Source organism: Brachypodium distachyon, chromosome 4 (genome assembly GCF_000005505.3).
Source record: "Brachypodium distachyon strain Bd21 chromosome 4, Brachypodium_distachyon_v3.0, whole genome shotgun sequence".
Lineage (NCBI taxonomy): Eukaryota > Viridiplantae > Streptophyta > Magnoliopsida > Poales > Poaceae > Brachypodium > Brachypodium distachyon.
This window is the reverse complement of record NC_016134.3, coordinates 3,315,005-3,375,914: the sequence shown is the minus strand read 5'-3', so window position 1 is coordinate 3,375,914 and position 60,910 is coordinate 3,315,005. Positions and strand designations below refer to the sequence as shown.

Here is a 60,910-nt window from a genome sequence, read left to right as displayed (position 1 = left end):
AGGGGGAGGGGGAGGGTAAAAACCCTTCACACTCCTCGTCCTCCTCGCATTCCTCTGCCTCTTTGCTCCCCGCGCACTCCGCCATTGCTGCCAGCCCGAAGCTCCTCCGCCGCCGCGGTCTTTAGCTCTCCGCCACCAAACTCGCAGCCGCAAGCTCTCTCGCGCTCGCTTGAGTCTCCGCCGCACTTTCTTGCTGGCCCAAGCCTCGCGCGAGCATCCTCTCACCGAAAACAGCAAACCCTAGATCTGCTCCCAACCATGGCTTCTTCTTCCCGAAACTGGCTGCTCAGCAGATGGAAGAGAGGACGGGCTCGGAGCGAGCCGGCTGGGAGGGCTCCGACGTCTCCCTGGCGGACGTTGCGTGGCTCCGCCATTCCCGGCGGATTCCGGAGGACGTGGAGTGCCGGATTCCAGCGACGAGACTGTGCCGACCCCGGAGCCTGGTGAGCATGTAGTGTTTCTCGCTCACTTTGAACGCGGCTTTGCCCTCCCGGCCAGCGATTTCCTTAGGAATTTCTTAGACTTCTTCGGCCTCCAGCCACACCATCTTCCGGCGAATGCCATTCTCACGCTCTCGGCATTCGTCACTTGCTGACATGTGGGCCGAGTACAAACGTCATCTTCCTTGGGCCCTGCCGGGCACGAGGCTTGGTTCCCTCCGGGTGGCACCGCAGGGGACAAGACAATTTTACTTTCCCTGGCATCCTGCAACAAGTACTGTTGACCTCTGCCGGCTCCCGTCAGAAATTCTCTTTCGGTGCTTCTTTTGTGCAGTCGCCTGGCACCGCTACGTAAGTGGCGACTGCTTTTCTCGTGATAATGATGACGCTGCTTTTCTTTGCGCTGCGTGGTCAGGATAAGACCGTTGAAGGATCTCGGCCCGGGCCGAGATCAAGGAGCTCGTCCTTATCCTGCAAATTCATAAGACAATATAGTCATGCCGGCATACACCCGGTATGCCGGCTTAGTGTTAACTTAGCTTTACGATGCCGGTTTTACTTTCGTCATCTCGGCTAGAGCGTGTCGTCATGAACTTACCCGGGGTCATCCCCCGACACTATGCAACGACGAAGCAAAGTTTATATGCATGTCAACAGCTTGATGAAGTCATATTCTTGATGGCCATCTCTGTACCTGGTTCACGGACTCAGTATTGAACCTGGCTTTTGCAGTTTTGCACCCATTAGATTTTTTTCTTTCAAATAGTACCATGTGAGAAAACATAATTACTACTCACTTCATTTCTAGAGAGTGTTCCAAAGTGAGTAGTAACTCACAGTTCAATTATTCAGGCCTAACTCACATGCTTAGGGCGTACACCGGGGAGTACAGACGACGAAGCCAGAGCTCAAAAGTCTAAACCCAAACATGCGAGCAGAAGGGAACAGAAGAGAGGTCTAGCTGTCGTCTCCCACGACGGCGCCATGACCCTGTCGGCGGCGGCGCCTTGGAGCATGGACGGGTCCACCGTCTTCTGGCAGAGGACGATCTTGAGCTCCCCTGGCGCGCGGCAGCTCTGGGCCCTGGGCTCCTTGTCCGGTGCCGTCGTCCTCGTCAGCGGGCACCGGTCCTTGAAATACCCCGGGGGGCCACGGCACGCGGCTCCCTTGGCGGCGCGCTGCTCCGGCGGGCAGTTGAGGTTGAGGTCGACGGCGCAGCCCAGCGGCGGGCACAGCCCGGAGCCGCCGCCCAGATGGCTGATCACCATCACCATGGGCACGTTGAAGCCCTCGATGAGGGAGACGCTGTACCCGGCCTCGTCCGCGTTCCTTCCGTTGTGGACCTGGATCTGCGCCACGGTGGCGGGCGGCGCGGCGCCCGTGCCGCAGTTGGCGGCGGCGCCGTCGCAGCCGGTGCGCGCGGTGACGCGGCCGGCCCAGGCGTTGGACGGGAAGGGGGCGGAGAGGTGCGCGTCGGCGTCGAGGCGCGCGGCGTTGTCGGAGATGGCGGGGAGGCCGGTGTTGGGGGTGATGAGCGGCCAGACTGGGTAAGGACACAGGTTTCTGGATGGTCAGCGTGGTGATGACGCGGAGGAGAAGAAGAGAGTGCTGGCCAGGAGGAACGCGCCGGCGATTGCGAGGGCCATGGCCATGGCTGATGCCTGATGGCTTGAGCTAATTGAGCTGGGTGGTGAGGATGAGATGACAAGAATGGTTGGCTTTTATAGACGAAGGCCGCGAAGCCATGGCAGAGTCGTCTTCGACAAGCTCCGTAATTCCTGGGCCCGATGGAAGAAAAAAGGGTGCGTTGAATCTTCGTGGTCGGCCCGTGGGAGAGAGCGCAATGCAGTGGGCCTCCGGGAGATCTGGTATAGGACCATAAGAAGGAGAGACATGCATGGGCTGCATGTCAAAGGGTTCTTCTGCAGTGGACGCTGTTGCCCAAATCAGCTAGCTAGAGGAATTGCGCCTCTCAAAAAAAAAAACGCTAGAGCAATTGCTTGTTCTAAAAAAAAAGCTAGAGGAATTGCGAAGATTGATACCATTAAGAAGATTTATTTGAAAGTTTTCAATGTAATTTTTAGTTATAAGAGTTAATTTATAGTCTTTTGGGTTTTTATCCAAATTATTATACCGTAATGGATGTCAAATCTGAATAAATTACAGGTGATTCTAATTAAAAGCTAGAGGAATGACTTTGCTAAAAAAAAAAGCTAGATGAATGAATTTTTCTCAACAAAAAAAAGGCTAGAGGATTGTTTTTTTCTAAAAAAAAAGGCTAGAGGAACGTCTTCGTTCTTTTTTGTCCTGACCGAAGTCTAAGATCTAAGGTAAATCCTAATCTTCTAATACAGTAATAAAATTGCATCTTTTTAATGCAGAGGAGAGGGTTTCAACCTCTTTTGTCGGAAAAAAAATCAACTAGAAAAATGGATGTCTAATCCTTCGTTTTAGGTAAATCCTTCCCATCTTGTGTACGACGTGATGTGATTGGTTTTAAAAATATATTATGTCTATAGCAAGGTAGCTTGCTAGCTTTGATCATGCCGTGTTCTTTAATCTTGCTATTTTGATGAGAAAAATGAAACTGCCAGGCATTATATCAGTGATGAGCCTTCTGCAAGTGTTTCTTGTTGCAGTGGCTTCTTATTCCAGTTAACAAATTAATGGAAAGTTAACAAATTCTCCGACAATAGCTTTCCAGTTTCAGATTGCAGTTGTACTGTTGCAATTTTTGCTGTTTATCGAAAGCAGGAACGGCCAGCAATGAAAAAACTGAATGTAATGTCAATGAGGACAGAAAGCTTGCAGGTGCGGCCGTGCGGGATCTGTCAAAGAGGAGGTCCCTAATTAACCAAGGTGCAGTTTTCAACTGATTTCTAATGAGGTGCTTCGAATTCGACTGATTTCTCCAATTCTTTTGTTTAGAACATTTATCCAATTAATACGCGAGAGGATTCAAAGCAACTAAGGCCCAGTTTTCAACCTGACGTGCCTGCTGTTTCAGATTCTGACGACTTTGGCCTATCGGATCTCATTTTGCATGGTAAAAGCCTGACAAAGTAACATTCTTGATGGTCATCTCTGTACCTGGTTCATGGACTCAATATTGTTGTTTCAAATAGTATGTAGTGAGCAAACATAATTACTGTCGTGCAAAGCTCGGTCAAATTATGTTGCTGAAATTTCAATTAGTTTGGTAAGAAATGTTGTAGATAACTGAAGAGAGAACTCTGCCAGATCTCTCTGCATTGTGGGATATACATATACTCGCAATGAATTAAGATTCAGTATTCCAAGATTTCGTTTCAAGATACTGTATGTTCCAAAGCGAGTAGCTCCCAGTTCAATTATTGAGTTTTATTTGGCTCAACTCATACGTACACCGAGACGACGAACCCAAACAGCTTCGGTGCAGAACAGCGAGTTAAGCGAGCAGAAGAGAATAGAAGAGAACAGAAGCGAGGTCTAGCTATCGGCTTCCACGGCGGCGCCGTGGGATAGCATGAAGGGCTGGCAGAGGACGATCTTGAGCTCCCCGGGCGCGTGGCAGTTCTGCGGCAGGGGCTCCTTGTCGCCCGGCGTCGTCCTCGTCTGCGGGCACAGCACCTTGAAATACCCTGGGGGCCCGCGGCAGGCGGCTCCCCCATTGGCGCTCTGCTCCGGCGGGCAGTTCCGGTTGAGGTCGAAGGCGCACCCGAGCTGCGGGCACTGGCCGACGCCGCCGCCCTGCGGGCTGATCACCATGGGCACGTTGAAGCCGTCCACGAGGGAGACGCTGTACACGGCCAGGTCCTGGTCGCCGTGGACCGTGAGCTGCGCCACGGTGGAGGGTGGCGCGGCTCCCGTGCCGCAGGTCGCGCCGGAGCCGTCGCAGCCGGTGCGCGCGGTGACGCGGCCAGACCAGACGGTGTCCGGGAAGCAGAGGGATACGAGCGCGTTGGGGTCGAGGCGCGCGGAGTTGTCGAAGAAGGGGCTGGTGGCGCCGGAGCCGGAGTTGGGGACGATGAGCGGCCACACCGGGTAAGGGCACAGGTTGTGGATGGTCAGCGTGGTCGCCTCCGACGACGAGGCGGAGAAGAGAGTGCTGGCCAGGAGGAACGCGACGGTTGCGAGGTTCATGGCCATGGCTGCCTTTGGGCTTTGGCTGCCTTGAGCTAATTGAGCTTTGGGTGGTGCGAGTGAGATGTGATGAGAGAGAAGACCACTGGCTGGTTTTATAGGCGATGCCATGGCATGGCATGAGCAGAGTCGTCTTCGAGAAGCTCCGTAAATCCTGGGCCCGGTGCTTTGAAGCCTTATAGATTTGCATTTGGACCGTGGGAGCTCAATGGAGTGGGCCGTGCGAGATTTAATATTGGGCCGTATGAGTGAGATACATGAGTTGCATGTCAAACTGGATCTTCTCCAATGGGCGCTGCTGCCTAAAACAGATAATTTCCGTCAGAAATCATCTCTACAACTATATTGCTAACTTTGGTCGTGCCGTTTTTTTTTTAGGAAAAGATAGGAGCTCTGTCGTTGCATTAAGAAGAGGGAAACCATACAACTTATAAGACAACCAGAACGAAAAAAAACACAGGTTTCGCATCGATACATTTTTTTCCTTCAAAATCCTTCTTTTCCTCTCTTTCCAAATGTTCCAGATCACATATGACGCCAATGTGATGTCTTTCTTCGCAACTTCAGTCAGCTTGTCCCACCAGATTCTTATCGATCCTTCCCTCCCGCCTGCCGCGTATTCCGGGAAGCAAAGTTGCTGAAGTGCCAAACTTCTTTCACGTACACATGCCGTGTTCTTCAATCTTGCTACTTTGATGAGAAAAGGAAACTGCCAGCCATCATACCAGTGATGAGCATCCTGGAAGTGTTTCTAGCTTGTTGCAGGTGTTTCTTATTCCAGTTAACAAGTTAATGGAAAGTTAACAAATTCTCCTACAATAGGCCTTCCAGTTTCAGATTGCAGTTGTACTGTTGCTTTTAATTTTTTGCTGTTCATCGAAAGCAGGACCGACCAGCAATTGAAAAAAATGAAGAGTGTCAAAATTTCAATGAGGATTTTTTTTTAGGGAACAATGAGGATTTGATGACAGAAAGCTTGCAGGGTCTGGATCTTTGAATTCGACTGATTTCTCCAAAAAAAAATTGAACATTTTGTCCAATACGCGAGCCCATTCAAATTAACTAAGGCCCAAATTTCACCGGACGTACTGCTTTAGATCCTTTGGACTGTTCCTCTAAAAAAAACGATCCTGACGACTTTGGTCTTTGGCCTATCATATCGGATCTCATTTAGGCTTATGAAACAAACAGTTCAGATCGTATACGACCGATAGCGCATATAATCCAAGCAGCTTTGGCATTAGCTACGCATTTTAATTTCCATGCAACGTAGAAAATTATATATGCATACTAGTTTAGTAAGAACTGTTTTTAGATAACTGAAGAGAAGACTGTCAGATCTCGCTGCAATCAATTATATTCAGTATTCCAAGATTTCGTTTCGAGAGATCGATGTTGCAAAGCGCGTCAAACCTCCCGGTACCACCCCACTTATCTACACCCACCGTGTTGTCCACATATGTGTCCACTTCCACTTCTTAATCTCTCTGCACTTTTGGCTAATCCCTGACACCCACGTTTTTCCTCTCCCGTTTCTCTCTCGTCTCTCTATGTTCTCTATTCTCTTTCCTCCCTTTCTTCTTTCTTTGTCCAGCAAGAGCCCAAGTGTCATGGCAGGGGAGACCGGCTCCGTTGCTGCGGCGCTCACGGCCCCTCCTCCTCCTCCTCCATCCCGTCCCCGTCCGGCACGGGACGGGCTCCCGCCGAGCTGCTGCTCCACGTAATGCTGCTCTATGTGCCGTGAGGTGCTGGTCCGCGAGCTTCTGCTCCCCATGCTGCGAGCTGCTGCTCCCGGTGCTCGGCCTCCATTTCGTGCTCTCCCTCGCCAGGCCCCGCGTCCTCCTCGTCCCTTTTGGATTTTCTGGTGTGAATTTGATGTATGTGCTACTATTTGGGATGAGTACATGATGTACATACCTGGTACTTGCATTTTTCTTGTTCACGTCTATTTGGTACATGAGTATTTGGTACTTGCTTTTGTCTACTAGCTAGCTGAAAAGTTCGTAGTTTGCTGCGTATTTCCTTTTTTCTATGTATTTCTGTTGTGGATCGATGTACTCGCATCACAAATTGATAAGGTATTTATCATATTTGTGATGTAATTTTTGAGTACCATCATGTACCATGGATACATGACGAGATACTAATTTTTGATGAATGTTTGAGCTGTGATATTTTTCTGGTCCATGATGTACAATTATGAGTTGATGTACACACTATTTACACATGAGGTACTAAATTTTGATGGAATCGTACATGACGAGATACTATGATTTGATGAATGTTTGTGTTTTTATTTCTCGGTACATGACGTACAATTATGAGTTGATGTACTTTGATTTGAGTACCATCACGTACAACTAAGTATTGAAGAGGTATTCATCTTCTTTTGGTAGATGTTCATTCTGTGATTTGAGTACTGCCATGTACTCTCGTTAGTACCGATGGGTACATTACGAAACGATCAATGTACCGTCATTTGTTGTACATGTACCGTGATTCACTAAAATATGTCTCATGAGTAAATTATTTCGACTTTCAAAATTTGAGCAACAAAAGAAGAGAGGACAAAGAGAAGCAAAGAAAATACAAAAAAAATGGTACTGATCAAGTCTAAAAGGAAAAGAAAAGTCTGATACAAAAGCATTAATAAGCCTGCCACAAATATTACCTTTTTGTTAATCATCTTTCTCTAATACTCTCTCCGAAATATGTGGTTCCTACGGTGGGGGTAGATGACGTGGGTGGCACAGCCACGTAGGTCGCAGTTGAATTAATTGAGTTTTATTTGGCTCAACTCATATGCTTAGGATGTGTACACCGGGACTCCGAAGCCAGAGCTCTAGAGTCTAGGCCCAAATAAAACAGCGACGGTGCAGTGCAGCAAATTAAGCGAGCAGAAGGGAACAGAAAAGGAGAACGAGTTCTAGCTGTCGGCTTCCACGACGGCCGGTGGCGGCGCCGTGGACTAGCATTTTACGGCTGCGTCGGCGTCGGCTGGCAGAGGACGATCTTGAGCTCCTCGGGCGCGCGGCAGCTCTGGGGCACGGGGTCCCTGTCGCCTGGCGTCGTCCTCGCCTCCGGGCACAGCGCCTTAAAATACCCCCGGGGCCCACGGCAGGCCGCTCCCCCGCTGGCGCGCTGGTCCGGCGGGCAGTCCCGGTTGAGGTCGACGGCGCACCCCATCGGCGTGCACAGCCAGTGGCCGGTGCCGCCGCCGCCCTGCGGGGTGATCACCATGGGCACGTTGAAGCCGTCCACGAGGGAAACGCTGTACACGGCCCGGTCCTCCACCCCGCCGTAATGGACCATGAGCTGCGCCACGGTGGAGGGCGGCGCGGAGCCGGTGGCGCAGTGCAGCCGCGGGCGGCCGGTGCCGTCGCAGCCGGTGCGCGTCGTGACGCGGCCGGACCAGGGGGTGTCCGGGAAGCGGACGGAGATGACCCCGTTGGGGACGAGGCGCACGACGCGGTCGCAGAGGGCTGGGAAGCCGCTGTCGGGGGTGAAGAGCGGCCACACCGGGTAAGGGCACAGGTTGTGGATGGTCAGGATGGTCTCCCTCGCCGCCGACGACGAGGAGGAGAAGAGAGTAGTGGCCAGGAGGAACGCGGCGATGGCGAGGTTCGTGGCCATGGCTACTACCTTAAGCTAGTTGAGCTTGTCAGCTGGGTGGTGGGAATGAGATGAGAATTGAGAAGAATGGCTGGATTTTATACGCCAAGCCATGGCACGGCGCTCGTGCTCGGTGCTCGTTTTTTTTTTAAACAGCGATCTGGCTTTATTTATTCAACTAATAAATTACATTTGATCGGAAAAACTAAAACGACAACAAAGATTTTGGATAAACCGAAAGTTACATAAAAATCTTGAAACCAACTTCTCTAGTGTCTGTTTGCATCTTGATATTTCTCCAAATTTCTGGTTGAATGGTGACAGTTTAAGGGGTGTCAAGGTGCCAAGGATAGATTTAGAGACGTTTACTTCGAAAGAACACAATTGTTCAAGGAGACATTGATTTCGAAAGACCACAATGGATATCTAGTTTTATCCATGATCTCGTCGCCTCTGTTAACCTTGATTGTATCGATCCATCAGATAGCGAACGAATAAAATAAATTAACGGAGTGCAACTGTAAGTATCATCCATATCAATCGTTGGTACAGTTAACAATCTGGCCACTCTTATCAATGATATCACGTTGCATATATATCATATCGCCTGAACCCGGGCGCTCTTACTTACAAACACATCACACACACATCCATCTCTGCGATTCTTCCTCTCTTTCTCTCTCAATTACAGACAGGCAGCAAGCACAGTGCAAATTATGTCTGAATCTGATGATCGCTCCAGACCAGAAGCCCTGAATAACCAAGATATCAGAGCAGTGCATGCCGAACCACGCGTGCCTCGCTACTGCTATGCCTATGTATATATATGCTCGATCCGGCGGCTACCAAAATGGGCTGCTCAATACGCGGAGGAGGAAGGGGAAGCCGGGGCCGGGAGGCGGGAGCCGGTGAGAAGGAAGCGTGCGAGCCGGAACCCCGACAAGAGCGCCGCCAGCGCCAGGAAGGCGAACGCCGCGAACCCGAGCCCCACCGCGATGTCCGCCTGCAGGCACGCCATCGTCCCGCTGCACGCCGCCGCCGCCGCTCCACGCCCCGCCGCCGCCGCCGCCGCCGCCGCCAACGCCATGTACCCGAATCCCTGCAATTGCATGCTCTCTCATCATCGACCAGCCCCAAAATTAAACTTGATCGTTCGTGCGAATTGTGATCATCAAACAAGGGGACGGGGGCAAATTTGGGGGCGCCGTTGAGCTGAGCAGCGAGAGGGAGTCAAATCGGTTGATTCCATTCGATGGAATTATGTACCTGGTCGTGGCCGAAGTCGAACCAGAGCTGCAAGGCCTCCGGGAGCAGCGTGGCGGCGCGGGCGAGCTCGAAGGCCGCCGCGGCCACCTCGAACGCCGAGTACGCGGCCACGATGGCGTTCGCCGCCAGCAGGAACCGGAACGCCGCGCTGCCCCGCAGCGCGGCGCCGTCCGTCGCCGCGAACGCCGCCGCCGCCAGCGCGAAGCACAGCGCCGCCACCCGCAGGAGCAGCAGCAGCGCCGCCAGCCTCCTCCCCGCGGCCGCCGCCGCCTTCCTCCTCTCCGAAGCAGCCAGCTCTCCGTTGCCCAGCGGCGACGCCATCGTCGTCGTCGACCCCCCAGGCTCAGCTCATCCGACGGCCGGTGTCCAGTCCTGGGCGACGCGTAGCCTCCTCTGCCGGCTATATAGGTGGCCTGGTTCACTCGCTCCCGGATTCACGGGAGAGGCGAAGGGCTTGCGTGGCGGCCCACAAGGCAGGCTCAGATGAGCGAAAGCGGAAAGGGGGAAAGGGGGCGATGAGCTGAAATGCGGCATGGCCAGGTGTGGCGCCGAGGGGTAGGTGTGGACATGTGAGTGAATTAATGGCGCCATCAATGTGGACTGCTCACTCCGAGCTTGTGATGCTCTATCTAAATTTCCCCACAGGAGCACCGCCACACGTACGTACCACTAGTCCGATCGATCCCATTGATCAACAAATTCCTTCGCTTGCAGTAGCCATTTTGCATCTGGACCACGGTTTGTTGTTAATTCTCTTCCCCGGTTTCCATGAGAAACCGAATTGGTTTATCTCAAATTGATGGGATTTAGGACAGTAAAACGGGAACTTAATTTCGAGCCCTCTTTGAAGGTGCACGTTAGGTCCACCGCCAAGCATGAGTGAGCCCACAAAACTTTCTCTTTGCCCGTTCTAAGGAACATCCGTCATCCGTGCGACTACACGCCACTACGTGCCGGGCCAGGGTCATGGTCGTTTGCCGTGAAAACGTGAATGCGCGAGAAGGACGTTACGTTGCTTAGTTGCACCTTAATCTGGACGGCTTGCAATACAGGCAGCAAGATCACATCATGTGCATGGGTCATGAGACTGGCGATCGGACGTGACAGGGGCTAAGCTAGCTAATTAAACCCGCTAAAGTCTAATCGCCAAGAACGCTAGCTGGCGCTGCTTCTCCTGTGCATGCCCGTATGATATGATTGTGGTTGTGGTGTGTGTGATCGCGAGAAATAATCGGCGTGATCCCCGTGAGCAGAGCGCCAAAAAGAGCCGTGCATCGTACGTGCTACGCGCGCGGTTGCCCGACACGTCGTGGGTATGTAGGTTTGATAAAGGAATTCGGTCAATCTTGACCATCATATCGGTGTGCATTGCTTCATCTTCTGGCTAAACTTCTGGTGAGATACCACCACCGGCGCAAGAAAAGGAATTCCCACGAGATCCTCGCGTTCCCGAGGAACACAATTAGCTGCAGCGTACTTTTAAATTATCTTGTTACTGTTCTTGAACAAGGGATAGATCGAATTAGGCTCCGTTTGGAACGCAGTATAGTAAAAACACAGGAATAGAAAAAATACAGGAATTAGCATGACATGCATCTGAAATCTTATGGGAATTGAAAACATAGGATTGGGATAGAAAAACCATTTGAAATGCAGGAACCAAAATAGCAGTAATTGGCAACATCCTATAAAGTAAACAAGACTAATACTCCCTCCGTCACATATTAAGTGCCGAAATATTACATGCATGTCAACGTATTTTAGTATATAGATATGTTTATATTTTGGCAAATTTGAATCACTTAATATGATAAGCAGGGAGTACACAAATATAATCAGTGACATGGATATGATCTTATTGGTTAGTATGTAACCGTGAGCACAACCATCCATGCCATCGTTTGATAAAGGAATTCTTTTCCCTTAGAAATCTTATACTCCCTCCGTCCAACAAAAAATGTTTCAAGTTTGTTAAAATTTGGATGTATCTAGACATACTTAGGCTGTGTTTGGATGAGAGAATGAAGTGGAACGAAGTAGAATGGTTCCAGTTTTCAAGATGGTTCCAACGTTTGGTTTGTAGAATATGACAAATCAGAATGGAACCATATAGTTCCAAAAATTGGAATATTCCAAAGAGATGCGGAACGAACCGATTCCTCATATTTGGAGGAATCATCTGGTTCCGTGTGGAATTGGTGGGGCCCGTCCTTGTCCTCCCGCACGCGCTCTCTCGCGCTCGCACGTCTGGCACGTCGGCGACACGAGGGAAGGCAGCGCGACGGTTGTAGAGGGAAGGCAGCGCGACGGCAGGGCGCGGCGGCACAGGTCAACGGAGGCGGTGCGGGACGACGGCGGGACGGCGACATGGGGCAAAGGGGGCACGACGGCTTTGGAGGCGGAGCAGCGGCGGCACGGGGCGATGGCAGCAGCGCGGGAGGACGCTGGCAGGACGGCGGCGGCCCGGCGCGAAGGAGGAGCAGTGGAGGGATAAATATCACCGTGGGGGACCTCCTCGTGCTGTCCTCCAAAAGTGCCCGTTCACCTCACGGTCCGGCTGAGATGCAGAAGGCTCTCGGACAATAGCCGAATTACAGTCGAAATGAAACACGAAATTGGAAAATTGAGGAGTTGTGATCTCGTTAGTGGAGCATGAAGTCTTGAACGGAGTCGATTTTCTTGATTTCTTGAGCAGCGACACATGCTCCATACTCCAGAGGAGGAAGAAGCGGACAGTGAAGAAAAACGTGAAGCGAGAACGACCGACGATTCCACTCCGTTCCATCTTCTCAACCAAACAAAATCCACAGCCATTCCATCCCTTCAACCAAACCGTTCCGTTCCATTCCATTCCACGTCACTCTGGAACCAAACACTACCTTAGTGTATAGATGCATTCAAATTTGGACAATGTTAAAACATCCTTTGTTGGACGGAGGAGCAGGAATCCTTTGTTCCAAAGGACCCCTTATCATCCATGCTCTAGTTAAAAAAACATTAACACGATGTATCGTTAGCCGGTGGGACTCCTAATCCAATGCCGAATGCTGCGCCCACAAGCTTAGATCGGGGTGTGAACTCAGATGAGCTGCGAAGACAACCAGGCCATATGGACGAGCGGAAGCAACCGACCGAGCTGGATTGCATTTGTTGGTCCTCGGACCCTGGTCCACTGCTTTTTTTTTCCACTGCTATGGCGGCTTGTTTGACCTCGAGAGCCCGAGACCAGGGCCCAGCTGCTAAACGCGTGGAAAACTAGTGGGCCCGAAGGTGCAGATAAGACGGAAGATTTTGGGCCGAGCAAAGATACGGCGGGCCGGCCGAGAATGTAGCAACATGCTCTCTCGACCGGGCAGTTTTCTCGGCCCATCTCTGAACGCTTGTTCCTCCTGCCCACGCTCAGCCGCTCAGCCGCTCGCCGGTGCTTCTCCCCGTTGCCGCCCGGGGCGTCCGCCTCCCCCTCCCGTCGCCTACCCCAACAAGACCACGGGCGCGTGGTTCAACCGGATCCATCAACTGCCGTCACCATCGCCATGGCCGGTGAGTCCTGCTCTGCTACAAATTAAAGACGTGCGCTAACCATCAGGGTTCCTCCCCCTCGCAAAAAATGCCGGTGCTTCGGCCTTGAAGCAGGTCAGATCTTGACGATTAAGCTGACTAACCGATATTTGTTTAGGTTCAATTTTGCATTGTACTACTGAGCAAAGTTTGTGTCAGAAATACTATTTCTGTTGTAGAGATTTGAGTGCGTTCTAGCTGTCCATGTAGTGAAGGGAGTATGTCGTTAAGGATGAACTGAGAAACCGCATCGATAATGATAAGGAAATGAAAATGAATTTCAGACTCTAAACTGCTCTACAGAAAGAGACATATAACAAGCTTCTGATTAATAAAAAAATGCGAGTAACTTCAGATAAGGAATCCTCTCTGTTTACCACTGTTCGCAATGCTATGCCAGATTCATTTAGAAGGATCCTTGTTATAACATGGATTTGTTCAACTTGAAGTATCACACCGTAGTATTTATTTTCGTCACTGCCTCTCGGTAACAGTAAGTGTAATAAAGAGAAACTACTCACATAGAACTTTTTTAGACATCTGGAAACCACATCAAGATAGAGCAGAGGTTGTGGATTCTTGATTTCCTTTGTTTTAACGTCTGTGCTCAACTTTTTCCCTCAGTTTAAACGATTATTGCATGAGTTGTTGATAAGTTGCAATATGCTAATATGTCTCGCTCCATTTGGAAAACGCACCCCCATTTTCTCACACGAAGCCAGTGCTTACAGCCTTCATAGATGACTTCCTTGGGCATCACTACGCAACTCAGCGCTCATTTCACTGAGACTGTTTGCGCTGCTAGCGACTGAGCTGTAGTTGCCCATTCCACGAGACACCTCCAGCTCCAAGCACTCCTTAAGCTCAACCACAACCTCTGTCATTGTGGGTCGTTCTCGTGATGGTCGCTCCTTGCACTGCAGTGCCAGCTCTGTAACCTTGCAGACTGAGTCGATGTCGTACTCTGTCCCCATCTTCATGTCAGCAATGCTCTCGATGTTCCCCTCCGACTCCGAGAGCTTCTGGCGCACCCACTCTGCTATATGGATGCTCTCGGTGTCACTGATAGCGAGCGCTGGGGGTTGACCTGTAATGAGCTCAAGTAGTACTACTCCGAAGCTGTACACGTCACTCTTCTCACTCAGCCGGGCTGTATTATAGTATTCAGGGTCAAGATATCCCAGGGTCCCTGCTGGTTTGGTGGTGATGTGGGTCATGAACTCGTCGGCAAACACCGTCGTCAGGCCGAAGTCGGATAACTTCGCCTCTAGGTCAGCAGATAGCAGGATGTTCTTCGTCTTGACATCCCTATGGATCAGTGGAGGTTGGCAGGACTTATGTAGATACTCCAATCCTGTATCCATGACCAGTAGCTAGTGAGTAGATAATGATAGGTTAAGAATTACGTAAAGTTAGCCATATTTGTCAGAGGTATGTGGTTTAAGTGGTACAAGTAAACTCAGAACTAGTCCTGTAAATGGTGATGCATTCTCTTACTACTACAATCAAAGTTTCAGAGGTGATTTTTCAACAAACCATGGGCAGAGTCGATAGCAATCTTGAGACGTCGATGCCAACTGAGGGGTGTAGCAACAGAAGCCTCTCCTGCGAGAAAATATGGGCATAAAAAGGTCCATGCATAACAGTAAGAGTCTGACAAAGAAAAGCATGTGATATATTGGTGTAGTTTGGCCACAGTTTATGTCATGTTAAAAGCGTTCTTTTCGAAGAAATTGGTTGCCTTCTCCAGCAATTTCTTAATACTGGAGCGGACACATGATTGCAGCACTCACAGTTGCGAAAAGAAAATAGATCAGATAACAATTGATAGTATTACACACCAAATTTTGGTTTGTTCAAAATTATTGCATCCTCTGGGAAGTGTGTCTTTACGTAGAATGATGTATTTTTTCCCCTTAGACAATTGTGCTTAGAGTAGTTGAAACAATGCACACAATTTTTAGTAAAGAGTCAAAAACTTTGTTGAACTAATGATGTGCCTAAAGCCCACAGCTGAGTTTTTTTTAATTGGGAGAGACGACATTACCTCTTAAGCAGTCCTCCAAGTCTCCTCCATGCATATATTCATATACAAGGCCCAGATGTTTCTTGTCCTTGCAATAACCAATCAAGGAAACCAGATTCCTATGATGAACTCGACCCAAGTGTTGAGCCTGCACTGCAATTTGGAATAAGAACATTTGTTTTAAGCAAACAAACGGTGCATTTCAGGTGAACAGCCTACCTCAGCTAGAAACTCTTTATCCCCTTCAGATGATGTTTTTGAACAGATCTTCACGGCAACTGTACGTTCGTTCTCCAAATGACCTAGAAACACGGCACCAAATCCTCCTCGCCCTATTTCTTCTCTGAAGTTAGCTGTGATGAGCTTCAGTTCCTTGTAGCTGAATTGTCCGTTCTCAAATAAGTTGTACCTCTCCCGAGGGCCGCTAAGCCTACCGTTGTTTGCCATCCATGTGTCTGGAATCAAACCTGTCTTTTATGAATGATCTTCAGTTACTTAAGATTCAGTGCTTTCCTTGATGAAATGTTACCTTGTTTATTTCTCCTTCTGCGAAGGATAAGAATTGTTGCCACAAACAGTAGAGTTGCTACAGGAATTGTTACGGATATTGCAGTGACGAGTGTTCTGTTCTTTTCCTTTTTGTCTGGATCACATGTCGAAGCACCATTGTCACAGATATTTGTGTTGTTACCGATTCTATAATTAGAGCAACAAAATATCTGAATTAAATACATTTAGAGCAATAAAATGCAGTAGCTGTACTTTTTTGAAGTCAGTTAGTTGTAATTGTTCTTATTTAATTCCTTGACTACACGGTCCTTGAGGAAAGATTTTGCAGTCCTTATAAAAGGAACCTGGATTTAGGGAACTGTGGGCTCATACATTTTGGTGTAAAATATAGAATTAAGTCCACTTTACCCCCCCCCCCCCCTGAACTTATCTGGAAGTTCAAAAAACACCCTCATAATATAAACTGTTAAGCCATGCAAACCTTAGTATAAGAGATCCATTTTGATGCTTTTGTAGTAGAGCTGCAGGAACTGATCCACTGAGTTTGTTGTTTGATAAATCGCTGTGAAAACCAGTACATTTTCAATATACCGATGCAATAGATTTCCAAGTGAAGTGAATAAGTATACTTACAGGAATGTGAGTGATGGCATTTGCGCTAGAAAATCTGGTATTGGGCCCGACAGGGTATTAGTGGACAAGTCCCTGGAATTAAAATTCTTATGGAAATATTCTAATAGCTATGAGAAAACAGATATGTATGAGTAAAATTTAAATTGTATGCTGCTTCAAATTCCTGTTAGCGAAATTAGGTGCTAAATATTAAAGCAAGGTTATGTATGATTTCGAGAAACTGATGGGGTTCTTAATGGTGTGATGATGGTATTTGGCACTTACAAGTGTTGTAGAGATTTTAGATGACCAAAAGAAGGATCAATTGCACCGGTCAACACATTAGATGCCAAATTTCTGTAGCAAATCCCATAGTAGATTAATACCAAGGCATGATAAAGCTTGCTTTTCGATCTTTCAGCGCAAGCATGCATTAACTACAATGCTTGCAATTCTAGAACTTACAAAGCTTTTATCTGTGCAGAGCCAGATGATGGATAACTACAGTTCAGGCCATGCCAGGCAAAATCTTTAGGTGCACAAGGATCACCAATCCAGTTCTTCTTCAGCGCATACGTCGTACGGATCGTCATCATGGCCTCAGCTGTCATACAGAAAGAAAAAAAGATGGATTCCTGAAGTTCTGCTCTGCATGCAATCCAACCTAATAGTTCAAAACTGGACTTGTAAATGTTAACCCGAGCTAGTTAAGATTGTTGACAATGTAACAGAGAGATTACAGTGTTAGATACCGTCTACATTGTCCGTCTTAAGTTGAGTCATCTGCCGCACCGAGTATATCTCGAGCGCGTTCAAGATGGGCGGGAGCGTCGCTTCAGGCGTGGCGACAAGAGAAACGACAGCGCGATCGCCTGACCCCTGCACAAGCACCATCTTCACAATCTCTGCAGAAAGGTATTTCGGGGCGTAGCTCCGCCGGCTGCTGTTCCACGAGGCACCGTTGATGAGGATGCTGAACTGCCTCAGCGCGGCGCTTGGCAGCTGCTGCAGCTCAGCGAAGTACATGAGCAGGACGTAAGCCGTGCTGCTGCTGTTGCCGTTGTTCGGCGACAGGGAGGAGTCCAAGGTCCATGAGAAGTCGAGCCGCGTGGCGTTCACCGGAGTGGCGGCGCTCTGCAACACCACCGACGGCTCGTCGAAGCTGCTGGCGTTGGAGACGTTGACGGCGGCCGTCGTTGTTATGTTTGTCCATGCTGCGACGTCGCCGTAGCTCTGCCAGACGCGGTCGTAGGGATCAGACGGGTACCTGTTGGTGTGAGAGAATTAGAAGATGTGTGTATGATCGACGTACGTACTGATGGCTTTTCTGAGAGTTTTGACGTTCAAAGAGGGCGTTATTAAAGAGTGATGGTGACCTGAATACTCCATAGGAAGTGGCCGGCCTCCAGAAATGGTAGCGGTTCAAGGCGTATTTGGCTCCCGGCCTGCGAAGGTTGAGCAGGAGCAGCGACTGCTTCAGGGTGGCCTCCGGGTACATGGCCGCCCCGAGAGGCCTCAGATCAAGCCAGGAGATGAAAGGCGTGCCCAGCCCTATGTTCACCAAGCACACCTGTAAAACTCGACAGTAGTTTGATCCAAAAACTTGAGATTTAAAGGAGAAGCCCAGGTGTCTGCATCGAAGCGAAAACTTGAGAGCATGCACCTGCAAGAAGCTGGCCGGCGACACGACGACGGCCTCGAGGATGTACCTCTCGTCGGGGGTGGTGACGTTGACGGTGGCCCAGCGGTCGACCCCGAGGTAGAGGTCGAAGGCCGGGAGCGTGCGGAGCTTGTCGTAGTTGCCGTAGTAGAAGCCGCACCTGACCAGGTACTTGGCTCCAGGCGAGAGCTCGCGGAGCGTGTAGCAGCTCCGGGCGCCGGCGGCAGGGCCGGGGAAGTAGCGGACGTTGAGGTACCGCGCCGGCTGGGCTTGTTGGCTGTAGGGCGGCCTGACGCCGGCGTTGGCGCCCGCGCCGGCGTCGACGAAGCCGGCGTCGGAGACGTACTTGAGGCCACGGGTGGAGCCGTCGGTGTAGCTCGAGCCCTCGGCGATCCCGCAGTCGATGCTGATGAAACCTGTGCGCGAAATTAAGCGGGTCAATGCACGAGGACTCGTCGGTGGTACGTTGCGGAGGGAAGTTTGAGGCCAGGACACGTTCGGGGTACCTAGGACGTCGGGCTGGCCATGGATGGGAGCAGACGCGAAGAAGCAAAGGAGGAGGAGCACCGGCGACCGATACCGACGGCGGGCTGTTGCCGTTGCTGCCGACATGCCTCTGCCTTTGCGCGAGTGCTCGTCTTTCAGCTTGTTGATTGTCAGTTTGCTTATGTTCTGTCTTTTCTAAGAATGAGCCGGCTAAGGATTTACAAGTCAACTCCCTGTGACGGCCGGCTGGCGAGGCTGTTGGCATCGTCAACGGTATGAGGTAGCCAGAGTTTTAATCCGATGAACACTGAATCGTGAACAAAGTCTCTATTTAATCCTCAACGTTCCTGCCGTTGAGATTCTGAAAACTACGACGGGATTTAAAAACATTCATACACGCATCAACAAATCCAAGCATAGTCTTCTTTATGTGATGAAGAATCTTCATGCGAATGAAGAATCCAGACCACAGAACTAGCAAGTTAGACATCCAACAGATTTGACCGAGCAACAGAGCCTGATAGAATGACAACACAAAATATCCAAGCATAATCTTCTTTATGTGGAATGAAGAATCCAGACCACAACTGCGAAAACTGATAACAAACATGTCCAGGTTACCAAAGTACCGAGCAAAAACCACATCCATAATGGAATACATGTCCTTGAGGGGTAATCTAGAGGCGAGCACGGGAGCAAATATAGATAAACAGCGACGATAACTCTAAGTGGCCTTGTCAGCCTTGGCAGCAGAGGCAGCAGCCTGGCCTCTGAGACGACCAGTCCTCCTGGCAGCAATGAGACCAACCTTCTGGCCAGGGGGTGCATCACGGCGGACAGTGGAGGCATGACCAATATGCTGGTGGTTACCTCCTCCGTGGGGATGCTCCACAGGGTTCATGGCCACACCACGCACCTTAGGCCAGCAGTTCCTCTTCACGCGGTACTTGTGGTAGGCATTACCAGCCTTGAGCATTGGCTTCTCAGTCCTGCCTCCACCAGCAACCTGACCAATCATGGCACGGCAGCTGCTTGGGACAATCTTCTTGGCACCAGAGGGGAGCTTGATCCTGCATAAATAGAACATGGGTGAATTCACCTCTACAGAAGACTCAGTCTGAAATATATATGTACTACTAAAGAAATCATCAAAAGCATCAGAGGAAAGGACTCACCAGGAAGACAAAATGACATCCTAGTGATGTAGCATGTACAATCAAATTATTCTAATAAACTGACTACTTCATGGAATTCACAGACACTACTGATTTCATTAAAAACAGGATCATACAACAACTGGTGATCTTAATTAGAGACAGGATCACATGGTTCCAGGATCATGGTTTACAAACATCAATCTCTACGTCAATTTCTTGCATAACTAAGATGTAACCAAAATGCAAAACATGAAAACATCAATTGACTATTACATATTACATAATCAAGACTAGAAGAAACATCATGTTTCCAATATGATGTCTTTATAAACTTTAAACAACATTCAACTCTGCTAGATTACAAAAATGTCTGGAGCAAGCATACATAGGCAATTCAATATTCAATAATTACAGTATCTAAGGCAGGCATGCCAGAAGCAGTGTGAAGAGACAATACATATCTCATTACATACAGTCCCTAGAGGGAGATCATCATTTCCTACCACGAATCACGTCATAGAAAATCTAAGAAGGGTTAAAAGCACGCCAGATCTAACCATATTCATACACCTCATAAACTATTACAATCCACCACTATCTGGCGCATGCGCGTTGAATAGAATAGACAGAAGGGTAGATGATGGCTGAAAGTACCTTGAGGTGCCGTTGTCAGGGTTGTGGCTGATGACGATGGCGTAGTCCCCGGAGGCCCTGGCGAAGACGCCGCGGTCGCCGACATGGTGCTCGACGTTGCAGATGACGCCTCCCTCGGGCACGGAGCGGAGCGGGAGGACGTTGCCGACGGAGAGCGTGGCGCGGCGTCCGCAGTAGACGAACTGGCCGGTGTACATGCCCTCCGCGGCGACGAAGAGCTCCTTCTGGTGCTTGTACCTGAAGGGGTGGCGGAAGGTCACCTTGGCGAGCGGCGCGCCACGCCCCGGGTCGTGGATGACGTCGGTGACGACGCCCTTGAGGTACCCGTTGCGCTCGCCGAAGTCGAGCGAACGGAAGCGCGCCGGGCCCTTGCGGTGGTGGGTGTGCGACTTGAACACGGAGCCCGCACCCTTACGCTGCGCGCGGATCACGCGACCCATCTCGGCGGCGGTGGCGGCAGCGGCGCAGTGGCGGCGGTGAGGGGGATGGGGAGCTGGGTGCGGCTAGGGTTGGAGGAGGGAGAAGGCAGAGCTTTATATAGGATGGGGCAGGTTTCGCGATCGATTACCCTAGCGCGGACGGCCGAGATGGGGGATAGGGGTGGGTTTGGGCCGTTGGATTTGTTTCGGAAGCAATGGGCCTCCCAGGTTGGTGCCGTCCTGTGGTTGGCCGAGGTGTGACCGCGTGAGAGACTGAGGGGTGAATGGACTGGGCTTATATGGGCCGGTTTGTCAGTTCAGAGAGTGAGACTAGGAAATGGGCTAGTATAGGCTGGTGTAGGCCAAGTTCTCGTGTAGTACTACCATCTCTTCTGGGCTTCTGGCTCGCTGTCTCGTACTGACCCGGCGGTCGGCGGCGGGGAGCTCGGACACCGTTGTGGCTTTGCGCGCAGGCGGTTCCGAAAGCGGGGAGCCAGGGAGGAGGAGAAGTCCATGAAGATCGTTGTGGTGTTGCGCGAGCCGACCGCGGCGGAGCAGCGCCGGAGGCCCCGAGCGAACTGGAGGGCGCATCGGCGTTGGACGGGACGGCTGAGGCTTTCGGACGAGCCCTCCGGCTTTCGGAGAGAGATCAATTGTTTGGGATTGTTTCGATTTGGACCAAATGGGTATGAGTGGCCTGTCGACACTTCACTCTCACAGGAGGATCCAGCATTGATGCCCCTTTCGAGCACGTGCTTCCTCCAACCGCACCGTGAAGATTGAGCGCGAATGCTACAGGATGAGGAGGAGGTCGACCAATGTTGGAGGCAGAGGTGTTGAAGACGATAGGTACGGGCCAAACAGAATTGCCGTTTTTTCGTCCCCTTAGGCTATAGTCGTAGTCTCGTTGAACAAGCTAGGGGAAATTTTGACAAAATGTTTCGTGTCAAGTGGTACAGACTACAGAGGCAATATTTTCTTGCCAAACGTCAGATTTATTCTGTGTCATAGCCCGGACGTCAAACCGGGTATGGATTTTCATGCAGATGTTGAGTGGACAAAGTCGTTTAATAATATCATAGGTTGCACCTCCATTCGGGGTGGTGAACAATGATGTGGGCAAACTGCCAAACCATAAGTATATATTTCCTAGGTTTGGATTAGTACGAGTTGACTTTGGAATAGGAACTTGATGCCTGCTGGCATTAGAAATTCCAGTCACCTCCTAAGCAACTACCTATCATGATGCGTACTACTGGATGTATGCTGCTATGTACTATACTGCTATATATTGCTACTAGAACTCAGCGACATTAAGGGAATTCAGTTCTTGGTATCTCCCCAACCAGCGATAACAAGTTAAAGAGGATCGTGGGAGCAAAATGGCATTAGCAATTCCAGTTCAGTTCTTGATTCTTGTGACAATTGCATGGCAACTGACAGTTCCCATCCATGGGCAGCTCGATTCTCTAGGTAATTTCCTAAATTCTATACGCTACTTCTCCTGTTCTTCAGTTCTTATCTTTACTGAATAGCTAGTAAAGTTGAATGTTGATTCATTCCATCATATTATGGGAAAGAATATGCATGCATGCTTGAATTCTTAAAATGTTTGCTGTTTCATGCTTGTTGATTTCTGAAAAAAAATACAATGTTCTTGACAGGCTTCATAAGCTCTAGTTAATTTCTGTATGTTTATTCTCCTGCTGCTCAGTTACCTCTCTGAACTTTACCGAACATTTAGTAAAGTTGAATGTTGATTCATTATATGCTCATATGGGAAACAAGATGTGTGCATACTCAAATTGCTAAAATGCGTGCTGTTTCATGCGTGTGGTTTCTTAAAAAAAAAGGTGTTCTTGACAGGCTTCATAAGCTATATGTAATTTGTAATTTCTGTACACTACTTCTCCTGTTCTTCAGTTATCTTTCTTCCTAATGACTAGTAAAGTTGACTATTGATTCATTCCATGCTCCTACGGAAAGAAGATGTGTGCAAATTCTTAAAATCTTGGCTGTTTCATGCTTGCTGATTTCTGAAGAAAAAAATGATGTTCTCGGCAGGCTTCATAAGCATCGACTGCGGCATCCCAGAGAACACTTCCTACAGCGACCAATCATCATCCGGGCTACTATATGTCTCTGACTTTGGGTTCATTGACACGGGGCTAAACAGCAAGGTCAACCCACCGTACAACAAGCGGGACATGGCTGACCGCTATATCACCGTGCGGTGTTTCCCTGATGGCACACGCAACTGCTACACTCTCCGGTCGCTTGTTCCGGCAGGCAAGTACCTTGTTCGAGCTACCTTCTACTACGGCAACTATGACGGGCTGAACATGCTCCCTGTCTTTGACCTCTACCTCGGTGTCAATTACTGGACCACTGTGAACATCACCTATGCCGGTAGAGCATATGTGCTCGAAATGGTGGCGGTGGCACCAGCAGATTACATTCAGGTTGTTACACGACTCCTCACAAACCCCTTTCTCATATTCAAGCAACTACGCTCTAATTTTAGTCTTCTATACAACCATGCATTGCTGCTCTATGAGATATGATTTGCCTTGATCATATGAAAACTAAGACAATTAGCCCAGTCCTGTTATTTTGACTTCAAATGCATAGGTGTGCCTGGTGAACACAGGATTGGGTACACCATTCATCTCTGGGATTGATTTGAGGCCCCTGAAGACTAACCTGTACCCGGAAGCCACTGCTAACCAGTCGCTGGCTCTCCTCAACTTCTTCCGGCCATCAGTCGCCAACTTTGGCTTCAACCGATACCAGTTCTGGGGTTCTGTTGCTCCCATATACAGGTGAGCCAGTTAGCTTGCTAGCTTGGATTGATGGAGTTTATCTTATTATGCACATAATAATGTTCAGGTAACAATTAAGGCGCGCCAACGATTAAAGTAGATCAGGTCAACTTGTCCTAAGTTTATTGTGAGGGTAGCATTTTACATGATGCTGTGGATAAGCTAACTAATTAAATTAAACTAACATTGCAACCACTGGAATATTTCATCTCTCTTTTTTATGCAATTTGGTTGCATGATGTGTACTCTTTCAGTTTCTCTTATCTGAAGCGGAGTAATGAATGATTCTAGTAGGATATGCTCTGCCTTAATTTTTCATCTCATTGTGAATTGTTTCTTTTGTTAGTCTATCTCATAAATATAAATTACATTGCTGTTCAATACCAATACATCTTTATCTGATCTTCTACCTATCCTTGTATGATTTTATCGAAATGTCGTCACTTTTAATTTTTAAATTTGATTAATCATTCCTTTTGAACAACAGGTACCCCTATGATTCCTATGACCGCATTTGGCAAAGGTATGATAATGCTCCTAGCTGGACCAATGTGACAATATCCCAGACTGTCCAAACCTCCAAAATTTCCAACTTCGACGTGCCGTCACTGATAATGCAAAGCGCTGCTACTCCGTTAAACGGCTCTCAGATCGACTTTTCATGGAGTTCAGATCCATCCGTCAATGATAGCAACATGACTTACCTCCTGTTACTCTATTTTGCGGAGTTGCAGCAACTACCAAGCAATGTACTGAGGCAGTTTGATATCCTTGTTGATAATGATGCCTGGAACGGCAGCCAGCATTACACGCCAAAGTACTTGTCTGCAGAGGCTGCATCTTGGACAGTTCATGGGTCAGGTCAACATAGTGTCTCACTTGTTGCCACACCGAATGCCACTCTCCCACCAATCCTGAATGCGTTTGAGATATACTCTGTGCAGCAGTTGACGGGATTCACAACAAATATTGGAGATGGTAACTCGTTATATTGTCCAAAATTTCACATTTTTTATCCTTGCTTAATTTGCTCTGTTTGGTAGGAAATGTGCCTTCAGTTTGATTGCAAGATAGTTTAATGACTCATTTCATCAGTCCTTGTGTCTGATGGTTCTTTAAGAGATCCCCATATAGTAAGTTTGAGAGATTGACATAACATATTTTTGGTATGTGCGTTTGATCAGCGAAGGCCATGATGAAAATTCAGGTGAAGTTTGGTGTAAAGAGAAACTGGATGGGTGATCCTTGTGCTCCTAAAACATTTTCCTGGGATGGCTTGAACTGCAGTTATTTTTCCTCTGGCCCCGCATGGATAACAGCTTTGTAAGTTCCTGGGAATGGGATAGCTTGAACCCAGTTAATTTTGAGAAGAAAAGAAAACCCTAACATTGATGCATACTCGCACAGTAATAAGTACTAAAAATAAAGATACACCTTTATGAGATTGCTGGATTTGCTACAGGAACTTGTCATCCAGCGGATTGACTGGTGCAATCGATGCATCTTTTGGTGATTTAGTATCCCTTCAGCACTTGTAAGTTGTCCAGACCATCATACAGTTTTTGTGCTAAACAGAAGAAATTAGGCCCCCTTGGTGACAGATACACATTTGCATGTACATATCGTAGTTGTTGTAAAAGTAATAGAGATAGGTTGTTTCCCAACCAGCCGTGCCATGGTTCGAACCCAGGTGGTGACCTTTCCCTTCCAGTCTTCTCTCTTCACCATTGGGCCCGAACCCAGAATATTATAATTGTCTCAAGTCAACTCTGCATATCAGAAATCAATTTATAGTTTTAAATTTATATATTTTTTCCTTCTTATTGTAGCTTTTGATTACATTCATAAGCATGAAGTGCAATTTCAGGAACCTTTCTAATAACAATCTCTCCGGTCCAATACCTGACTTTCTAGCACAAATGAGATCGCTCAAACTCCTGTAAGTGCCCGTGTTCATATGGCATCGTGAACATACTCTATACAATCATTCATGACGTTGTTTAGTCTGTATCTTCCAGGGACCTGTCAAGCAACAAGCTTAGCGGACTGGTCCCTGCAGTTTTGCTACAAAAGTCAGAAAATGGATCCTTATCATTAAGGTTGCATTAAGCCAACTTACTGATTCCACTTGTTAATTTGCTTAAACTTGTACGATGACTATACAATTCTCCACATTTAACAAATTTAGTTATTATACTGCTTTGGTGCTAGGTTTGGCAACAATGATAATCTATGTGAAAGTGGTGCTTCTACTTGTAAGCAGAACAAGAGCAGCAACAAAACTACAATAATAGTCATCGCGACAGTTATTCCAATAGCAACAGCAACTCTAATGTTCATTGCAGCTTTTATTATCCTTCACCGAATGAGAAACAAACAAGGTATGGCCATGGTTGACACCATCAATCTGCATTAAACTGAACCCTGTTTATTGCGTCACACAATGTGATATTTTGCCAGCTTCGCGGATGGTGTACAACTCAAGGCCAAACAGCCCCCGAGAACAGTCGACTTTATTTGTGAACAGGAAGTTCACATATAAGGAGCTGAAGCTTATGACAGAAAATTTCAGAGAAGAAATAGGACGAGGAGGATTTGGAACCGTCTTCCTCGGCCACCTGGAGGATGGAACTACTCCTGTTGCTGTCAAGATATGCATGCAGAAAACTTCGCATGGTGACAAGGAATTCACAGCTGAAGTAAGCTGTACCTTCCATTGAAGTTGGTACCCTGCATTTTACTTGGTTGAAAGCTACAAACCCAGCCTGTACTGCACTTTGCAGGCTCAACACCTGGGGAGAGTTCATCACAGGAACCTGGTCTCATTGATTGGCTATTGCAAAGACAAGAAGCACCTTGGCCTCGTGTATGAATTCATGCATGGAGGTGACCTTGAAGACCGTCTAAGAGGTGTATCAAGTAGCACTAGCTCAGGTTGACACCGTAAAATCTCTCTTTTATTAAATTTAAACTATTCTCAAACTAATTGTTTTAATACAGTTGTCACAAATGGAATTTGATTTAGAAACTTAATTAAGCAACTACTACCTTGAATTTTAGTCACAAGCGAGGCCTTTGCTGTTGCTCCTCTTACTTGGCATCAACGCCTCAAGATCGCTCTGGATTCTGCACAAGGTTTGGTATCACCAGTTCACCATTGGCATCTAACTTTTAGTTCTTGCTGCTTCCGTTTGACCGTTTTTAATTAGCCCATCACTATCTAGTTGATTAATTGCTCAATTTTATGTCTGCAGGATTGGAGTATCTGCACAAGTCATGCCAACCTCCACTGATCCACAGGGACGTGAAGACCAGGAACATCCTCCTGACCGCAGATCTTCAGGCGAAGATCGCTGACTTTGGCCTGACGAAGGCGCTCACCGGCGGCGAGTTCGTCACCCATGTGACCACCCAGCCAGCGGGCACCCTGGGGTACCTTGATCCGGAGTATTACAACACGTCCCGGCTCAGTGAGAAGAGCGACGTGTACAGTTTCGGCGTGGTGCTCCTGGAACTCTTGACCGGCCTGCCTGCGGCTGTCCCTATCTCAGCGACCGAGAGCATCCACGTCGCTCAGTGGACGCGCCAGAGGCTCGCCGAAGGGTGCGGAGTCGAGAACGTCGCCGATCCGAGGATGGGTGAGTCCTACGACATCAACTCGGCCTGGAAGGTGGCGGAGCTGGCGCTGCGGTGCAAGGACCTGCCGTCACGGGAGCGGCCCGCGATGTCTGACGTTGTGGCCGAGCTCAGGGAGTGCCTGCAGCTGGAGGCCTACCGTGTAGCTACGAGCAGCAGCAGCAGCAGTGGGTACCACAGCTCGGCCGCCTGTAGTAGCAGAGGCACTACCGTGGTGAGCAGTGTGAGCATGGCGGGCGATGATCGCCGGTGGCAGCGGGGAACTGGCTCCAGCGCCGGTGACACTAACGATATGAGTGTGGTCGGTGCGGAGAAGCTCTTGCACGACGGTTCGCCCGCAACTCACGTTGGTCCTGCACCAAGATGAGACCAACTCCGTTTCTCTCGCGTCGCTGAAATTGTGTGATTCCCTCCTTCGCCATCGCAGCAGTGTCACTAAACACCTTCCCAGCAGTGTCACCGGCGTTGCAGCTCGAAGGATTTTTTTTTCATTATTTTCAGAAGAAGGAAGTCTGGACGTTTGGAAATGTGTGATTCTAGCCCAGTCGATGCTAAATTTATGGCTTGAAAGTTGTCAGCGTTCTTCTGTTTTCTGAGGACGCCTAAAAAGCAGTGTTGTTAGTGTTAAGGTTGAGAGCTTGTTGTGCCTAAGGTGAAAGCTTGGTGAACATAGTTGAAAGTTTGAACTGTTAGAGTAGAAAGTAACAAATTCTTTAGGAGCCAAATGAACAGGAAAAGATGGTGACTTCTAAGTTTATTTTCCTTCTTTTAGCTCCCACAGATGTTCTGATCACTTGGTCTTAGATCAAAGTAACTGTCACATGCACCGACTAGAGAGCAACATGATGCAAGGTGCTGAAGGTGATGCCTATAAAATTAAACTGGTTTATCCTTAGCACCAGTGTTAGTGTTTATTTCTTTGCTAGAGGTGCCAAGAGTCCTAAACAAATAGGCACCGGTGCTTAAGCAAAAAACAGTTTACTTTTTCTAAGCACCACATTAAACACCATGCGTGTTGGGTTATCTCTAGTGAAAACTCGCGCTCGGTGCGAATTTCCAAACTGACATCGTAAACCATTGAATCAAAAGTGCAGGGTTCATATTAAAGGTGGAAAACCCCAACCATTTAAACTCAATGATAACAGGTTATGTGCAAAAGTTCGTTTAAGTGGCTAGGGGGTCATGTGACTATTCCCAAGAATTTGAACTCCATGTTCGTATGTTACTTAAATTGAAAAGAGAGAGTACCCGATCAAAAAGAAAAGAGAAAGTAAATTTCAGATAGGACATGATAAATCGATGGGAACAAAAAGTACAAGGTGAAGACAAAGAAAGTGTTTTTAGTCTCTCGACTATTGCCAATTAGTTTTGGTCCATGAAATTAAGTACGATAAATTCTTGGTCCCTCAAGTGTCAAAACCTTCTACATTTGCCCCTTTGCTCAAATAAAAGCGATTTTTGATGATATCACATATGTGGCAAGCCAGTCGACACAAAAGTTTAATATTCATAAATGTGTTGCATAATCAGTGAATTCGGCAAAATTCAAAAGTTCAGTTGGCTATTTCTCCCTCCGATTATTACTAACATTTATAGATTATTACTCCCTCCGATTCAAAATAAGTGTTGCAGCTTTCAACTAGACTTATTTTGGATCGGAGGTAGTACTAAATTTCCTCCCCCACTTCACTTTTCCTATTTTTTCTTTATCTTCGTCGTATGTTTCCACAAACTCTTTGGAACTATTTTTTCATGTTTTTTCTCTAAATTTGAAGCTATTTTTGCCTATTTTTCTTCAAATTGATTGAGTTAAGAAAACATATTTTTGCTTTTATCTTTTTGCATGATTTGTTTTTCTGACGGTCTGCCACATGAACAAAAGTGCCACCACAATACCATGCCATCAATCGTTAAACCGTTTTCAATAGGACAAACGACCAAATGTAGACCGTTTTAGCACTCAGTCCCAATTGATGGACTAAAAACAATAAACGTCGCCTATAGCAATAGTAAGGGGCAAAAAACAATATTTTTCTAACAAGTATTAAAATAATAATACTCTTTGTGCATAACATACCATGTATAAATTACCAATAAATGATGAATTAATCGATGTCAATTTTTCTTGTTTTGAAGATACTACAAACTCTCCACACGCATGCAGTAGATCATATCGCACCATCTTTTTTTTTGCATGTGTACTTAAAAAACCATATCCTGTACTTTTACAAACAACTTCTACCTCCAGACTTCCGGAGCACATCGCGAGCTGTACCTGTTTGTCGTACGTGCACGCAGGCAGTAAGGTACATGTACGTACGCAGCTCTCCGAATTCTTAAACCGCAGGTACTCTTCTCGCTTGACTGCTGACTTCTGACTTGTGATGCGACCCCTCGAAATTCCCGGGCGTTATCTCCGCAGACTACTCAAAACACTTGCACCGCACGTCGTTGACCTGCGCAAATACGAATGTATCTATCTATACATAAAAAAACGCGCCACTACACACGAGTACACGACACCAACATTAATCCCGAGTTTCCGACACCACCAACCTCGCCGGCCGGCCGGCCGGCAGTAAGCCAGCTGTAACGTACACCAAATGCTTTGACCTGAGCTAGTAATCTCTACACACTTAACAGCCGTCAGCCGGCCAGGAGAGCAAAACGTACCAGCGTGTCGCAGCTAGCCATGGCGTCCGCAATGGCAACGACGGGAAGCCATCGTCGGCAGCTGCTCCTCATCTTCGTCCTGACGTTCTACTTCTTGTCTTCCGAGCTTCGCGTCGTCCATGGCCAGCCCGACACTCTCGGTACGTACTGATCGAACATGTCCTTGATAATTTCTACCAAGAAAGCATGCATCTTGCTCAGTTAACGAGCTGCTTTGGCCGGCTTTGGCAGGGTTCATCAGCATCGACTGCGGGACCGCGGAGGGCACGAGCTACCCGGACGAGTCCACCAACGGCCTGAGGTACGTCTCGGACGCCGGCTTCGTGGACGCTGGGGCCGGGGCCAACGCCGGCATCAGCCCGCCGTACAGCGATCGGGGCCTGGCGCCGCGGTACCTCAACGTCCGCTACTTCTTCGCCCCCTCCGGCGGCTCCGGTGGCGGCAACAACCGGAGGAGCTGCTACACGCTCCGGGGGCTAACGCAAGGAGCCAAGTACCTGGTCAGGTGCAGCTTCTACTACGGCAACTACGATCAGCTCAGCAGGCTCCCGGCCTTCGACCTCTACCTCGGCGTCCACCGCTGGGCCGCCGTGAACGTCACCGCCGCCGACGACACCTACATCCTCGAGGCCGTCACCGTGTCGCCCGCCGAGTTCCTGCAGGTAAATTATATGCATCGACACGGAACATTATTCGTTTCCGGCGAAGCTTTTGGATGAACTGGTTGGTATATATGGAACGTTTTTTTTTACCTGACTGTATTTGATTTTCAGGTTTGTCTGGTGGACATTGGGTTGGGGACGCCGTTCATCTCCGGGCTTGACCTGAGGCCGCTCAGGGCGGCCATGTACCCGGAGGCCACCGCGAACCAGTCGTTGCTCCTGCTCAACTTTCGCCGGCCGACGGCGAGGTTTGCTTTGAACCGCTACCACTTCTGGCGGCCGGCCAGTTCCTATAGAGTTTTCAGGTGAGTCATAAGAAACCACAATGAAATTAACTGTGTTCCAAACAACACCAGATCGACCTGAGTTTTCTATCCTTGACTTGATTGTAACACTTGGCTCATGCTGCACTTATTTATGTAAAGAGCTCGTATTATCAATTGCAGACACCACACTGGAAGAGTGATCATCAATCTCGAACATGGTTTAACTATTATCATTGTTTTAGGAACATCAAGCACATGGTTTAAATATTATCACCTGTCTCAAGTTCCAATAGACACTAACATGTATCTCTCCGTGAAATGCGATCTAACTGACGGCTGGCATTGACCACCGTGACCTGTCATAAAAAGGATTATCACTATGAATTGCTGCTAGATTTAAATTGCTGGAGTCCACTGCTAACTAACATGGCATCCTTTTATAATGCTGAACCAAATGCAACATCTTTTGGTCTATCCAGAATCATTTTCGCTGACCAATATACTAGTAACAAATTGTCGATTCATCAGACACATCTGGTGCGAATTTCTCACACTGGGTTTTGTTTCTTGCAAACAAAAGGTATCCATTTGATTCGCACGACCGCCTCTGGCAGAGCTACGGCGATGTCACTGCATGGACCAACATAACAACAGCAACTACCGTGGACATAAAAAACTCCAGCAGCTTCGACGAGCCGTCCGTGGTACTGCAGAGCGCTGCCACTCCGGTGAACGGCACCCAGCTCGACTTCTCATGGAGCCCGGACCCCTCACTGAACAATGACAACAATAGCACAGCTTACCTTCTGCTGCTCTACTTCGCGGAGCTGCAGAGGCTGCCAAGCGGCGCGCTAAGGCGGTTCGACGTCCTTGTCGACGGCGCCTCGTGGGATGGAAGCCGGAGCTACAGCCCAAAATACCTTTCTGCAGAAGTTGTGGAAAGGGTGGTGGTGCAGGGGTCAGGCCAGCACACCGTCTCACTTGTCGCCACACCGGACGCCACACTCCCACCCATCCTGAACGCGTTCGAGATATACTCGGTGCGGCAGACGGCTGAGCTTGGGACGAATAATGGAGATGGTACCCAACACTGCTCCATTAGCAATGATCTTAGTTCGGGTTAACATTTGCATGTCCAATTTTTGAATTAGTTGTTTGGATAGTCAAAGCAAGACTTCTGAAATACCTTGTCTTTTTTCATATGGCAGCTGAGGCCATGATGGCAATTCGCACCGCTTATGCGCTGAAGAAGAACTGGATGGGTGACCCTTGTGCACCGAAAGCATTTGCCTGGGATGGCTTGAATTGCAGTTATTCTTCATCTGGATCTGCACAGATAAAAGCTATGTAAGTTATAGATTTGCAAGCATCAGAAGTAATGTTCAGAGTGCAGAAGAACTGGCTGCACTGAAAGATTAAAAATAAAGCTTTGTTCCATGTCTACTTACTAATCTACTATGGGATTTGCTACAGAAATCTGTCCTCTAGTGTGTTGACCGGTGCAGTTGATCCTTCGTTTGGTGATCTAAAATCTCTACAACACTTGTAAGTGCCAAATATCATCATATTCATCACACAACATATTCTACTTCTAAGCTATAAGCCTATAAGTTGCAGAACCCCTTCAGTTTCTCACAACATATTTCGCAGATAATTTCGCTTACAGAAAGTCGAAAACTAACATAAAACTTAAAATTTACTCATACAATAATAAGAATTTCAATTTCAGGGACCTGTCCAATAACAGCTTGTCAGGTTCAATACCTGTTTTTCTAGCGCAAATGCCATCACTCACATTCCTGTAAGTATAGTTGTTCACTTCAATTCACTTTACAATATATTGCATCCGTATATTAAAAACGTACTGGTTTCCACAGTGATTTGTCAAGCAACAAACTGAGTGGACCAGTTCCTGCCGCTCTACTACAAAAGCATCAAAATAGATCTCTTCTATTAAGGTTTGCATAGCTATCCATTTATACTCTTTTTGCCACAAAAAATGTATGAGCCCACAGTTGTAAGATCTTTCCTAAAGGATCCCATGGTCAATGAATTAAAAAAGAATAACAACTGCTACTTCACTAATGCCTTAAACAAGTACAGTTACCCCATTTTCTTGTTCCAACTTCCAAATGTATATAATTCAGACATCGTTGCTCTAATGCTAGGATTGGTAACAACGCAAATATCTGTGACAATGGTGCTTCTACATGTGATTCAGAGGACAAAGGAAAGTACAGAACACTCGTCATTGCAATAGCTGTACCAATAGCTGTAGCAACTCTACTGTTTGTGGCAGCAATTCTTATCCTTCACAAAAGAAGAAATAAACAAGGTAACATTTCATCAAGGAAACCACCAAATCCATAATAACTACATATCATTTATATAATACCAGTTGGGTTGATTCCAGATACATGGACGGCACACAACACAAGGCTTAATAGCCCCCGGGAGAGGTCAAACTTATTTGAGAACAGACAGTTCAGTTACAAGGAACTGAAGCTCATTACAGGTAACTTCAGAGAAGAAATAGGGCGAGGAGGATTTGGTGCCGTGTATCTAGGTTATTTAGAGAATGAAAGTACAGTTGCTGTCAAGATCCGTTCAAAAACATCTTCTCAAGGGAATACAGAGTTTCTAGCTGAGGTAGTCTGTTAACTTGAAATATATTAGTTGTTTGCTTAAAACAAATGTTCTTATTGCAAGTTTCAGTGCAGGCTCAACACTTGAGTCGAGTTCATCATAAAAACCTGGTTTCCATGATTGGTTACTGCAAGGATAAGAAACATCTGGCCCTTGTCTACGAATACATGCATGGAGGAGACCTAGAGGACCGCCTACGAGGCAAGTTAGTCTGTTGCTGAAAAAAACTCGCTTGTAGGCTTTAGGCACCTCATTAGTTCAACATAGTATATCAGTCCTTACTAATTTTTAGTATCCATCATTTCAACATCTTCAGTTACACGAATTAACAGATTTTTGGCAGCCGAGTTTTCCAAAAAAACAAACACCTTTTACCTGATACAAATTGTGGCAAAACTACACCTATACCGCACACATTTTTTGCCACCCACTTCCTATTCTAAGCTTTTTCTGGCATGATTTGTGATACGCCTGTCACAGGAGAGGCCTCTGTTGCGACGCCCCTCAGCTGGCATCAACGTCTCAAGATTGCTCTCGACTCTGCCAAAGGTTTGTATGATTGTACACATCTCAAATTTTCATATAGCACCAAGAGAGTAAATCATGATATATAGGACTACTACACACATGATGTACTGACTCGATACTTATATCAATTAAACCTGGTAAAACCTCATATACCTCTGACCAAGTTTGGCTAGTTTTAAAATTTTACATAATCCTTAACCTGGTACCTGGATACAGGATTGGAGTATCTACATAAGTCCTGCCAACCACCACTGATCCATAGGGATGTGAAGACAAAGAACATCCTCCTATCTGCTAACCTAGAGGCAAAGATATGTGACTTTGGTCTCTCGAAGGTGTTTGCCGATGAGTTCATGACCCACATCACTACCCAACCGGCAGGTACCCTGGGGTACCTTGACCCTGAATATTACAACACATCCCGGCTAAGTGAGAAGAGTGACGTGTACAGCTTCGGAGTTGTATTACTGGAGCTCATAACTGGCCAGCCGCCTGCAGTCGCGGTCACTCACACAGAGAGCATCCACATCGCGCAGTGGGTGCGCCAGAAGCTCTCGGAGGGTAACATCGAGAGCATTGCTGACTCTAAGATGGGGAGGGAGTATGATGTCAACTCAGTCTGGAAGGTTACAGAGCTGGCACTGCAGTGCAAGGAACAACCATCACGGGAGCGACCAACGATGACAGACATTGTGGCTGAGCTCAAGGAATGCTTGGAACTGGAGTTGTCTCGCGGAATGGGCAGTTACAGCTCAGTCACCAGTGGTGCAAACAATCTCAGCGCAACCAGTGCTGACTTGCATAGTGATGCTCAAGGAAGTGATCTGAGACAGCAAAGCGTGCTTGAGCTGGGACAGGTTGGCGATGCATCCGCGACTCGCATAGGTCCCATACCAAGATGAAGACCAACCATTAATTTTTTATTGAACTGTAATCTTGTATATAAGTAGGTGGTGTATCAGAAAATTGTATGGTTTCTTATTTGAGTGTTATTAAACAAGAAACAAATCTCCATGCTCAATAGACTACATACATGAAGGCTGTGAGTGTGTGTGAGAAATGGAGGGTGCATTTTACGAATGGAGCTAGACATCTTAACAACTCATCAACGTCTCTATCAATAACCTCTAAACCGGGGGGAAAAGTTCAGCACAGACTGCAAAAGAATGGAAATCAAGAATCAGCAACCTCTGTTCCAGCTTGACATGGTTTTCACTTTTCAGATCGGGAAGTTTGATGTGAGTAAGATCTTTGTATTACCCTTCTTGTTATAATGTTACCGAGCCAGCGACGAGAAGGAATATATTGGTATCTTATCAGGTATTCCAAGTTGCAGTAAGTTATAACGATCCTTATAAACGAAATTGGTAATATATCAATAGTACTGTAAACAGTGTTAAACACAGAGAATTCCTTAACTGATGTGAACCACAGTTTAATGAATCAGCTTCTTCTATAGCTCATTTTAGGGTGTGAAATTCCTTTTTATTTCCTACTGAACACGGTTTCCCAGTTCATCTGTAAACTACATAGCACGGCAACTACATAGACATCCCATAGAAATATAGAATGCCCAATCTCTACGTAGGACAGATGATAATATTTCAGACACGGACTAGTCACAATGCAAAATCGAACCTGACGAAGCATTAGCTCTTCCGCGTAATTGATTAAATCGCCACCTTCTCGAGGCGGGCAGGACTACAGAGATCATCAAATAACACACATTTTCGGGGATTCTGAAAGCGCCCGCCCCAAGGAGATTAGATCAGCATACAAGATGTCTAGTATAGTCACTAAGCGGGAGGAATCTTACAGTTACGCTGCGGCCATTCGGGGGCTCACTGGCGATAGTGGTGGCGTTCAATGGATCTGGTAGCTCGCAGCCACCGGGGGTAGGCGATGCCGCGACGGGATGGGGAGGCCGACAACGGCGACGAGTTCTTCTTTTTGGGGGACACCGGCGGCGAGCAGATATTGGGAAGGAAAGGCCCATCCGATTATCCGAGAGAGTTTTTTTTTTACAAAATCCGAGAGAGTATTTTGATAGGGTATTTTGCTACACTTTTTGTTTGCAAGAAGTTTAGTCCGAAGTTTAATTCTCAGCCAAAAAACTATGTCCAATCGGTTACTTCCCTCAACTTTCGTTACATTTAGGCCCGTTTGAAACACAGGAACATAAAACATAGAAATAGGAAAAATCAGAAGAATAGGAAAGTAATCCAAGTGAAAAAAACAGAGGAAACTTTTGTAATAAGCCGTTTGGAATGCAGGAAACAACAAAACACATGAATTCATGAAAGGGTAGATAACGTGGTTTTTAGTAGATAAGCACATCAAATGTTTTAATGCAGAATTTCACACATAATTTTTTCCAAAACCATGTTGACATGTTTTTTTTTCACAAGTTTCTCAAAATAATAATTTTACATACAAACCTATAAGGATTCATATGTGAGAGATTTAAGTAACACCATCTTCTTGTCCACATCATTTTACTTATCTCCAGATAATGCAGCACAAAAATGAGAGGCTCCCTAAAAAAACAAAAAACAAAAATGAGAGGCCGATTAGGTACTTGATTTTGCAGTGCGGAGTGCTAATTGCAATGATGACGCTTGATGTGCCTCGGTCGTACGCAAAGATGGAGAAACAAGAAGTTGGAGTGGATTTTTTTTCTTTCCTGTGTTTTACTCATGGAAGTGTCGTTGAAGGAAACTTTCCTGCACATTTCCTATGCCTGTTTCCTGCGTTCCAAACGGCTACGAAGGACTGATTCTTATAGGAAATGAATTCCTATGCTTTTCCTATGAAATTCCTTGAAACCAAACGGTGCCTAGTCCGTTTTGAACCCTAAAATCTCTACAACCAGATAAATCACTTTCTTTAGTGTTTTTAGTGGTGACGTGTCATATCTCAGGCGGATTTAGAGTTGATTAAAATCCATTCACTCCTTTTGACCTGATGGCATGGCGAGTTCAAACACCAGGAGAGCACATGGAACATCGGTAGGCTCGGGGTTCGTGCTATGACAAGCCATGCTCGAAATCGGGTCTTGAGAAAACTTCCCCGTCTTATCCGCACATCTCGTTAGCGACGTGAAGCTAGCCCCATGGTCGCTTGAGATTGGTCAGTGGTGGTCCAAGACAGTTGGCGATGGCTCCAGGCGCAAAGGTACTACATACATGTGGTGAGGAAGCAAGGGAAAAACAGACAAGGAGCTCACCTGAACACTCCTGGCAGTCAAAATCAACGAAGGAGGATTGCACCGACGGCTTCATCGGTGACAATTGACGGTGAAGCATCGAAGGGCACGCAATGCATGACCACTTTGTTGCTCTAGGTGCTTAGGGAATTCTCGACATATCAACAAGATGGTGTGAAACCTAAGGAGTAGGGAGGCAGGTGAGAAGGGACGGGGCTTCGCGGTTGAGGAGATCGAGCACGACCATGCGAGGCTAGAGCTGAGATAGAAAGCCTGTGTGGTGTCGATGGAATCCTCTAGTGATGAGGCTCCCCTCCACACAGCGGAGCTCACAAAGCATACTAAGCTTAGCTTGGGCAGCAAGGGGGCAAAGAGATGCATGGTGGCCGCGCTCCGAACATTTCCGGTTAGCTCTAAAACCGTCTTAAATCTGCCATGTTAGCACAAAAACAGATGATTATAGGATTTTAAATTTCAAGATCCTAGCTAGACTAAATAGGTGTTCCGGTTTAAAGAATTTTAAGGTTCAAATAAGACTAAACGGAAGTTCAAAGCATAACCGGGCGGACGCGTACTTTTTAGGTGAAATTGATTTTTTTTTGTTTTAGTTGTGGTGAAATGACAATGGGCCGAAATGTGTATGTAGATGGAAGATTTCTGCCTACACTAAATATACGATCCGGTCAAAATTGTATCAAAATGCTCTCTCGGCCATCTATAAACATATAGATGGAAGATTTCTGCCCACACTAAATATACGGTCCGGTCGCCCAGGACCCGGGTTCAGCTCATCGTCTCTTTCTCTGTTCTAAAAAAAAAAAAATCTCTCTCTTGAGAGAGAAAAAAAAGCTCGTCGCCGATGCCTCCCTAAAAACGGAACTCGTCGCCGGTGCTTCTCTTGCCGCCCGCGGTGTCGGCCTCCCCATCTCATCCGCCACCATCGACATCGCCGGTGAGTCATACTCTACTCCAGAGGCATGCGCCAACTATCTTGGTGCCGCAAGAAAGAAATTATGAGGTCCCCCCTTGCAGACAAAAAGGGGAAGCCGCTCCACAGCGTAATTTCTTACTGCTTGAGTTGCTGCCTTTTGTGTTGATCTGATCTCTTTTTGAGAGGGACGTTTCAGATTCCCGGAAAACGTGTGTTCTTGCCCTACCCGTCCTTGGAGTGGGTGGGGATTTATCAATTACGCTGACTAAATGATGCTCAACCAGGTTCAGTTTTGCATTATTGCCATCAAAGTTTGTACTTGAAATATATTTTTCTGTCGTGGTAGAGAGCGATTATTTTCTGATCTGCTCATATAGTTTGCCTTACCATGTACTGTAGTAGCTACAGATGAACTGGGAAACCATAATGAGAAGAAAAAGAAAAGGAATGTGAGACCCTTAGGTGAGCTATGGGAAAAGATCTATAACATGATGCTGATATCACAAAACTGCTGTTCCTGTCAGGTAACGAACTCTTTGTGTTTAGCATTGTTTACAATATTTCCATATTACCACATTCATCTAGAAGGATCGCTCTTGGTATTTCTTCTCGTCGACAACTATAATACAAATAACCTACTCACATAAACTTTCTGATACATCTGAAACCCACGTCAAGGTGGAGCAGAGGTTGCTGATTCTTGATTTTCTTTGTTTTGACGTTTGCACTGAAGATCTCTGTCCCAAATTGAGCGATTATTGATTGAGTCGCCAACAAGTTATTAATATGCCTTAGCTCCATTTGGAAAATAGATGGTCCATTTTTCTCACTAAGCTCACACTCACAACCTTCATATATGTAGTCTATCAAACTGGGAGAACAATTTTTGTTTAGATATTCTAATAAGATACCATGTAATTTTATTTTGTGAAGCGTTCCCTATCTATATGCTGGACTACTAATACTAGACCTCTGAACCATACAAAATTAAACTGTTGGCATCATCGTGGTGTGGGACCTACGTGAGTAGACGATGCATCGCCAACCTGTCCCACCTCAAGCATGCTTTTCTGTCTCAGATCGCTTGTTTGAGCATCACTATGCAAGTCAGCACTTGTTGCACTGAGACTGTTTGTGCCGCTAGTGACTGATCTGTAATTGCCCATTCTACGAGACACCTCCAGCTCCAAGCACTCATTGAGCTCAACAACAACAACAGTCATTGTTGGTCGTTCCCGTGATGGTTGCTCTTTGCACCGCAGTGCCAACTCTGTAACCTTCCATACTGAGTTGACATCATACTCCATCCTGTGAGCTTAAGATAGAACGTATTAGTTTCGGTTTAGGATTTGTGAAGTGAATCGTATTCAGTTAGCTAGTTCTATTCGGTTTGGACCTTGCCTTGTATAAATATATGGGTATACGTACCCTGTAACTCTAACCCCAGAAAATAAGAAAAATAGAAAAACAGAGCAGGCACGATACGTGCCTGTGGCCATCAAACTCTAATCGTTTTTGCCTCATGCGTGCGCGACGTGAGTAGTAGCTTAGTTGCTGATTGATTTCTTGGGTCGTATACTAGTATATGTGCGCATCTCGCCGGAAGTAATTGGTGATTACCAGCAACTACCTTCGCAAGTGAGGCCTCGTCGGAAAGTACTCGACGCGGTACTTGTGTCATGCGATCCCTGTGTTTTGATCCAACATTTGGTATCAGAGCTAAGGTTAATCCGGCAAAACGGTCCCTAGTACACGGGAGCTATGCCGACGGATGCGGGGACATCGGGAGCCGCGGCTGGAAGGAACTCAGCACCGGCGACGTTTCCAAGGCTCGATCGCAGCGACTACAGCATGTGGGCAATGAAGATGGAGGTGGCCATGGAATCTCAAGAGATCTGGGACGCAGTCGACCCTGGCGGCAACACTTATGCCAAAGGAGCGGCGAACTATCGCATTGATCGCCTGGCGTTGGCGGCCATCCATGCGGCTGTGCCGAACGATGTGCTACAACACCTGAAGGGGAAGAAATCTGCAAAGGATGCATGGGATACGATCAAGACCCTGCATCAAGGACACGAGCGTGTCCGGGAGGCAAACCTTCAAACCTTGCTGAAGAATTATGAGAGTTTGAAGATGGGAGAAGACGAGGCGGTCGACGCGTTCGCAGCGCGTGTAACGACGCTCGTTAACGGGATCCGCGACCTAGGCAAGACACTCTCCGAGATCTCCGTGGTCAGGCGGTTCCTATGCACGGCATCACCAAAGTATATCCAGATCGTAACCTCAATCGAGCAGTGTGTCAATCTGAAGACCCTCACGGTGGAAGACTTGGTGGGGCGCTACAAGGCGCACGATGAACGACTCCGGATGGTGTTCGGAGACGGCAAAGATGACGAGCATCTGATGATGACCCGTGCGCAGTGGTCTGCTATGGCCGCAAGGAAAACTGGCGATTCGTCATCGTCTAGTGGAAGAAGAGATCAAGCTAAAGGAGGAGGTCGAGCACAAGCAAAGAAAGCTCCTCAAGGTACCGAGGAGAAAGGTGCGGCCCCCAAGAAAAAGTTTGATCGCAAGAAGGTTAGGTGCCACAGCTGTGGAATATACGGGCACTTCAAGTCGGAGTGCCGAAAGCCACAGAAAGAGAAAGCATATATGGCCAGGGAAGAAGATGATGATCCGGCGCTGCTGATGGTAGAGATGTGCGAGCTGATGGAAGAAGGTCAAGAGGAAGTCATCGAGGAGAAGTCTGAGTCCGTAACCCTTGTTGAAAAGAAAGTCTACCTACATGATAAAGCAAGAGTGAAGGCGGGCAATGTGTGGTACCTTGACACGGGCGCTAGCAATCACATGACTGGCGACAAAACCCAATTCGCAGAGCTTAACCTAGCCGTGGGTGGCTCGGTGCGTTTTGGAGATGGTTCCACGGTGGTGATACAAGGGTGAGGCACAGTTCTTTTCGAGACAAGATTTGGCGATCACAAGGTACTAACCAACGTATATTATATCCCCAAGCTGAAAAGCAATATAATCAGTCTTGGTCAACTCGAGGAAAGGGGATGTAAAATCGTGTTAGAGGATGGGTACCTGTGGGGCTACGACCGACAACGCAAGCTACTGATGAAGGTCAAGAGGGCAAAGAATCGCTTGTATATTCTTGACCTAGACAAAACAGAGCCGATCTGTTTGTTAGCTGGTGTTGATGATCCAGCATGGAGGTGGCACGCTCGCTACGGGCACTTGAATTTTCACTCGCTTCGACAACTCGGCCAGAAGGACATGGTGGTTGGGATGCCGATGGTGGATCATGTTGAACAAGTGTGCGATGGCTGCCTAGTAGGGAAGCAACGGCGAGCGCCGTTTCCCAGAGAAGCAAAGTACCGGGCAGAGAAGGTACTAGATTTGTTTCACGGTGATCTGTGTGGCCCAGTTTCACCTGCAACCCCAGCCGGCAATCGCTATTTTCTACTCGTGGTAGATGACTACAGTCGGTACATGTGGGTTGTGCTGCTTAAAATGAAAGATCAAGCATTTCAAGCATTCAAGAAGATCAAGATTGCTGCTGAAGTAGAAGCAGAGGCAAAGTTGAAGGCTTTCCGGACTGACCGAGGAGGGGAATTTATCTCACATGAGTTTGCTGCATATTGTGAGGAACATGGCATCAAGCGTTTTCTGACAGCCCCATACACACCGCAGCAAAACGGTGTTGTTGAAAGAAGGAACCAAACCGTGGTAGCAATGGCTCAAAGCATGATGAAGAGCAAAGGCTTGCCGGGGAGGTTTTGGGGAGAAGCGGTGACTACAGCGGTATACTTGCTAAACCGTGCACCGACGAAAAGTGTCATTGGCATGACACCCTATGAAGCTTGGTGTGGAAGAAAACCTTCGGTCGATCACCTTCGTACTTTTGGGTGCATGGCACATGTGAAGAATGTTTCTGGACATGTGGGAAAGCTGGAAGACCGGAGTAAGCCGATGATCTTGATGGGTTATGAAGCAGGCTTGAAGGGACACTCGAAGGCTTATCGTGTGTATGATCCACAAACAAGAAAAGTTCACGTGGCATGCGACGTCGTCTTTGAAGAAGAGAGGGCATGGGATTGGTCCTCAAACAAAGAAGAGAATCAACAAAATTCGGATGATATGTTTGTTGTATCTTACCCTGTCCCTGAGCATGCAGGTCATAACCATGGAGAAGGCCACGGCCATGACGCAGGTGGCGGAGATCCACCAGGAATGCCGCAGTGCCGCGGCGCTACACCGGTGTTCAGCTTCAGTAGAGCACCGGCATCCGCGGCAAGAACAGCGGCAGGAATCTCTACCGCGGCAGGATCCCCGACAGAAAATTCTGCCGCGGCAGAAACCGCGGCAGGAAGATCTGCGTCTGCCACGACGCGAGAGACGGCAGAAGTTTCTGCCACGGCAGAAGATCCCTCTGCCGCGGCAGGAGCGAGTGAAGGGGAGGATGCAGCAGCCGGCGGAGACGCTGAAACTTCTACCGCGGCAGCAACCTCTCAAAGGGCATCGACGATGGTACGATCGCCGGTGCAGACTTGGTCGCGGACTCGACGCCCGACGCCCGAACGACTTCGACCTCTATCGGAGTTGTACCCTTCTCCAAAGAAGATGATCCTCAAGACGAATACGGTCAAGATGAAGCGCACAACGAAGGAAAGGTGCTTGTTAAGTACCGAAGAGCCAACCTCGTTTGAAGAAGCTAGCGAGGAAGAAAGTTGGCGCAAGGCTATGGAGGAGGAGATGGGGTCAATCCAAGATAACAAGACATGGAGCTTGGTTGATCTCCCTGCCGGACATAAACCCATAGGCCTCAAGTGGGTATTCAAAGTGAAGAAAGACTCCAATGGCAATGTGGTAAAGCACAAAGCACGCTTGGTAGCAAAGGGCTATGTGCAGCAACAAGGCGTTGATTTTGAGGAAGTGTTCGCTCCGGTCACAAGGATGGAATCGGTACGGTTGTTGATTGCTTTGGCCGCTCAAGAATCCTGGAAGCTGCATTATATGGATGTGAAATCAGCGTTCTTGAACGGTGACCTACAAGAAGAAGTATATGTACAACAACCTCCAGGTTTCATCGAAGGGGGAGCGGAACATAAGGTGTTGCGACTGCACAAGGCATTGTACGGGCTACGGCAAGCACCGAGGGGCATGGAACACCAAGCTGGACGCTACATTGGTGTCCCTCGGATTTGAGAAGAGTCCATTGGAGCATGCTATGTACAAACGAGGTGATGGGAAGGAACGGCTCCTAGTTGGAGTATATGTTGATGATCTGTTGATCACGGGTGCAGATGAGAGGGAGATTGCAAGATTCAAGAAGCAGATGCTAGATCTTTTCAAGATGAGTGACCTTGGTTTGTTGAGCTACTACCTCGGGATAGAAGTATGTCAGCGAGGAGACTCAATAACTTTGTGTCAAGAAGCTTATGCGAGGAAAATCCTTGAGAAGTGCGGCATGGAAGACTGCAATGCTACCTCAGCACCGATGGAAGCAAGGCATAAATTGAGCAAACACAGCGAAGCAGATCCTGTTGATACTACCGAATATAGAAGTATTGTGGGAAGTCTGAGATACTTGGTGAATACAAGGCCAGATTTGGCATACTCGGTTGGGATCGTTAGTCGATTCATGGAGAACCCCACAACGGAACACTTTGCAGCGGTGAAGATGATTTTGCGGTACATCAAAGGAACCCTGAATTATGGGTGTGTTTACTCAAAGAAGAAAGAGGAGAAGACACAACTAGTCGGGTACAGTGACAGTGATATGGCCGGCGACGTTGACGACCGTAAAATTACCTCGGGCATGGCGTTTTTCCTTGGTGGAAATATTGTGAGCTGGATGTCACAGAAGCAGAAGCTTGTGGCGCTATCCTCGTGTGAAGCTGAATACATTGCAGCAGCTACCGCAGCAAGCCAGGGAGTGTGGCTAGAGCGATTGCTTACTGATCTACTAAACTGAGAACCAGAAAAGTTTGAGTTAAAGATCGACAACAAGTCCACTATATCTCTGTGTAAGAATCCGGTGTTTCATGATAGAAGTAAACATATCGACACCCGGTTTCATTACATACGAGGATGTGTGGAAGAAGGCAAGCTTGATGTTGATTACATCAGTACAGATGAGCAGCTGGCCGACATATTGACGAAATCTCTTGGAAGAGTGAAATTTCAAGAGATGAGGAAGAAGATCGGCGTCGACGTTATCAAGTAGAAGTTCGTTTTGATCTTAGGGAGAGAATGTGAGCTTAAGATCAGAACGTATTAGTTTCGGTTTAGGATTTGTGAAGTGAATCGTATTCAGTTAGCTAGTTCTATTCGGTTTGGACCTTGCCTTGTATAAATATATGGGTATACGTACCCTGTAACTCTAACCCCAGAAAATAAGAAAAATAGAAAAACAGAGCAGGCACGATACGTGCCTGTGGCCATCAAACTCCAATCGTTTTTGCCTCATGCGTGCGCGACGTGAGTAGTAGCTTAGTTGCTGACTGATTTCTTGGGTCGTATACTAGTATACGTGTGCATCTTGCCGGAAGTAATTGGTGATTACCAGCAACTACCTTCGCAAGTGAGGCCTCGTCGGAAAGTACTCGACGCGGTACTTGTGTCGTGCGATCCCTGTGTTTTGATCCAACACATCCCCATCTTCGAGTCGGCAATGCTCTTGATGTTACCCTCCGAGAGCTTCTGGTGCACCCACTGGGCGATGTGGATGCTCTCGGTGTCACTGACTGCGACTGCTGGCGGCTGGCCGGTGATGAGCTCCAGTAGTACAACTCCAAAGCTGTAAACGTCACTCTTCTCACTAAGACGGGATGTGTTGTAGTATTCAGGGTCAAGGTACCCCAGTGTACCTGCTGGTTGGGTGGTGATATGGGTCATGAACTCGTTTGGAAACACCTTCGTGAGGCCAAGGTCGGATACCTTTGCCTCTAGGTCAGCAGTTAGCAGGATGTTCTTTGTCTTCACATCCCTATGGATCAGTGGCGGTTGGCAGGACTTGTGTAGATACTCCAATCCTGTATGCATGACCAATAAGTAGATAATAACAGGTTACGACGGATTAGGCTAAAAACTAGCCAAATTTGGCCAGAGGCATGATGTTTTGCTAGGTTTAACTGGTATGTGTATCAAGTCAGGACATCAATGTGTGTAATAGTCCTGTAAATCATGATGATTTTGTTACTACTGTAATAAAATTTTGGACATATAGTTATACAAACCATGGGCAGAGTCGAGAGCAATCCTGAGGCGTCGGTGCCAACTGAGGGGTGTAGCAACAGAAGCTTCTCCTGTGACAGAGTGTTACAAAATATGGCTATAAATGGGTTTATGCAGAACAGTAAGAGGCTGACAAATAAAAGTATGTTATTTATTGGTGTAGTTTGGCCAAAATGTAAAAGTGTGCTTTTAGGAGAACTTGGTTGCTTTGTTCACAAATCTGTTAATACTGGAGTGCACACATGAGTGCAGCCCATTCACAGTTGACATGGTATAGAGCAGTTAACAGTTGGTAAATACACAAGATTTTTAGGTTCAAAAATATAACATCCTCTATAGGAAGTGTGTCTTTACTCACTATTCAGAATGGTGTCTTCTTTTCTCTGTCATCATGCTGTGAGTGTAATTATAAAGTTGAAACAATGGACACATGAGTGAAAGACTATGTTGATCTAATGAGGTGCCTATTTGAAAGCTGAATTTTGTTAGGGGAGAGATGAATTTACCTCTTAAGCATTCCTGTAGGTCTCCTCCATGCATATATTCATAGACAAGGGCCAGATGTTTCTTGTCCTTGCAATAACCAATCAAGGAAACCAGATTCTTGTGATGAACTCGACTCAAGTGTTGAGCCTGCACTACAATTTGCAATAAGAACTATGTATTGAGCAAACAAACGGTAAATTTCAAGTTAACAGCCTACCTCAGCTAGAAACTCTTTATCCCCTTGAGATGATGTTTTTGAACGGATCTTCACAGCAACTGCATTTTCATTCTCTAAATGACCTAGAAACACAGCACCAAATCCTCCTCGCCCTATTTCTTCTCTGAAGTTAGCTGTGATGAGCTTCAGCTCTTTGTAACTGAACTGTCTGTTCCCAAATAAGTTTGACCTCTCCCGAGGGCTATTAAGCCTTAAGTTCTTCGCCATCCATGTATCTGGAATCCAACCTGATCTTATATGATAGATCTTTAGTTACTACAAATTTAGTGGTTCCTTGATGAAAACGTTACCTTGTTTATTTTTCCTTCTGTGAAGGATAAGAATTGCTGCCACAAACAGTACAGCTGCTACAGCTATTGGTACAACTATTTTAATGATGCGTGTCCTGCTATTTTTCTTGTCGTCTGGATCACATGTAGAAGCACCATTGTCACAGATATTCGCGTTGTTAGCAATCCTAGCATTACAGAGGCAATATCCGAATTAATTAAATATAGAGAAAACAATTGCAGAAGTATAGTTGTTTGCATGAACTATGAAGTATAGATGCTGTTTCCTTATTAATTCCCTGAGGAGTAAATACATTAGAAAAAACAAATAATTCTAAAAGGGGAAATCTTTGCTCTAGACCTACTCCGGTCGCAAGGGCTCATAAACTATTCCCTTGAAATGATGCCAAAAGTCATAAGTTAGCTACATGATGCAAACCTTAGCGTAAGAGATCCATTTTGATGCTTTTCTTGTAGAGCTGTCGGAATCGGTCCACTGAGTTTATTGCTTGACAAATCACCGTGGAAACCGGAAACAGTTTAATATACTTACACAATTTAGTGTAAAGTAAATTTGAGTGGACACGAATACTTACAGGAAAATGAGTGATGGCATTTGTCCTAGAAAATCAGGTATTGGACCAGACAGGCTATATTGGACAATTCCCTGGAATTGTATGTCTTATGAGAATACTCTAATAGGTAAAATCAGCACACATGAGTAAATTTATACTGCTTAGAGTTGTGGAGATGAGAATTAGGAGTTATTAGGCTCATAATGAGTAAGCAGAATATGTTGTATGATGACATTGAGCACTTACAAATTTAGTATGGATTTTAGATCGCCAAAAGAAGAATCAACTGCACCAGCCAACACACTAGATGACAAGTTTCTGTAGCAAATCCCATAGTAGATTAATACCAGGACATGGAAAAGCTTTCTTTTGAATCTTTCCGTGCAAGCATGGATGTGCAGTTCTTGTGCACTTGGTAATTTTTTTCTTGAAATGCTTGTATGCTTAGAACTTACAAAGCTGTTATCCATGCAGGATCAGATGAAGAGTAACTACAGTTCACGCCATCCCACGCAAATGCCTTCGGTGCACAAGGATCACCCATCCAGTTTTTCTTCAGCACATACGCCTTGCGAATTTTCATCATGGACTCGGCTGTTCACGTGGGAAAAGACAAGGTATCCGTGAATCCTTGCTTTACGCTATCCAAACAAATTACTCAAAACTGGACCTGGACTTCAAGCCAAATTAAGACAATTGACAATGGCACACTGGATTTAAGTGTTAGATACCATCTGCATTGTTCGTCCCAAGCTCAGTCATCTGCTGCACCGAGTATATCTCGAGCGCATTCAGGATGGGTGGGAGCGTAGCATCTGGCGTGGCGACAACGAGACAGCGTGCTTGCCCACCCCCTGCACCACCACCCTTTTTATGACCTCGGCAGAAAGGTACTTTGTGGTGTAGTTCCGGCTGCCGTCCCACGAGGCGTCATCGATGAGGATGTCGAACTGCCTCAGCGCACTGCTTGGCAGCGTCTGCAGCTCTGCGAAGTAGAGCAGCAGGAGATAAGCTGTGCTGCTATTATTCTCCAGTGAGGGGTCCGTGTTCCATGAGAAGTCGAGCCGGGTCCCATTCACTGGAGTGGCTGCACCCTGCAATACCGGCGATGGCGATTTGGCGAAGCTGCTGGAGTTGGAGAAATCAACGGTGGCCGTGGTCGTTATGTTGGTCCACGCAGCAACATTGACGTAGCTCTGCCAGAGACGGTCGCAGCGATCAAATGGGTACCTGTTGTCAGTATCCAGAGTGAGAAAATCACCACAAGTGACAATTCATGTGCCTGAAATTACCAATATATGTTGCACAAGTTGATAGTATATCGGTCTGCAAAATGATTTTGAATTGACCAAAAATATTGCATTAGAAAAAGGTGTCAAGCAAGCTAGTTAGCTGTGGTCGATGGTCAGCCGTCAGTTCGATCATATTTCATGGGGAGCCATGCCTAGTCGGGACTTGGGAGTAGTGATGGTGGTAATATCTAAATCCCGTGTTTTAAAAGAATGATGATGTTTAAACCATGTTTGAGATTGACGATCTGGTTGAATGCTTCTGAGGTACATGTGGGCTCCTAGGGTTCCCAATCCTCCTTTCCCACCGCCACCACCATGGCGCCTGGGTCCAAAGCTCCCTGTCAGCGGCCACCCTGGAACCGACACCACCGTCCTCCTCCCCCGTCCCCTTTGTTCCGCTTCAGATGGCATCTCTGTTGGAAATATCCATTAACTCCCACAATTTCCACCGATGGGATTCATCTGTCACAGGGGAAGCATACTGCAGATGTGCTCAAACAGGTGGGCATCATTAAGTGTAAAATGTTTGATACACCAATGAGACCACCACTGATAACCTTCCTGTGACAGATGAGGATCCTCTTGGATCCAAAGATGCTTCTCATTGCCGGAACTTTACACTACTTGACAATGACACATCCTGACATTTCCTTTTCTGTGAACATGGTTTGCCAATTTCTGCATTCTCAAACCACAGCTCACAGGACAGCTGTCAGAAGGATCTCACGGTACCTCAAACACCATGAGTTTTGGTGTTAAAATTAGGAGATCTTCTACCTTGGTAAGTTGTAGTTCAGATGTAGATTGGGCATGTAGATTGGGCATCTTAGGAGATCTTCTACCTTGGTGGATTTATTATGTTTCTGGGACCTAACCTTTATTTCATGGAGTGCAAAAAAACAAGCAACGGTCTCTGGATCAAGTACAGAAGTTAAGTATGAAGCTTAAAGCATTTGCTAATGCTACAGCAGAAATTGTTTGGTTGCACTCTGTTCTTGGAGAACATGGTGTAACTCAGACAAGAAAATCATGTCTTTGGTATGATAATTTGGGTGCCACATATTTGTCATCCAATCTGGTCTTCCATGTCAGAACTAAACATATTGAAGTTGATTTTCACTTTGTTCGAGAACATGTTGCATGCAAGGTTGCGGATGGTTTTTACCAAAGCTCTACCGGTCCGGTCGTTAGAGCATTTTAGATACAATCTCAACTTACGGAAATTAGGATTGAGGAGGGGTGTTAATTAGTCCACAATAACCGGTGGAATCTTTATATAATTGTTATCTCTTCCTTCTTCTCTTGTTTAAACTGCATCATGACGTGGAGATCAAGATCTGTGAGTTTCTCCTAAACTATGTAATCTCTGCCGGTTGAGGCCATATAAGTATAACTACATGGGGGATGCTAATCGGCGGAGTTCGCGATCTGGCAGACGATTCCGACCAGACTCCGCGTCATCCGCGATGGGGCCGTTCCCACGCGCTCGGCCGCGTCGCAGTTCCACTTCCTCACGCAGGCTCCTGAATCTGTCAGCGTCCTGGGCCTCGTGCTAGGCCAAATGACTACAAGCCCACTTCAGCTTTTTCTCTTTTCCCATTTTGGCTTTTTTTGTACAACAGAAAAGTGTTGCTGTTGGGCTTTTTTTTTTTTCATCTTTTCCCTTTTTGGGAGAGTGGTTTCAGGAAATTAAACGGGTGGGGAATATCACTTTCAATAAAAAAGACTAGACGCTTTCAAATCATATCGAGATTTTAGAAATCACATAAGAAGGTTTTTATGCCAGAATTTGATGCCTTTCCTGACAAATATTCAAACTTTTAAAGTCTTGACATAACCTTACAAATTTTAGTAGATCTGGTTGTTATGATGTAGATTATGGCTTATTCAAGCTTTCATAATCATTACATAGAGCTCCCAAAATTTAAGTTATATGAGAAGTTCGCGAAAAATGGACCTAGAATAATAATCGAAACCACACCTCAAGGATTTTTTTTTTGTTCCTTGAAATGTACAACACTTGTTCATTAAAAAAGATATAGAATAGATAAGATCATTAAAGCTCGTGCTGAGATCATCAAAAACTCATTATGAACTTAGAAAAATAATTGAAAGCATGTCTCAAGAATTTTTAAAATTAAAAGCACAATGTTTGTTAGAAAGCTAATCATGGGATCCATAAAAAGGCTCATCGTTAGAATGCTAAAATCTCATCTTAAGATCATTAAAAGCTCAAGGATTTTTGAAAAAAAGAAGAAATGAGAAGACTTGTTAATTAAAAACTCTTCCTGGGATCATAAAAAGCTCATCACTAGAACATTAAAAGCTCATCAAGGGTTCGTTGAAAAGCTCAGCATTAGAACATTTAAAATATCAATGGTTTTTGGAAAAGTTAAAAGGTCATGATGAAAATCGTTAAAAGTCATGATGAGATCGTTAGAAGCTCATGATGCTATCTGTAAAAAGCTCATCATAGAGTTAGCAAAATAATTGAAAGCATGTCTAAAGAGTTTTGAAAATAAAAAGCACATGATGAGTTCGTTAAAAGCTCTTCATGAGATCCTTAAAAGCTCATGATAAGATCGTTAAAAGCTCAAGGATTTTCAAAAAAAAAAATGAAATGTACAAAACTTGTTCGTTAAAAACTCTCGTATGATCATGAAAAAGCTCATCACTAGAACATTAAAAGTTCATCATTAGAAAGTTTAAAAAGCTAAATGGTTTTTGGAAAAGTTAAAAGATCATGATGAAAATCGTTAAAAGTCATGATGAGATGGTTAAAAGCTCATTATGCTATTTGTAAAAAGCTCATCATGAAGTTAGCAACAATAATTGAAAGCATGTCTAAGGATTTTTGAAAATTAAAAGCACATGATGAGTTCGTTAAAAGCTCTTCATAGGATCCTTAAAAGCTCATCGTTAGAATGTTGAAAGCTCATCATAAGATCGTTAAAAGCTTAAGGATTTTTAAAAAAATAAATGAAATTGTTCGTTAAAAACTCATCATTAGAACATTAAAAGCTCATCATGTGGTCGTTAAAAAGTTTATAATTAGAAAGTTCAAATGCACAATGGATTTTGGAGAAAATAAAAGCTCATTGTTAAAAGATCATGAGGAGATCGTGTAAGCCCATCAAGAACTTAGAAAAATAATTGAAAAGCATGTCTCAAGGATTTTAAAAAATTAAAAGCACATGGTGCGTTCGTTAAAAGCTTGTCATGGGATCCTTAAAAGCTGATCTCTAGAATGCTAAAAGCTCATGGATTTTGAGAAAACAAGGAAATTTAGTAGACTTGTTCGGAAAAAAAATCATCATGGCATCATAAAAAAAAGCTCATTTTTAGAACATTAAAAGCACATGATGTGTTCATTAAAAAGCTCATTATTATAAAGTTAGGCGCGTGTTTCAAAATTTAGCACTGATCAAAATGATTAGTCAACTAAGTCCGAGATCTATAAAAGCTTCTATTTCCGACAAAAAATAGGCATATCATATGAAAAGGGTAGAAAATGAAAAGTGTGTCTTTAAACTAATTAAGTGCAGACACAAAATAGGAGTACTAGAAAATAGTGACACAAAGCAAGCCTTGCCATCCATGACATCTGCAACACTCCCTTCTGATTTGTGGTCGGCACTGCTAGACGCCCCCGTAAATCTTACATGCACACCGTGCTGTTTTGATGGAAACACTACCCCTGTTTTGATGAAAACCAATATTATAATGCTTCTGTTGCATCACAACAAAAACAGGTAATAAATTTGTATCATTCTACACCAAACATCCTGAGTCATGTATCGTAACTGAAAACCATTCTAATTTGTGTTGCAGCACTCATTCTGCCCAAAAGTAAAACAAAAAAATGCACAAGGATATCTGCATGCCTTGACAAAAAGAGAAGGTTGACGCATTGACAATAAGATATAAAATGCCTTGACAAAACTTCTGCAACTTTACGCTTTGGCTGCATACAAAAACTGCGAAAATAATTGGACGGTGCTAATGTGTTTAGCAGAAATCATGTGGTGGCATGGTGCACAAAAAAATAAGCAGATATACCATTTTGTCAATGGGAGGTAGGGGCCAGGCACCAATCACTGTCATTTTGTGACTGCAATAGCCAATAGCAGATATGCAACCTGACTATGTTTGACATTCCATGGTACTTTAGGGTCCCAATTTGATCTCAGTGGAGTTTTTGTGTAACCTTTTTGCCCTGCAATCATATTGCCATTTTGTTTCATCTTGTCCTTGCAGCCATTGTTAACAAAGAAAGCAATGGTACATTCCATTGTAAAAAGTATACAACGATCATTCACCCAAATTGTGGCACCATTCTGTTTTCTTGGGTGCAAGTAATTTAACATTTTAACTGAACAAATGGAAAAATAAACATCTGGACCTATACTGTGCAGATGCCTGCATGTGCAGAATGAACAGTTCTTATGTATTGCTTCCTCCTATTCACGTCGCCCAATTAATCAGTAAGCATAGCATCCCCGCTTTGCAAACGATTAAATCCGTTGAAGCAAGCAACAAAATAAAGATTCCCCGCTTTCATCAATCTCAAGTTTTGGCCATGTTTGCAAAAATGTCACCAATGGCAATTCATATACTAATGGTATTCAGAGAACCCGAAACCCCAAAGAACCTATCAGGTATTCAGATGGTGGTTGCTGCAAAAACCATGAGATGGGCATTTGGAAGGATGGAACATTGCCTAGTGACCTAAATTTTTTTTAAGGAGCTTACAGTGGCTACATCAGACCTATGAAAGAGAAATGCGGTCATAATGGGAAGAAAAGCATGGGGAACCATGTCTCTACACTAACCACCAAAAGCACTGGCATTCTAAAACATTCTATCTACAGAGCATACATTTTTCTCACCTCATAACACAATAATACGCTTGCCGTGTATATGAGATAACAATAGAAGAAGGTCATTAAGCAAGCATAACCAAATTGCCATTCCTATTAATTTCATATGTGGGATAAAAAGTACTAGCAGGCATAAATTTGGTTATGTTTTCTGAACATTATTCCAACTATTGTCGGCTGTTCACTCATCTCAACTCTATTTGAGCCAAATCTATTATCTTGCAAGCATGAACAACAATTGTGTCATCATCTGCTATATAATATCACTTTCACTAGATGGAAGATTGTTTACCTAGAAGTTAAACACGGGCATCTGTTACCTGAATTGGCAATGGAAAACACAAGTGGCTCCATATAGGAATATGCGGAACAAACATGTCACATGTAAGGGCTCAACAGGAAGGCAAAACAAAATAGATCTCATCCAGGGAACTAAGACCATAAAAAAGCTCACAATCTTCTTCCTAAAGTGCAGGCTCTTCATTAAAAACAAGCTAAAACTCCTTGACATGCAGCCTGCGGGCACCACAAGCCCTCAGCCACCTCCTCCCCTCCGGCTGTCCCAGTGCTACACTGAAAAGTGAACGAATGAAAAAAAAAGTGAGATCGATCTCCAATCAACATCGAACACCACATACTTAGCATCAGTTTAGTTCATTTGGAAATTAATGGGGCTAAGAAGATGCAGAGAGAGAGAGAGTACCTTGGCAAAGAGGATGTGAGCAAGCTGCCGTACGCAACGAAGACCTCACCATACTTCTGGTAGAGTTCAGCCCACTAGATCCGCCTCCACAAGCCCCTTCTCCTCTTGATGTTTCTTCACTTCGATGGGTTGTAGAGCAGCGGCGCGACAACACGACATGGCACGCCGCCAAGAGAGTGAAAGAGACAGGACAGAAAGCTGCGCCGCTGCAGCCTGCTTGAGGCGTCACCTTGAGGGCAAGGGCAGGGAGGCGGCGTCTGATTTGGCAGCAAACAATACAGAAGGATTGGGGAAAATTAGAAGGGAAATTTGGACGAGGGAGCCGCTGGAATTTGGCGCGGCCTGCGGTGAGCGACGGCCCGAAGGCAACCTGCGGCGGGTAGAAGCGGAGGTCAGCGCTGGCTGGTGCCTTGGAGAGTTGGAGTGTTGGGTTTGTCCAAAGATCAATCACATGAAGATACACACGCTAGGATCATGACGATATGCATATACCGAGGAGATGCTGCACGAAGGAATCGGCGTACTATCGAGATCTCAGAGACCGTTTCGCCGAGTTGCCTTATGCCGTTCACCAGCGTGGTGACCCTTGCTCCGAAGGTGTCTGCAGATTCATCATCTCCCATCTTCAGATTTTCGTAGCTTTTCAACAAGCTCTGAAGATTTGCTTCACGCACACGCGCGTGACCTTGGTGCAAGGTTTTCACCGTGTCCCAAGCTTCTTTGGTCGATTTATTTCCCATGAGATGTTCCAGCACATTGTTGGGCATGGCCCCGTGAATTGCCATCGGTGCTAGTCGATCCTTGCGATACTTTGCCGCGCCCTTGGCGTACTCCTTGTCTCAGGGTACAAGCTTGTTACAAACCACCGTATATGCCTGTGTATATATACACGGCCACGCGTACTAACAATGCTAAACTGAGTGGGATTCACAACTAATCGAACTCAAACTAGCTAGGCAAACCACGTGACCAAACCGAAGACTCAACCTAGCAGTATTCGGACAGCACAAGCCGTGTAGCATACATGCACATACCGATTACTAAAACTTGCCTAATTAATAAATCTAATTAGACTTGTACAAGTTTACGCTAACAATCTCACCCTAATCTTGATCCGTCCCCTGATCTTAACTCACCACAGCTTCACGACTTGTCGACTACACTCAACGTATGATCCAAACTCCCAGTCACGTTAGCTCCTGCATGAACTACACCGCCCACACCTAGCGCAATACGTGCTAGCTAAACCCATAACTTCACGTAGAGACATGTCCTCATTGAAAAGACTCACCTTCACTGGTACGCCGCCCACTATACGCTTGAGTTTCCGTTTTCTCGTCGAGATACACAGATGACACCCGCCACCTTGTCTAGACGCCCGTCTTCGCCCTCAGTGATACACCTCACCGAACGGCCCTTCGACCGTGACGCACTTCCGCTGCAACATAGTCCCACACAGACAAGCACTTGGACGCAACCACGACTCACAGATGCTGACCTGGACGTACATACGCAGCTTGACCCGATGTCGAGTACTTTATGACGATCAGGATGATCTCCTGTTACTAGGAGATCGGTCCACTGCGACGATAGTCTTATCTGATCCGCTGAACGTCGCTCCACTGCATAGCCACCGATTGCCCGATCCAATCCGCTGAACACTCCTCCGCACACAGCCACAGTTTGTCCGCTCTTATCCACGGACGTCGCTCCGCCGCCGTTTCCCGCCCCGAGGCGCTAGCACATCACCTCCCGGGGCAAGCTTGTATTCAAATCTTGGACCTCGCTCTGATACCAAATGTTGGGTTTGTCCAAAGATCAATCACATGAAGACGCACCTCGATCGAGCCAAACCTGTGTGCTTAGTGGCTAGCTTGGACGCTGAAGCTTGGAGGTGGCACGCTCGCTATGGTCACTTAAATTTCCATGCACTTCGTCAACTTGGCCAGAAGGAGATGGTGCGTGGCATGCCGTGTGTGCAACACATAGAGCAGCTGTGTGATGGTTGCCTTGTTGGCAAACAAAGAAGGGCACCGTTTCCAAGAGAGGCACAGTATCGTGCCAGCAAAGTACTAGAGCTCATGCATGGTGATCTGTGTGGGCCTATATCTCCCGCAACCCCTGCTGGAAATAAATATTTTCTTCTTGTGGTTGATGACTACAACAAGTACATGTGGATAGTTCTGCTGAAAAGTAAAGATCAGGCGTTACAAGCCTTCAAAACAATCAAGATTGCAGCTGAGGTGGAAGCTGAAGCAAAGTTGAAGGCGTTCCGAACTGATCGTGGAGGGGAGTTCACCTCCAATGAGTTCACCATGTATTGTGAACAACACGGGATCAAGATTCCTGACGGCGCCCTATACCCCTCAACAGAACGGAGTGGTGGAAAGGCGTAACCAAACAGTGGTGGCAATGGCAAGAAGTGTGCTTAAGAGCAAGAATCTCCCTGGAAAGTTTTGGGGTGAAGCTGTCACTACTGCCGTCTATTTTCTCAACAGGGCACCAACAAAGAGCGTGGTTGGTATGACTCCATATGAAGCATGGTGTGGAAGAAAGCCAAGTGTTGAGCATCTACGCACCTTCGGGTGCATCACCCATGTGAAGACCGTCTCGGGTCACGCCTCAAAGCTAGCGGATAGAAGCACGCCAATGATTTTCATTGGATATGAAGCTAGCTCGAAGGGACACTCAAAGGCATATAGAGTGTATGATCCAGCAACTAGGTAGGTCCACATCACTTGAGATGTTATATTCGAGGAAGAGAAGATGTGGTCGGGATCAAAAATAACCGAGACGAGTGAACAAGGTACGAGTGAAATATTTCACGTACATTATGATAACCAGGTCGCTGCAGGTCATGGTGATGGTGATGAAGGACATCAGCATGAGGAGAATCGGGAGGAGCCCCGAACTCCTTCGGGTCACAGAGGAGGAGGTGGCAACTTCAGGCCGCAGTCTACCTCGACACGAAGCATCTCTGCCGCGGCAGAGAAATCTTCTACCGCGGCAGACAGGCAAGATGCAGAGGACCATCAAAGCAGTGAAGCTGCCGCTGCAGAACAAACAGAAGAGGAAGAGAACCAGCGAAGCAGTGCTGCGGCCGTAAATTCTTCTGCCGCGGCAGGAAACTCTGTTTCCGCGGCAGGAAATTCCTCTGCCGCGGCAGGAATCTCTGCCGCCGCGGCAGAACAGACAGAGGAAGTACAGTCAGCTTCGGGGGAAGGTTCAGGGCGAGCTACAACCACGCCTGAGGTGTCGATACATACGCGTACACGTCGTACGACTCCAGTAAAGCTTCGTCTACTGTCTGAATTGTATCCGCCTTCGAAGAAAATAATCAGGAAACCGAAGCCGGCTAAAACAACATGTGCAACAAGATCCAAGTGCCTACTAAGTGTTGAGGAACCAGCAACGTTTGAGGAAGCAAATGAGGAGGAAAGTTGGCGTGTGGCAGTGAAAGAAGAGCTGGATTTGATTGAAGACAACATGACATGGAGTCTTGTTGACCTGCCCCATGGTCAGAAAGCAATTGGCCTAAAGTGGGTATACAAAATCAAGAAAGATGCCGATGGTGAAGTCGTAAAGCACAAGGCCAGATTAGTGGCTGAAGGATATGTTCAAGAGCAAGGTGTAGACTTTGAGAAAGTGTTTTCCCCGGTGGCGAGGATGGAATCAGTGAGGCTTTTGATAACTCTTGCAACTCAGAATATGTGGAAATTGCATCACATGGACGTGAAATCTGCATTTTTGAATGGAGAGTTAGAAAAGGAAGTATATGTGAAGCAACCTTCTGGTTTTATCAAGGAAGGGGAAGAACACAGAGTGTTTAAACTACACAAAGCATTATATGGTTTGCGACAGGCACCTCGGGCATGGAACATCAAGCTGGACCGAACCTTGATGTCCCTTGGTTTGAGAAAAGTCCTCTAGAACATGCAATGTATAAACGAGGAGTTGGAGACAGCCTTCTACTAGTTGGCATCTACGTAGATGATCTGTTGATAACAGGAGCACATGAAAAGCAGATTGCAAAATTCCAACTTCAGATGAAAGATTTGTTCAAGATGAGTGATCTAGGGCTGTTGACCTACTATCTGGGTATTGAGGTACATCAACAACCTGCTGGAATTTCACTTTGTCAAGAAGCATATGCAAAGAAAATTCTGAAGACTTGTGGTATGGATGATTGCAATCCAACTCATGTTCCCATGGAGCCTCGGTTCAAATTAAGTAAGAAGAGTGAGGCACCGTTGGTTGATGCCACGGAATATAGAAGCATTGTGGATAGTCTTTGGTACCTAGTAAACACGAGGCCCGACCTAGCATATTCGGTTGGGATAGTAAGTCGGTACATGGAAGCGCCTACAACTGAACATTATGCTGCTGTAAAGCAAATACTCAGGTACATAAAAGGAACAACCAATTTTGGTTGTATGTACAGGAAGAAAGAAGGGGTGGCCAAGCTACATGGCTACAGTGACAGTGATATGGCAGGAGATGTGGATGACCGTAAAAGTACTTCGGGCGTTGCATATTTTCTAGGAAATAGCATGATCACATGGTTGTCACAAAAGCAAAAGGTGGCAGCATTATCATCTTGTGAGGCTGAGTATATAGCAGCGGCAACAACAGCATGTCAAGGAGTTTGGTTGGCACGGCTCCTAGCAGATGTGATGAATCAAGAAGCAGAACAAGTGGTGCTATATGTTGACAACAAGTCTACGATATCATTGAGTAAAAATCCAGTACACCATGACAGAAGTAAACATATTGATACTCGGTATCATTATCTGCGAGTGTGTGGAGGAAGGGAAGGTGGACGTCAACTATATTTGCACCGATGACCAGCTTGCGGATATCTTGACGAAGTCGCTGGGAAGGCAGAAGTTCGTTGAGATGCGAGGAAGAATTGGTGTTCAAGCGGTCAAAGAGCACATCGTGCTTAGGGGGGTGAATGTTGGATAAGCATTCGTACTCGTACGGGTGATGGATTCCAGTCCGAGAAGAATTAGTATTCATCACCGTATAGGATTAGATAGCTCCTAGTATTTGCATCTATAAATATATGTAATCGTTTCCCTGTAAAACTTCAACTCCAGAAAATTCAGAAAAAGAGAACAGGCTCGACACGGGCCTGTAGCAATCTCCAAACAAATCAATTCCTCTCGTGCGTGTGTTTGCCTAACATGATTACCAAAGCTAGCTGCTTGATTGATTGCTGCTAGCGTTGCGGTGCGTGTGCGTCTCTCCGGATTCCATCGGATCGCGGAAAGTACTCGACGTGTTCCCGATCTCTGCGATCTGAACCAACATGGAGGAGAAGGGGAAAAGGAGATCGCTCGGTGCTGGTGCGGTTAGAGGAGAAGGGGAAATGGCACTCTCTCCCTCCGCGGCAGGCTGTTGGCTGTCGGAGAAAAGGGAAAGGAGGAATCGGGGAGAAGCTGCCGCAAGTCGTCCGCGCCGGGCGGACGAGCGCCAAAGAGTGTTTTCGAACTACATGGCCCTGAAAGGGGTTCAACGCTTCCTGTCTTGTATACACTTTTATATACTCTGTTCCCCTTTCTCCTGGTCATGGTGGCGTGTGCTTGTATTGCTGTTGTACCTGGTTAATTTGTATCATGATTGTTTTATTTCATTTGAAATGGTTTAGATTGGCTAAAATGCCCACCATATGTGTGCCTAATAATAATATGCATCAGTCGTTCTTTTTTGACAGCTTATGCATGAATGGTTAACTATTATCACTGCAGGTACTGACCTGTATACTTTAGGCGACCGCCAGAAGTAGTACCGGTTATAAGGGAATCTCGCCGCCGGCGGGCGAAGGCTGAGAAGGAGCAGCGTCTGGTTCACGGTGGCCTCCGGGTACATGACCGCCTCCACCGGCCTCAGCTCATGCCCGGAGATGAACGGTGCACCCAACCCTATGTTCACCAAGCACACCTGGAAACCAAAGCCAGAGTCATATATAGCGATTGTTGTCGAGTTTCATGCACCAACCAATTCACCGTTAAGCTTCATGTTCACCTGCAGGAACTCGGCGGGCGACACGGTGACGGCCTCAAGGATGTAGGTGCTGTCGGCGGCGGTGACATTGACGGTGGCCCAGCGGTTGACGCCGAGGTAGAGGTCGAAGGCCGGGGGGCTGTTGAGCTTGTCGTAGTTGCCGTAGTAGAAGCTGCACCTGACCAGGTACTTGGCTCCTTGTGTTAGCCCCCGGAGCGTGTAGCAGCTCCTCATGCCGGTACCACCAGGGAAGCTGCGGACGTTGCGGTACCGCACCGCCAGGTCTGGGTCGACGTACGGCGGGCTGACATCGGCGTTGGACCCTGCTCCGGCGTCGACGAAGTCGGTGTCGGACACGTACCTCATCATGGTCCGGTTGGGATCGCTGTCGGGGTAGCTCGTGCCCTCCTTGATCCCGCAGTCGATGCTGACGAAACCTGCACCAATTGAAGCTCGTTGTCGTCGATCGGTGCTCATGTAAAAGAAGACGAAGGGCTCGAGCTAGCCGACCAGGCACCTAGATCGTCGAGCGTTTGGCCATGGACGGGAACGACGAGCTCGGGTGACACCAAGCATAACAGGAATAGGAGGAGAAGCACCGGCAACGACAGATCAGGGAGGCCTGTTGCTATTGCTGGTGCCATGGCTACACGCAGAGGTATGTTGCTCTCAAAGTCTTTATAGAGATCTCTTCTCACTGACACTGATCTCTTTAAGCTACTAGCATTGAGTGTTAATCCAAGTCAAAGCCCAAGTCACACTGCCGGCCGGCCGGCGAGGTTGGTGGCGCTAGCTAGTGAATTTCCAGGGGTCACAAGAGTCTCACAAGACAAGTCAGCAGTCAAGCGGATTAAGAATTACTACCTGCATGCGTGTAAGTGCGACAAACATGCAAGTACAATCAGTGTGATGTCTGGATTGATGTAAATGTATATGTAACGGTACGACCCGGCATCGTTCCGGAATGTTACTCAACATCGGTACAGAAACCTCCTCCCAAACTGTTAAAACTAAATTTCACGTCCAAATGGTTTTAGCAACCTCCAATATCGGTGGTGACAAACTGATAAGATCACGTAATCTCAAACGGCAATTTCTAGGATACTACTAGCTGTCAAAGCTAGTAACCCTCGGCATCTGTTTTGTGCTCTCCTTTAACAGTGTCAGCTTTCTTTGTAATGGTGTTTTTGGTCCACTTCTTTCGTTCAAGGTTGTTTTGCCTTAGTACGTACCAGTTTTTCTTTTCTTTTTTTGCTTTTGTAGGTTGTTTTACCTTTGTAGGTAGTACCAGTTGGTTACCAGTTGGTAGAGAACTGCTATAGGTAAAACGA

At 46.6% G+C, this 60,910-nt stretch overlaps 8 protein-coding genes, 2 long non-coding RNA genes and 2 pseudogenes across 20 annotated transcripts; 3 read left to right on the top strand and 9 right to left on the bottom strand.

Moving 5' to 3' along the window:
• Positions 1-1,298: 1,298 nt before the first annotated feature.
• On the bottom strand, positions 1,299-2,092 carry LOC100843217 (annotated as a pseudogene).
• A 1,669-nt stretch (positions 2,093-3,761) lies between these two features.
• LOC100837828 (osmotin-like protein) lies at positions 3,762-4,624 on the bottom strand. The gene has a single exon (XM_003578832.2). The coding sequence runs from the start codon at positions 4,566-4,568 to the stop codon at positions 3,909-3,911; it is 660 nt and encodes a 219-aa protein (XP_003578880.1). The 5' UTR covers positions 4,569-4,624; the 3' UTR covers positions 3,762-3,908.
• Positions 4,625-7,073: 2,449 nt separating this feature from the next.
• LOC100842912 (osmotin-like protein) lies at positions 7,074-8,221 on the bottom strand. Its single transcript, XM_003579231.3, has one exon. It carries the CDS (start codon positions 8,193-8,195, stop codon positions 7,539-7,541), a length of 657 nt encoding a protein of 218 aa, XP_003579279.1. The 5' UTR covers positions 8,196-8,221; the 3' UTR covers positions 7,074-7,538.
• Positions 8,222-8,683: 462 nt separating this feature from the next.
• On the bottom strand, positions 8,684-9,998 carry LOC100842605 (CASP-like protein 4C1). Its single transcript, XM_003579230.4, has 2 exons — positions 9,441-9,998; positions 8,684-9,273 (listed from the first exon to the last, which is right to left on the bottom strand). The coding sequence occupies exons 1-2, from the start codon at positions 9,759-9,761 to the stop codon at positions 9,034-9,036; spliced, it is 561 nt and encodes a 186-aa protein (XP_003579278.1). The 5' UTR covers positions 9,762-9,998; the 3' UTR covers positions 8,684-9,033.
• A 2,780-nt stretch (positions 9,999-12,778) lies between these two features.
• Positions 12,779-16,912, top strand: LOC112272535. The gene is made up of 2 exons (XR_002966552.1): positions 12,779-12,980; positions 16,631-16,912. It is a non-coding gene; the product is annotated as an uncharacterized LOC112272535 (long non-coding RNA).
• Positions 13,432-18,670, bottom strand: LOC100842295 (putative leucine-rich repeat receptor-like protein kinase At2g19210). Its single transcript, XM_003579229.4, has 13 exons — positions 18,313-18,670; positions 17,810-18,222; positions 17,523-17,716; positions 16,899-17,413; positions 16,612-16,750; positions 16,432-16,503; positions 16,168-16,239; positions 16,016-16,096; positions 15,554-15,720; positions 15,244-15,479; positions 15,046-15,172; positions 14,535-14,603; positions 13,432-14,352 (listed from the first exon to the last, which is right to left on the bottom strand). Exons 1-13 carry the CDS (start codon positions 18,416-18,418, stop codon positions 13,733-13,735), a joined length of 2,811 nt encoding a protein of 936 aa, XP_003579277.1. The 5' UTR covers positions 18,419-18,670; the 3' UTR covers positions 13,432-13,732.
• A 161-nt stretch (positions 18,671-18,831) lies between these two features.
• Positions 18,832-20,631, bottom strand: LOC100835896 (60S ribosomal protein L8). Its single transcript, XM_010238837.3, has 2 exons — positions 20,104-20,631; positions 18,832-19,362 (listed from the first exon to the last, which is right to left on the bottom strand). Exons 1-2 carry the CDS (start codon positions 20,541-20,543, stop codon positions 19,017-19,019), a joined length of 786 nt encoding a protein of 261 aa, XP_010237139.1. The 5' UTR covers positions 20,544-20,631; the 3' UTR covers positions 18,832-19,016.
• Positions 20,632-20,770: 139 nt separating this feature from the next.
• On the top strand, positions 20,771-27,751 carry LOC100841995 (probable LRR receptor-like serine/threonine-protein kinase At1g05700). The gene is made up of 14 exons (XM_014902772.2): positions 20,771-21,371; positions 21,482-21,995; positions 22,587-22,984; positions 23,154-23,344; positions 23,832-24,322; positions 24,529-24,667; positions 24,807-24,878; positions 25,212-25,283; positions 25,363-25,443; positions 25,556-25,725; positions 25,805-26,043; positions 26,128-26,278; positions 26,405-26,479; positions 26,599-27,751. The coding sequence occupies exons 2-14, from the start codon at positions 21,905-21,907 to the stop codon at positions 27,345-27,347; spliced, it is 2,919 nt and encodes a 972-aa protein (XP_014758258.1). The 5' UTR covers positions 20,771-21,371; positions 21,482-21,904; the 3' UTR covers positions 27,348-27,751.
• Positions 27,752-29,039: 1,288 nt separating this feature from the next.
• Positions 29,040-37,364, bottom strand: LOC112272515. 7 transcript variants are annotated; one of them, XR_002966468.1, is made up of 10 exons: positions 36,982-37,364; positions 35,572-36,292; positions 35,394-35,494; positions 32,030-32,380; positions 31,768-31,909; positions 31,385-31,671; positions 30,678-30,937; positions 30,406-30,605; positions 29,654-30,309; positions 29,042-29,436 (listed from the first exon to the last, which is right to left on the bottom strand). It is a non-coding gene; the product is annotated as an uncharacterized LOC112272515 (long non-coding RNA). The 7 variants fall into 7 exon arrangements; XR_002966466.1 differs by having other exon boundaries at positions 29,042-30,309; positions 30,678-30,769; positions 30,856-30,937; positions 36,982-37,362; XR_002966471.1 differs by having other exon boundaries at positions 29,040-30,309; positions 32,030-32,106; positions 36,982-37,363.
• On the top strand, positions 29,659-34,835 carry LOC100841691 (putative leucine-rich repeat receptor-like protein kinase At2g19210). The gene is made up of 13 exons (XM_014902247.2): positions 29,659-29,793; positions 29,885-30,315; positions 30,427-30,620; positions 31,162-31,661; positions 31,790-31,928; positions 32,055-32,126; positions 32,311-32,382; positions 32,459-32,539; positions 32,750-32,916; positions 32,995-33,230; positions 33,302-33,428; positions 33,708-33,776; positions 33,972-34,835. The coding sequence occupies exons 1-13, from the start codon at positions 29,673-29,675 to the stop codon at positions 34,655-34,657; spliced, it is 2,895 nt and encodes a 964-aa protein (XP_014757733.1). The 5' UTR covers positions 29,659-29,672; the 3' UTR covers positions 34,658-34,835.
• An 891-nt stretch (positions 37,365-38,255) lies between the features above and the next one.
• Positions 38,256-48,815, bottom strand: LOC100841386 (annotated as a pseudogene).
• A 2,564-nt stretch (positions 48,816-51,379) lies between these two features.
• LOC112268545 (probable LRR receptor-like serine/threonine-protein kinase At4g29180) lies at positions 51,380-60,565 on the bottom strand. 5 transcript variants are annotated; one of them, XR_002966464.1, is made up of 5 exons: positions 60,097-60,565; positions 59,601-60,016; positions 59,332-59,516; positions 53,574-53,943; positions 53,132-53,443 (listed from the first exon to the last, which is right to left on the bottom strand). XR_002966464.1 is itself a non-coding variant. In XM_024463583.1 (4 exons), the coding sequence occupies exons 1-4, from the start codon at positions 60,221-60,223 to the stop codon at positions 51,630-51,632; spliced, it is 786 nt and encodes a 261-aa protein (XP_024319351.1). In that variant the 5' UTR covers positions 60,224-60,565; the 3' UTR covers positions 51,380-51,629. The 5 variants fall into 5 exon arrangements, 4 of the variants coding, with proteins under 4 accessions (XP_024319351.1, XP_024319352.1, XP_024319350.1 ...); XM_024463583.1 differs by lacking the exons at positions 53,132-53,443; positions 53,574-53,943 and adding an exon at positions 51,380-51,687; XM_024463584.1 differs by lacking the exons at positions 53,132-53,443; positions 53,574-53,943 and adding an exon at positions 51,899-52,206.
• Between the last annotated feature and the right edge of the window lie 345 nt (positions 60,566-60,910).

Bases quoted from the DNA above. Each gene is read 5' to 3' on its own strand.
- LOC100837828 (XM_003578832.2), bottom strand. From the start codon at position 4,568: ATGGCCATGAACCTCGCAACCGTCGCGTTCCTCCTGGCCAGCACTCTC.
- LOC100842912 (XM_003579231.3), bottom strand. From the start codon at position 8,195: ATGGCCACGAACCTCGCCATCGCCGCGTTCCTCCTGGCCACTACTCTC.
- LOC100842605 (XM_003579230.4), bottom strand. From the start codon at position 9,761: ATGGCGTCGCCGCTGGGCAACGGAGAGCTGGCTGCTTCGGAGAGGAGG. The intron at 9,274-9,440 runs GTACATAATTCC...ATGCAATTGCAG, and splicing joins TCGACTTCGGCCACGACCAG to GGATTCGGGTACATGGCGTT.
- LOC100842295 (XM_003579229.4), bottom strand. From the start codon at position 18,418: ATGTCGGCAGCAACGGCAACAGCCCGCCGTCGGTATCGGTCGCCGGTG. The intron at 17,717-17,809 runs GTGCATGCTCTC...CGAGTTTTACAG, and splicing joins CGCCGGCCAGCTTCTTGCAG to GTGTGCTTGGTGAACATAGG. The intron at 15,480-15,553 runs GTAACATTTCAT...GTTTGATTCCAG, and splicing joins CAGAAGGAGAAATAAACAAG to ACACATGGATGGCAAACAAC.
- LOC100835896 (XM_010238837.3), bottom strand. From the start codon at position 20,543: ATGGGTCGCGTGATCCGCGCGCAGCGTAAGGGTGCGGGCTCCGTGTTC. The intron at 19,363-20,103 runs GTACTTTCAGCC...CTATTTATGCAG, and splicing joins CCTGACAACGGCACCTCAAG to GATCAAGCTCCCCTCTGGTG.
- LOC100841995 (XM_014902772.2), top strand. From the start codon at position 21,905: ATGGCATTAGCAATTCCAGTTCAGTTCTTGATTCTTGTGACAATTGCA. The intron at 26,044-26,127 runs GTAAGCTGTACC...TGCACTTTGCAG, and splicing joins ACAAGGAATTCACAGCTGAA to GCTCAACACCTGGGGAGAGT. The intron at 26,279-26,404 runs GTTGACACCGTA...CTTGAATTTTAG, and splicing joins ATCAAGTAGCACTAGCTCAG to TCACAAGCGAGGCCTTTGCT.
- LOC100841691 (XM_014902247.2), top strand. From the start codon at position 29,673: ATGGCGTCCGCAATGGCAACGACGGGAAGCCATCGTCGGCAGCTGCTC. The intron at 32,383-32,458 runs GTAAGTATAGTT...TGGTTTCCACAG, and splicing joins ATGCCATCACTCACATTCCT to TGATTTGTCAAGCAACAAAC. The intron at 33,777-33,971 runs GTTTGTATGATT...ACCTGGATACAG, and splicing joins TGCTCTCGACTCTGCCAAAG to GATTGGAGTATCTACATAAG.
- LOC112268545 (XM_024463582.1), bottom strand. From the start codon at position 60,223: ATGGCACCAGCAATAGCAACAGGCCTCCCTGATCTGTCGTTGCCGGTG. The intron at 60,017-60,096 runs GTGCCTGGTCGG...CAATTGGTGCAG, and splicing joins CCAAACGCTCGACGATCTAG to GTTTCGTCAGCATCGACTGC. The intron at 53,444-59,331 runs GTCAGTACCTGC...TTCACTTTTCAG, and splicing joins CGGTCGCCTAAAGTATACAG to TGTAGCACTGGGACAGCCGG.